The sequence below is a fragment of the Phalangium opilio genome, unplaced genomic scaffold, assembly GCF_054372755.1.
Source record: "Phalangium opilio isolate 3A_F unplaced genomic scaffold, DU_Popi_V2 ptg000077l_1, whole genome shotgun sequence".
In the NCBI taxonomy this organism is placed as follows: domain Eukaryota; kingdom Metazoa; phylum Arthropoda; class Arachnida; order Opiliones; family Phalangiidae; genus Phalangium; species Phalangium opilio.
Window position 1 is genome coordinate 795034 of NW_028324185.1, and position 72089 is coordinate 867122.

A 72089-nucleotide genomic window follows, 5' to 3' on the forward strand; every position below is an offset into this window, starting at 1 on the left:
GCCTTGCCGGCTTTCCGCGTTTTTAGTGTTAATGCCAAGAAAGAAACGATGGAATCTCAAATAGGTATGACATAATTTAATTACTATGAATTAAGTTATATAGTGCTTTAATTCTTATTTTTCATAATAGTGAATCTCACCATGTTTGAAATTTTAAAGTATATTGGAGACAAACCACGGGCATTAGAAGAAGGGGAGAGAATGTTCAGGGAGAGCCAGAAAGGGTCCCTAAAATTTTTATTTCCAACGAAAAAGACGGTGTAATTTTAATCGAAGGATTTGTGATCCAGTCCAGTGCACCGAGTGGAGAATCACATTCCTTAAAGATACAATTTGAAGTACACGATGGGAAACATGCCATTAAGAATGTGCACTGTTCATGTAAAAGCGGGTAAAATATTTTATTACTAATCTAATTATTTCTGAATCTGAACTATAACGTATGATATTTTCATAGAAACTCCGGATTTTGTAAACATGCTGTCGCATTGAATATTTAACTTAAAACATTGGGGAGCGAGCGAAGCGAGCTCCTCGATTTTTGTGTCTGGTCAAACGTGATCTCGCTAAAACGGCGTTTAAAACGTCACCTCCTCAGAAAAATAATCAAAAATTTTGGATTGTTTTTGAACTTTCGTAGTGTTTTTTAACCAACATATCTAAAATATAGGTGTTATAGGATAAATTTACGAATTTTAGGTTTTTATAGAACCATCTCGGAATTATAGGTACTCTAGAAGCCCTGAAATAACTATTTTCGAGTCTATATTATCGACCCATCTTCAAAAATGGTCACTGAAATATTACTCTCCTAAAAATCTGGAAAAAAGAGAAGGAAAGCCATATTACTCGGATTTTGGTTAGGAAAAACCGTTTTATATGGGGTATATGCATTCTAGTGTCGTTAAGGATTAGGAAGGCACATTTTTAGCATTTCGTTCATATTTCTCGTCATCCTGAAGATTTTTTATTACGGCTAATACCTTGACAATGACCACACATTGCCCAGCAAGCTAATCCAGATCGTCTACATTCACAGTTCTTTATACAAGATGTTCTGCAGACTGCAGGTACAAATACTGAGTTGTATAAGTTCATCTGATGCCGGAAGGAGAATGGTGTGAATGGGTCTTCGACTTTCGCGATCGCGAACCAATCCCCACTGTTCGGGATTAAATCGTTTCCTAGCTATTCTTGGACTTGAAGATTAGCTCGGAAAAAATGTAGTTTTGCGTCGTCGGTTGTTGGATGAAGCTTAGTGAGATCAAATGAGGACTTGACAGTATGTGTGTACAATATCTACATAGTTGAAGCGTGACGTGTCAATTATCGCCTAAAAAAAGCGAAAAGGAATCTCTCTTCGGCAGCAGCTATGGCTTCCTTAGATGCAATATGGTCATTAAAAAGCGCAACAAATTTGTAAGATGTTGATTATCTGTCATTACTTTAAACCACACCTTATCATAACCACACCCAATTACAGCACGTAAATGAAAGAAGTGTTCTCTTAACCTTTTTAATTCAAAGGACTTGTCGTGGCGGACGGGGCCCGAGTTCGGTGTGATGGTTCGGGAGTTCCTTGGTTTCGCCCCCACCCAGGTGTTGCCATGGCTCGCCCCCGCTATTGGCAACCCTCTAGGGGTCGCGGATACACTATTTGTTTGGGCCGTATGGCACTGTTGTGTTTCTTGAGAACTTCCCCGTCCCCTAAAGTCTTCTGCTGCTTTAATCCTTCCCTGTCACCGACCACCTCCTGACTGGGCTCGCCGCTGACGGTGTCCAGCTTCTGTCACCTGCTCAAGTGGCGTTTATCGGTCCCACTGGCCGATATCGTGTGCCATGACGGCGGTTCCACAGGTTCAATTTGGAATATGATGGGTAGGGGCGCTGATAAGGCCCCCAGCTATGTGTAGCGCCTAATCAAGGGTTGTGACATGCAATTATTATGAAAAATCTTCAGGATGACGATGAATATGTATGAAATGCTAGAGATCTGTCTAAATTCTAATCTTAAACAACAGTAGAATGTATAAACCCCATATTAAATCATATTCTCTAATCAACATGTTGAGAATAACAGCTTAGAATAACTTTTCTTTCTTTCAGAATTTAGGGCTATGATTTTCATGTGGCCATTTTTAAAGATGGTTTCAATAATTTCAACTTCGAGATGGCCATTTTCTGTTGTTTATTACGTTAATGAAAATCATCTATTCAAAAAAGGAATTTCAAAAAGATTTAAATATTTGAAATATATTTAGCATTTCCAGCAGTCATTTTCAAAGATGGCGCCCAAACTATCAGTAGCACGTCTTCAATATTCAAGTATGATGCTTAGACGGTCTTCAACATAATTATTACCAATGTTCATAATTTTTGAACCATATACTGTATCTATATGACATTGATGGCGGCCATTTTCCAACATGGCGGCCAAACTATCTGATTAATGGCTTCAATATTTCACTATGAGGTTCACAAAGCTCTGATTGTAATACATATCAATGTTCATAATTTTCCAACAACATGGTGAAATACACTGTACCTAGCATTAACGGCGGCCATTTTTGAATATGGCGGCCAAACTATTGAACACAGAGCTATCAACTTTTGCCATGATGTTCAAATGGTTACAATAATAATGTGTACCAATTTTCATATTTTTTGAAGAAGAACGTGGAATACATTGTAGCTGGCATTCCCGGCGGCCATTTTCCAAGATGGCGGCGAAAGCTCTAGCTCTACAGCAGGGGACTTTTAGTATATTTTTTGTTGGGTCAAAAACAGAACATGTACCAATTTTCATCTTTATGTTCAAATGTTCTAGGTCAAACCCTAAAAGTCCTGGGCTATTATGAGAAAACACTTGCACCAATGTTTAGAAAATGGAAAGCTTGAAAAATTCCCTACTATGATCGATTTTGAGACATCCCTTAGACAGGAAGTATTGTTCAAACGCAAATATAAAATTGTATTCTGCGTGTGTCGGAAACCGTGGAGGAGAGACACACTATATCAATGTGATTGGTGTCACGAATGGTACCATTCGAAATGTCTATCTTCGATACCCATTGCTGCAAAAAAGTGCGATACAAAAGTAGGGTTTTGCGAATTTGTATGCCAAGTTAAACCGAAGGAACTAGAAGGACCCAGTGTTTCTAAGCGCAGTAAAATGCATTAAAATATTAATACTTTAGAAATAAGGAGGTTATATTCTATTTAAATTAGGCTTTTCAAGACAAACTGTTGGTTTTTAAATATTTTCTTTCAAATATTGCAAATAAATCCACCAAAACCATCAAAAATAATCTTTGCACTACCAATCTGACAACTCTTTTTCAAGTTAAAGTGGTACTTATAAATTAATAAATAAATAAAACCTTCATTTTAAAAGACATTACTTTACATTTTTCCTACATGATGAGTTCGTTCATTTTATTGAAGTTCCCACATACACACACGCAAATATTACGAAAATATTTTCGTGACTTGTTTTATATTTTAGTTTCCTTGAACGATTTCATGAATATTTAACGAGAAGTTGTCCAACTACTAATGCGTAATAAAATTCGTCATTGGGCGAGTATCTGCCCATACTCAAAAAATGGTCATCATTTATTTGCTTAAGTTTATCTGAGTTTAGATGTAGAGAAAATAATGTGGTCTGTGGCACTTACCTTGGTGATTCAGGTAAAATACACGAAGCAAACCAAAACGTTGTCCACATGAAAAAATTGTCATCGGGGCAACTCGTTTTATTGTTCGCGACATCGCGACGACTCGTTTAATTGTTCCCGACATCGCGACGACTCGTTTAATTGTTCGGGACATCGCGACGACTCGTTTAATTGTTCCCGACATCGCGACGACTCGTTTAATTGTTCCCGACATCGCGACGACTCGTTTAATTGTTCCCGACATCGCGACGACTCGTTTAATTGTTCCCGACATCGCGACGACTAGTTTAATTGTTCCGACATCGCGACGACTCGTTTAATTGTTCCCGACATCGCGACGACTAGTTTAATTGTTCCGACATCGCGACGACTCGTTTAATTGTTCCCGACATCGCGACGACTCGTTTAATTGTTCCCGACATCTCGACGACACCTACGATTTCGCAAAACTTAAATAATTTTTATACATATGGGATGAAGATTTTTGAACGACGGACATCACCTAAGCAGAAAAAATTGGGCCTAAATATCAGCCTTAAGAACGTTGGCTATTTAGGCCCAAAATTTTATCTACCCAATTTTGGGGCCTAAATAACAACGGCCGCGCGGCGAAGGCTATTTAGGCCCAAATAGTCGTCGCCGCGCGGCCGTTGCTATTTACGCCCAAAATTGTATGGCTAACATTTTGGGCCTAAATAGCTGTCTGCATTATAGAGGCTATTTAAGTCCAAAATTTGGGCCTTAATAGTAAGACGTTGGAGACCGGCTATTTAGGCCCAAATTTTGGGCTTAAGCTGTTCATTGTTCCTAGTAAGCTATTTTAGCCCAATTTTGGGCATATGTAGTTCAATACCTCAGATGTACAAATTTTGGGCGAAAATAGTACTGATAAAGTAATAGGCTATTTAGGCCCAAAATTTGGGCTTAAATAGTTCACCAAACCACATACACTATTTAAGCCCAAAATTTGGGCTAAAATAGTGTCCCCGGCTATTTAAGCCCCAAAATTGGGCCTAAATAGAAGCAGCCTTGTTTTTATTATTTCATAGACCATGCGTCGTCGGAAGTCTGGCATGTTGCTCTGCAAAATAAAATATGTTAATAACTTAATATTTAAATGTAGTAAATAAAACTTTAATATTTACTTGTGTAAAAGTTATTTTAGCTCTCTCTTTTATTCTAATTTCAGTTGAAACTTTATTAGCCATACATGGTATATTTTGAGATGGAATGGCGTTACATTTCAGCCGTCTTCTAACGCTAGTTCCATCTAGAAATGTTTTTCCGATTATTTAATTTTAAAACAAGTAATTAATATCATTATGAACTCACCAATTCTTTGCAAAAAGTCATCTTCTTTAAAATGGGAGCTACAAATCTGAGCCCACTTGCTAGGCCTTTTCCCCGACTTTATCTTAGTAAACCACAGATTAAGAAATTTCTTACATCTGGGAAATGAGTGACTTTTTTTGTTCATTATTATCTTGACTTTTAGTAATTTTGAGGGCAGTATTACTACAAAATGGAACGGCCCAATAGCCCTTTTCGCATGTCGGAAGGTAAAAGTGGGGGAAAATGCGAGGCGCATGCGTGTTAGTAACAACGTGGATAAAATAGCAGACTACGGTCTTAGCTTCCGTGTATTCCTCATTATTTTAGAGGCATCAACTTTGCCATTAAATCTGATCATTTTCAATACATTTTCTTGATTTTTTTTCTTAGAAATTTGGAAAAAAAAGTGTAATAAAATTCATTTAAGCCAGTGGTTTTTCAGTTAGTTCAATTATGTAGCATTGTTCCAAAATTCTTTTTCATATGATTATTAAGCCTTTGCACTATGCCTGGATGCTGTGTTCAATTGTGTTGTGGTAGTCGTATAAAGTCGTATAAAGTAAAGAGGGATGGTAAAATAGTGGAAATTAAATTTCACAGAATAGTTTGTGAAAAGTAGAACGAGTTATAAATTGAAAATGTTGGAACTACAAAGACGGGGTTATGTAACATGCATTTCGTTAGTGGGTATCGGATCCTGGTCGGGAATCGGCGGCCCTCGCGGGGAAAGCTCTCTTTTTTGAGGGGTTGCTCTCGTGGTTTTGCCCGGCCCTGCTTGGATACCGACATTATTTATGAAGCTGACACTAAGCCTTGGTTATTAAGGGAATAATTTTCGATATTTTCTTTTTTAAAGCTTCAATGTGCATGTGTTTTCTCCAGCAGGATTTAAATATAATTCCCATCTTTTTACAAACTTCTTTAAGTTCCAATATTTTTAGTTTATCATAGTTTAGATTCAAATTTACTCCGTTATCCACAATCCCAACTATTTCTCCGTAGGCCGATGGCGTCGTCTGCTATTTTATCCACGACGCACGACAAGCGCATGCGTGCATAAAATTACGTAAAGGGCTATTTCTCCCGCCTCTAGCAAGCCGCCATCAGAGAGAATTCCCTCTGCCGCCATATTTGGTTTGTTTACAAGTTTGATCACCACTATACGCAGGAAAACCAAGCTGCAGGGGTAGCGACTGCGGCGCCTCCTTTTCCCGTTTCGCTAGCGATATATTCGCTAGCGAAAACTACGAAGACGCCACGTATCCACACTGCGTGGTACTATATAGTGTTGATCAGAAAAATAATGAATCGGCCGGGTTTCCCGGGTAGACTCGAATTCCCCAAGCCTTGCCGGCTTTCCGCGTTTTTAGTGTTAATGCCAAGAAAGAAACGATGGAATCTCAAATAGGTATGACATAATTTAATTACTATGAATTAAGTTATATAGTGCTTTAATTCTTATTTTTCATAATAGTGAATCTCACCATGTTTGAAATTTTAAAGTATATTGGAGACAAACCACGGGCATTAGAAGAAGGGGAGAGAATGTTCAGGGAGAGCCAGAAAGGGTCCCTAAAATTTTTATTTCCAACGAAAAAGACGGTGTAATTTTAATCGAAGGATTTGTGATCCAGTCCAGTGCACCGAGTGGAGAATCACATTCCTTAAAGATACAATTTGAAGTACACGATGGGAAACATGCCATTAAGAATGTGCACTGTTCATGTAAAAGCGGGTAAAATATTTTATTACTAATCTAATTATTTCTGAATCTGAACTATAACGTATGATATTTTCATAGAAACTCCGGATTTTGTAAACATGCTGTCGCATTGAATATTTAACTTAAAACATTGGGGAGCGAGCGAAGCGAGCTCCTCGATTTTTGTGTCTGGTCAAACGTGATCTCGCTAAAACGGCGTTTAAAACGTCACCTCCTCAGAAAAATAATCAAAAATTTTGGATTGTTTTTGAACTTTCGTAGTGTTTTTTAACCAACATATCTAAAATATAGGTGTTATAGGATAAATTTACGAATTTTAGGTTTTTATAGAACCATCTCGGAATTATAGGTACTCTAGAAGCCCTGAAATAACTATTTTCGAGTCTATATTATCGACCCATCTTCAAAAATGGTCACTGAAATATTACTATCCTAAAAATCTGGAAAAAAGAGAAGGAAAGCCATATTACTCGGATTTTGGTTAGGAAAAACCGTTTTATATGGGGTATATGCATTCTAGTGTCGTTAAGGATTAGGAAGGCACATTTTTAGCATTTCGTTCATATTTCTCGTCATCCTGAAGATTTTTTATTACGGCTAATACCTTGACAATGACCACACATTGCCCAGCAAGCTAATCCAGATCGTCTACATTCACAGTTCTTTATACAAGATGTTCTGCAGACTGCAGGTACAAATACTGAGTTGTATAAGTTCATCTGATGCCGGAAGGAGAATGGTGTGAATGGGTCTTCGACTTTCGCGATCGCGAACCAATCCCCACTGTTCGGGATTAAATCGTTTCCTAGCTATTCTTGGACTTGAAGATTAGCTCGGAAAAAATGTAGTTTTGCGTCGTCGGTTGTTGGATGAAGCTTAGTGAGATCAAATGAGGACTTGACAGTATGTGTGTACAATATCTACATAGTTGAAGCGTGACGTGTCAATTATCGCCTAAAAAAAGCGAAAAGGAATCTCTCTTCGGCAGCAGCTATGGCTTCCTTAGATGCAATATGGTCATTAAAAAGCGCAACAAATTTGTAAGATGTTGATTATCTGTCATTACTTTAAACCACACCTTATCATAACCACACCCAATTACAGCACGTAAATGAAAGAAGTGTTCTCTTAACCTTTTTAATTCAAAGGACTTGTCGTGGCGGACGGGGCCCGAGTTCGGTGTGATGGTTCGGGAGTTCCTTGGTTTCGCCCCCACCCAGGTGTTGCCATGGCTCGCCCCCGCTATTGGCAACCCTCTAGGGGTCGCGGATACACTATTTGTTTGGGCCGTATGGCACTGTTGTGTTTCTTGAGAACTTCCCCGTCCCCTAAAGTCTTCTGCTGCTTTAATCCTTCCCTGTCACCGACCACCTCCTGACTGGGCTCGCCGCTGACGGTGTCCAGCTTCTGTCACCTGCTCAAGTGGCGTTTATCGGTCCCACTGGCCGATATCGTGTGCCATGACGGCGGTTCCACAGGTTCAATTTGGAATATGATGGGTAGGGGCGCTGATAAGGCCCCCAGCTATGTGTAGCGCCTAATCAAGGGTTGTGACATGCAATTATTATGAAAAATCTTCAGGATGACGATGAATATGTATGAAATGCTAGAGATCTGTCTAAATTCTAATCTTAAACAACAGTAGAATGTATAAACCCCATATTAAATCATATTCTCTAATCAACATGTTGAGAATAACAGCTTAGAATAACTTTTCTTTCTTTCAGAATTTAGGGCTATGATTTTCATGTGGCCATTTTTAAAGATGGTTTCAATAATTTCAACTTCGAGATGGCCATTTTCTGTTGTTTATTACGTTAATGAAAATCATCTATTCAAAAAAGGAATTTCAAAAAGATTTAAATATTTGAAATATATTTAGCATTTCCAGCAGTCATTTTCAAAGATGGCGCCCAAACTATCAGTAGCACGTCTTCAATATTCAAGTATGATGCTTAGACGGTCTTCAACATAATTATTACCAATGTTCATAATTTTTGAACCATATACTGTATCTATATGACATTGATGGCGGCCATTTTCCAACATGGCGGCCAAACTATCTGATTAATGGCTTCAATATTTCACTATGAGGTTCACAAAGCTCTGATTGTAATACATATCAATGTTCATAATTTTCCAACAACATGGTGAAATACACTGTACCTAGCATTAACGGCGGCCATTTTTGAATATGGCGGCCAAACTATTGAACACAGAGCTATCAACTTTTGCCATGATGTTCAAATGGTTACAATAATAATGTGTACCAATTTTCATATTTTTTGAAGAAGAACGTGGAATACATTGTAGCTGGCATTCCCGGCGGCCATTTTCCAAGATGGCGGCGAAAGCTCTAGCTCTACAGCAGGGGACTTTTAGTATATTTTTTGTTGGGTCAAAAACAGAACATGTACCAATTTTCATCTTTATGTTCAAATGTTCTAGGTCAAACCCTAAAAGTCCTGGGCTATTATGAGAAAACACTTGCACCAATGTTTAGAAAATGGAAAGCTTGAAAAATTCCCTACTATGATCGATTTTGAGACATCCCTTAGACAGGAAGTATTGTTCAAACGCAAATATAAAATTGTATTCTGCGTGTGTCGGAAACCGTGGAGGAGAGACACACTATATCAATGTGATTGGTGTCACGAATGGTACCATTCGAAATGTCTATCTTCGATACCCATTGCTGCAAAAAAGTGCGATACAAAAGTAGGGTTTTGCGAATTTGTATGCCAAGTTAAACCGAAGGAACTAGAAGGACCCAGTGTTTCTAAGCGCAGTAAAATGCATTAAAATATTAATACTTTAGAAATAAGGAGGTTATATTCTATTTAAATTAGGCTTTTCAAGACAAACTGTTGGTTTTTAAATATTTTCTTTCAAATATTGCAAATAAATCCACCAAAACCATCAAAAATAATCTTTGCACTACCAATCTGACAACTCTTTTTCAAGTTAAAGTGGTACTTATAAATTAATAAATAAATAAAACCTTCATTTTAAAAGACATTACTTTACATTTTTCCTACATGATGAGTTCGTTCATTTTATTGAAGTTCCCACATACACACACGCAAATATTACGAAAATATTTTCGTGACTTGTTTTATATTTTAGTTTCCTTGAACGATTTCATGAATATTTAACGAGAAGTTGTCCAACTACTAATGCGTAATAAAATTCGTCATTGGGCGAGTATCTGCCCATACTCAAAAAATGGTCATCATTTATTTGCTTAAGTTTATCTGAGTTTAGATGTAGAGAAAATAATGTGGTCTGTGGCACTTACCTTGGTGATTCAGGTAAAATACACGAAGCAAACCAAAACGTTGTCCACATGAAAAAATTGTCATCGGGGCAACTCGTTTTATTGTTCGCGACATCGCGACGACTCGTTTAATTGTTCCCGACATCGCGACGACTCGTTTAATTGTTCGGGACATCGCGACGACTCGTTTAATTGTTCCCGACATCGCGACGACTCGATTAATTGTTCCCGACATCGCGACGACTCGTTTAATTGTTCCCGACATCGCGACGACTCGTTTAATTGTTCCCGACATCGCGACGACTAGTTTAATTGTTCCGACATCGCGACGACTCGTTTAATTGTTCCCGACATCGCGACGACTCGTTTAATTGTTCCCGACATCTCGACGACACCTACGATTTCGCAAAACTTAAATAATTTTTATACATATGGGATGAAGATTTTTGAACGACGGACATCACCTAAGCAGAAAAAATTGGGCCTAAATATCAGCCTTAAGAACGTTGGCTATTTAGGCCCAAAATTTTATCTACCCAATTTTGGGGCCTAAATAACAACGGCCGCGCGGCGAAGGCTATTTAGGCCCAAATAGTCGTCGCCGCGCGGCCGTTGCTATTTACGCCCAAAATTGTATGGCTAACATTTTGGGCCTAAATAGCTGTCTGCATTATAGAGGCTATTTAAGTCCAAAATTTGGGCCTTAATAGTAAGACGTTGGAGACCGGCTATTTAGGCCCAAATTTTGGGCTTAAGCTGTTCATTGTTCCTAGTAAGCTATTTTAGCCCAATTTTGGGCATATGTAGTTCAATACCTCAGATGTACAAATTTTGGGCGAAAATAGTACTGATAAAGTAATAGGCTATTTAGGCCCAAAATTTGGGCTTAAATAGTTCACCAAACCACATACACTATTTAAGCCCAAAATTTGGGCTAAAATAGTGTCCCCGGCTATTTAAGCCCCAAAATTGGGCCTAAATAGAAGCAGCCTTGTTTTTATTATTTCATAGACCATGCGTCGTCGGAAGTCTGGCATGTTGCTCTGCAAAATAAAATATGTTAATAACTTAATATTTAAATGTAGTAAATAAAACTTTAATATTTACTTGTGTAAAAGTTATTTTAGCTCTCTCTTTTATTCTAATTTCAGTTGAAACTTTATTAGCCATACATGGTATATTTTGAGATGGAATGGCGTTACATTTCAGCCGTCTTCTAACGCTAGTTCCATCTAGAAATGTTTTTCCGATTATTTAATTTTAAAACAAGTAATTAATATCATTATGAACTCACCAATTCTTTGCAAAAAGTCATCTTCTTTAAAATGGGAGCTACAAATCTGAGCCCACTTGCTAGGCCTTTTCCCCGACTTTATCTTAGTAAACCACAGATTAAGAAATTTCTTACATCTGGGAAATGAGTGACTTTTTTTGTTCATTATTATCTTGACTTTTAGTAATTTTGAGGGCAGTATTACTACAAAATGGAACGGCCCAATAGCCCTTTTCGCATGTCGGAAGGTAAAAGTGGGGGAAAATGCGAGGCGCATGCGTGTTAGTAACAACGTGGATAAAATAGCAGACTACGGTCTTAGCTTCCGTGTATTCCTCATTATTTTAGAGGCATCAACTTTGCCATTAAATCTGATCATTTTCAATACATTTTCTTGATTTTTTTTCTTAGAAATTTGGAAAAAAAAGTGTAATAAAATTCATTTAAGCCAGTGGTTTTTCAGTTAGTTCAATTATGTAGCATTGTTCCAAAATTCTTTTTCATATGATTATTAAGCCTTTGCACTATGCCTGGATGCTGTGTTCAATTGTGTTGTGGTAGTCGTATAAAGTCGTATAAAGTAAAGAGGGATGGTAAAATAGTGGAAATTAAATTTCACAGAATATGTTGTGAAAAGTAGAACGAGTTATAAATTGAAAATGTTGGAACTACAAAGACGGGGTTATGTAACATGCATTTCGTTAGTGGGTATCGGATCCTGGTCGGGAATCGGCGGCCCTCGCGGGGAAAGCTCTCTTTTTTGAGGGGTTGCTCTCGTGGTTTTGCCCGGCCCTGCTTGGATACCGACATTATTTATGAAGCTGACACTAAGCCTTGGTTATTAAGGGAATAATTTTCGATATTTTCTTTTTTAAAGCTTCAATGTGCATGTGTTTTCTCCAGCAGGATTTAAATATAATTCCCATATTTTTACAAACTTCTTTAAGTTCCAATATTTTTAGTTTATCATAGTTTAGATTCAAATTTACTCCGTTATCCACAATCCCAACTATTTCTCCGTAGGCCGATGGCGTCGTCTGCTATTTTATCCACGACGCACGACAAGCGCATGCGTGCATAAAATTACGTAAAGGGCTATTTCTCCCGCCTCTAGCAAGCCGCCATCAGAGAGAATTCCCTCTGCCGCCATATTTGGTTTGTTTACAAGTTTGATCACCACTATACGCAGGAAAACCAAGCTGCAGGGGTAGCGACTGCGGCGCCTCCTTTTCCCGTTTCGCTAGCGATATATTCGCTAGCGAAAACTACGAAGACGCCACGTATCCACACTGCGTGGTACTATATAGTGTTGATCAGAAAAATAATGAATCGGCCGGGTTTCCCGGGTAGACTCGAATTCCCCAAGCCTTGCCGGCTTTCCGCGTTTTTAGTGTTAATGCCAAGAAAGAAACGATGGAATCTCAAATAGGTATGACATAATTTAATTACTATGAATTAAGTTATATAGTGCTTTAATTCTTATTTTTCATAATAGTGAATCTCACCATGTTTGAAATTTTAAAGTATATTGGAGACAAACCACGGGCATTAGAAGAAGGGGAGAGAATGTTCAGGGAGAGCCAGAAAGGGTCCCTAAAATTTTTATTTCCAACGAAAAAGACGGTGTAATTTTAATCGAAGGATTTGTGATCCAGTCCAGTGCACCGAGTGGAGAATCACATTCCTTAAAGATACAATTTGAAGTACACGATGGGAAACATGCCATTAAGAATGTGCACTGTTCATGTAAAAGCGGGTAAAATATTTTATTACTAATCTAATTATTTCTGAATCTGAACTATAACGTATGATATTTTCATAGAAACTCCGGATTTTGTAAACATGCTGTCGCGGGCTTATTTTACATAAATCGCTATGGAGAGTTAGACCAATTGGCTAATGATGTCTCCTGCACTTCAAAGCCTCAAAAATGTGGGAAAATGAAGGCAAATGTGCAATCTCACTATCACGCAAAGAAAACTAAAGATTTAGATTGTGTAAGAAAAGTCGTGAAACCAGTATTTTGTATTAGTAGTTTGGAAAATTGTGAGAGTAGAATTATATCTAGTCTGCCTTATGAGCCAATGTGTGCCAGGCATTTACCCCCTAATTTAAAAGAATTGGTTAATTGGAACGAGAAACCAAAAAAACCCTTTGAAGATACAAGTGCCGTGTCTAGTATTACGACTGTGGAGGCAAATGATGAAGTTATTTACAACCCATGTAAACGTCGACAAGTTGATCACTCTGATTCTGCTCAGTCAGATACACAAATTTCTATCGATAACCATTTGGGAGAAACCCTCAATGTTCCAGTCCACTACGAGAACAATTTTACTAGTAATATGTCAACGGAAGAAACCCAATTCTTCAAAGAATTTGTTCAAGTTGATTTAGAAAAAGGAAAAACGCTTGATCAATTAGACCAAAAATCAGATGAGTGGAAACAGGCAAGGAAAGTGAGATTAACTGGGACAACTTTTAAAAAAATTGTGTCATCAAGAAACAAAGAAACCACCGCTTCCAAGCTTCTCGAAAATCATATGTCGGGTAAAGAACTTAATGTACCGTCTATAGTCTGTGGAAACAAAATGGAGAAAGTTGCCCGAGCCAAATTTTCGTGGCTGAAGAAAGTCCAAGTAGAAGAATATGGCCTGATAATTAACCTTCGAAACCCATTTCTAGCTTTTAGTCCAGATGGAATATACTTGGAAAATGGAGAGATGAAACTTCTTGAGATCAAGTGTCCTTTTGTAGCAAAGAAAATATCAATTGAAGAAGCTGTCGCACAAAACAAACTCGACTTTTTGAAAGTTGGACAAGAAGGAATTTATCTACCATCTAACGATTATAGAGGTTATTACGCACAAATCCAACTTGGCCTGTATGTTTTAAACCTAAAAACATGCTCATTTTTCGTACATTCTCCCAAAGTATATCTTTAATTGATGTTAAGAGGGACGAAGATTATTTAAAAGAAAACAGTCAAATTGTGCAATTTTTATTTCAAGGTATATTTAAGATGATGATGTTTCGTTCGTTATTTTTAAACAGTACTTTGCGAAGAGAATCCTATTTCTAGCCACATCGTATATACGATGGCCTATTAGTTTGACATAGTGTGTAGAAGAAGAAGATGATCATGTTTCGTTCGTTATTTTTAAATAGTACTTCGTAAAACTACTTCTAGGTGGCGCTGGCTCCATAATTTATTTTGAACGATTTTTAAATTCGAACCCAGGACCTACGGCATGCCAGCCTGATACTATACGGCTTCCTCTACAGTCGCTTGTTGAAAGAGGGTTTCAGAGATAGTAGGAGTGAGAAAGAATGTATGTAGGAGCTGTGCTTAGTGACTCGTGAGTTACAAGAGAGAGAGGAATGAGGGGGATTTAGAACAGGTCTGAGCGGACGAGAATTCTAGCAGCGAGCTTTGGCAAGTTTTTTGTTTCTTCTTAGCTACAAAGTATCGATGGTACTAATAGTTTTACCCGAAGCGTAGTGGTAGTAGTAGTATTAGTAATTAAATTAGTAACGGGCGTTGGCGATATGTGATTCACTTTGTCAAGCAGCCATTGAAAAATTATTCCCCTGGCCGGTATATTAGGGTGATATTTCACTAGAAGTATATTTATTGTAGTAGGGGTAGCAAGAGTACGTAAACGATGTGGCTTAATTATGGGCTATGCCCATCTTGTTTGTCTTAAAAATGCTCCCAAGTAGTTAAAGGAATAGCGACGTGGTTTAAAAATTATCTCAAATCTAAAGAAAACCTTACTTTTTTGAGAGTTTCAACTCTTCTGATTTCAAAAATATGCTTGATAAATATCTAAATATGAGGGAAAACACAAAAAACACTTCGAAAACTTGAAATTTTGGGGGGTAAAAGCATATTTGCGGAGAAGATTTTTGGCGGATTTTTCTCCTTGATACGTCACTCACGGCATCTCGCGGGAAAGCCAAGCGCGAGCGCCCGAGACTGCCGAGTCTACTAATGCGACGCGAATCTGAATAGAATATTCTTAACGCGGCGCTGAGACACTAACAGGCGACATCTAGAGTGAAAATTGCTCCTTACTACGTTATGAAACGAAACAAAATTTTAACTAGGCCATTTGCTTTGATTGCAATTTTATAAATTGCTACGAAACCAAATAAAGAAGTAAATATAATATAATAAACTAGAATTTTCAAGGTTTTTTTCGCAATTTAAGTTTGTGGATGTAGAAAATTATGTCACTAACACTATAAGGTCCTGTTTAGCGGACAGAGCCATGTATGTGCCAGAAATTTTAGTCGAGAGCCGCAACAAGACGCATTGTTATAAATTATGAAAGGGAAAAGTTGTAACGTTCGTGATGCTTTCATACTTTATGAAAGCTCGACACTCAAGAAGGGGCCCTAATTGTCGAACTGCGGGCGGGCCCAACAAACGTCGTTGCGCCACTGGTGTTAAAAACATTCGCAGCCATAGATATCGGCAAAAGAAAAGAATCTCCAAAATGGAAAAAGAACTTCAATAAAATAGCATCACTCTTAATTCCGAACAAAGCCATGAAATGTTTAAAGTTTTAAAAGAGATGGATGAAGTAAAAAAGCGTAATCCCTTACTAGCCCAAGCTTTTCGGACCAGCTGGAAAACTGATTGTAAAAACGCCAAACTATCAGACTTTTTAAAAGATCAAGCTAAAATCCTAGGGACAAGCACCGTTAATCGCTTCAGTCCACTAACATATCGTCTGGCACTAAGCCTGTATTCTAGATTACCTGCATCGTACAAAACATTACAAGGTCTCAGAATTTTCAATCTTCCAAGCGTGGAGATCGTTAAGAAGAGATTTCAAAAGATTAAGTCTGATCCGGGTATTGACATTGAACATTTAAAAAAAGAGAGTGACAGATTTAAAGGAACGTTTAGCCCGGTAGAAAAGTCGCCTCCAGAAGACGGATTTTTGGTAATAGACGAGGTCGGAACAATAGTTTTCCAGCTCTAAAGAGCGGCAAAACTAAAAATATATTAGTTCCTACCTATTTGTACCCTATAAAGAAAAAAAATATTAATTCCTACCTACTTTGTTTCCCATAAAGATGGGCCCGAGGCATGCGCTAAGCCAAACCCATCTGACCTTTATACTTTTAATAATAAAAAAAAACGCGGTAACTGAGCTCGACAGGTATAATAAACTCGCATTAAAGTTAAAACATACGATGAATACTAGTACACAATGCGATTTCACATACACAGATACAAGGGACAAGAAAATGGAGGCGGTGTTGTTTTCGGGAAAGGTTAAAAGTACCCAAACTAAGCTGGGAGGTGAAAGTAAGTCCACATCAACAGATAATTTGAGCCTTGGCGATTCTGGTATAAAGTCAGGTATAAATTGGTCAAAGCCTGTGTCGGTTGGAGAAGAATTAAGCTTAGCACTGTAGCGAAATATTAGACAAAAATTTAGGCATAGCAAAATGTATTTTTTAATTGTGTTAAAGACTATTGTGTAAAAAATAAGAATGAGAATAAGAAATTTAAAAAAAAGTAGACTATTGATAAGAAGTTTTTTTTATTATAGTTAACATTTTAGATCTAAGCGGGGAATGCTTATCAGTTGTACCGAATTTGTTAACCGAGACAGTCACTGTATTTACAGTAGCATTACAAATAAATTGTTGATTTTTATCTGTTAATAATGGTTTTTCCGCTTGTGTTCATTTCAATAAATAGATTTCAGTTGTTAAACTTTCTAAGTGTTAGATTAGAAAAAATAACATGGTGCCGAAAACGCGGGATAGGATTAGAAATTAATTTAGAAATTAAAGGGAGAAACGGAGCGAAAAAGTAGAAACGGTTAATAGAAGTTATTAAGCGTGTGTTTGAAAAACTTTGTGAACCCTCTACTAAATCTGAGACCGGATGTTATTTGTATTTGGAAACTTTATAAATTTTCTACGAAATCTGTGACTGTACGAAGGAATTTCGTGAAATTCGCGTTCGGGGGCTCGAAAATTAAACTGTATATCCCAAACAATCCGAACTGAAATGGATCCGCATAAACGAAACGTCGGTAAAAGAGGCCACGCGAGAGGTTCGTTAACGCGTCTAGAAAATGAAATAAATCAAGCCTTGGGAGCCACGTCTTTAGCTGTAAACAACGCTATATTGACTAAATACGTTCTTCAGTTAGACAATATAGAATCAAACATTAGTGCTTTAAACGAGAAAGTGCAAGACGGACTGACTACGGACGCGGAATTGGACAAGGACTTGATGTATTGTGAAACAATTCAAAATAAAATCATCGATTTAAAGTCAAGGTGCATCGACGCTCAACAGAAGCTGCAAGTGACAAACCAGAGGTCATCAGCATCAAGTACAACGCAGATATAGTCCGTGAGCCAGGCGCCAAAAAATTACTTTTGAGTATCAACTCGGGGGACCAGAAATATTTATGTTTTCTAGTTAGGGGGTCACGTGGGGATGGTGAAAACGCGTGATAGCAATCTCGGTCGCCCAGCTATACAAGATGGCGGCCGATCCAATATGACGTCGCGCGTCTTTCTTTAAACGCCTATTACGTTTGACCTATTGATCCGATTACAATGACACTAATTTTATTCGATAGATTATATATATGGCTAAATATTTTGCCCTGTGAGTTATTTTTGTAAAACCAGCGATTTGCCGTCAAATTTAAAAAAATACATTTTACATCATTATTTTAATCTATTTCTGCAACGCGACGTGCTTAATATTCACTATTAATTTTTGTCTGGAGTACGGTGCAATACAATGGTCTTCTAGCTTTCACGTGATTTAAATTTTGAACGATTATGAAATATACATTACAATTTATAAGCTCTTTTTTGAAGTTAAAAGGGAAGTGCCGTCACTCGCGTTATTGGAGCTTTTTCAAGTTTGTCTTAGTTCAATGTTTTACTTTGAATTTAGCTTTGGTTTAGAGTATCTTATACATACAATAAAGTTTTATCCAATAGCTTGGGCTAAAGTTCTCAGTACGCAGGGGTTATCATGGTTCCGAGTAGAGATGTGAGTCGGTAATTTACCGTCCGTAAATTACCGATAATTTACCAAATACCGCGTAAATTACCGATTTATATCTTACCGTAATTTTAAAACGGTAATTTACCGGAAAATTACGAAAATTACCGCGGTAATAAGGCAGTGAAAGTATAAAATACCATAAATTACGGTAATTTTTTTTATTCCAAAATTTTAATCGGTAATTTACCGGTACTTTTTCGGTAATTTACCCGGTAAACTACCATTTTTAAAATTTACGGTAATTTCACATCTCTAGTTCCGAGTAATAAAAGTAATAAAATTGACCCCCTCATCATCCATTTACGGGTTAGTGTTAAATTCTATAGGGAGGTTTCGAAGCTTAAAGTGAGTATAAAGACCAAAATTTAGGGTGGATCACCAAATTACCACATTTTAACAACAGGTTTATTAAATAGGGTAAATTGGCGCTAGTTACGTTTTTGGCCCCAAAATTTGAATTGCCTTATACTCCCTTCAATATCACATCACTCTCTTGGAGTCAAACCAAGAAGAAGCAGACACAAGATTAATTTTTCACGCAAAACACGCAGAGAAGAACTACCCGACCATTATAATAGCATCAGACGACACTGACGTCCTCATTTTATGCCTAGCGTTCAGTACCAAAATTTCAAGTAACATTTATGTTAGGAGAGGCACGAAGGATTAAGTAAGAATCGTTGACGTAGGAAAAGTTGCTGCAACTTTAGGATCAGATACGTGCGACGCACTTATAGAGCTTCTTAGCTGGACTGGTTGTGACAAATTGAGCGCCCTCTCAGGTCAAGGAAAGCTCAAAGCGTTCAAGTGCATATCTCAAGATGTAAGTATCAGGCAAGCCGTATCGGATCTAGGTTTAAAGTGGGAGCTTACTGAAATGCACATGGCCTCACTTTGAAGCGTTAACTTACCTAATTTACTGCTCAAAAACCAAGTTCGTTCATGTTAACGCTTTACGATATCAAATGTTCCGCGCCAAAAATGGAAACATTGAATCAGGACAAATACCTCCTTGCAAAGACACCCTTCACCAGCACACGTTACGCGCTAATTATCAAGTTGCAATTTGGCAGTGAAGTTTAATTGGCTCTCCCGATATACCAGACCCGGCTGCAGGCCATGGATGGAAACTTAACGACAAGGGACAACTAGAAATAAATTGTATGGTTATCCTCCAAGCTCCGGAAGCTGTATTAAATTTAATGGCTTGCAACTGCACTAGAAATTGTTGTCCTCTAGACTGCGCTTGCATTTTAAACAAGCTGAAATGCACAGCCGCATGCAAACTTCAAGAATGCTCTAATATGGAGATAAAAGAACCTTTGTACACTCTACCTAATGAAGACTCTGATGAAAGCGATGACGATTAATTTTTATTTTGCACATATGTATAGAGAATAAAGTGACTTAAAAGTTTTTAATTTATCTGCACCAGAAGTGAGATGAGACTCGAAGTGAAGGGCTCTAGTATTGGTAATAGATCCTGGCACTAGTGAACAAATTTGAGGATTTTATGTCGCTTCCCACGCGCCTACACTACTGAGAAAAAATTGGTCGAGTTCGAAAAACATTTCCTACCCCCTTCCCCTCAAACTAAAGCGGCCGAACACGGACGCGGCTCCTTGAATCTAGTTCGGCCGTCTACCACCGCGAGCGTCTCACGTTTTGGAGGGGAAATTCAGAAACCGCTATAGAGGGCCAACCGTTGGTGTGTTATCAAGAACATTCACTCTTGCCGAGTGAAGAATTTATTTAGCTCAGTACTTCTGGTCTGATCTCACTTCTGTCTGCACGTATATGAACCTAATCAGTACGAAATAGAATTCCATTTCAATGCAACAACTGATTACTAATTGAAGTATGTTTGAGACCTCCCATGTTGAATTATAGGTTATTTTGTTGATTTCTGAAGAATTTGTGGAAAAAACAATTTACCTCTATATTAAATTGCAGATAAGTTGTTACGTATCTTTAATAACCGTTTAAAATTTAGATCATATGAAAGCTAGAAAACCATTTTAACACACCGTACTCCAGAAAAAAATTAATAGTGAATATTAAGGACGCCGCGTTGCAGAAATCGATTAAAATAATAATGTAAAATGTGGTTTTTTAAATTTGATGGCAAACCGCTGGTTTTACAAAAATAACTCACAAGACAAAATATTTAGCAATATATATAATCTATCGAATAAAATTAGGTTCATTGTAATCGGATCAATAGGTCAAACGTAATAGCCGTTTAAAGAAAGGCTTGCGACGCCATCTTGGATCGGCCGCCATCTTGTATAGCTAGGCGACCGAGATTGCTATCACGCGTTTTCACCATCCCCACGTGACCCCCTAACTAAAAATCATAAACATTTCTGGTCCCCTGATTGATACTCGAATTTCCTCTGTCTCATGGACTATTACTCCTTCTGGTAACATTAAAAATGAGCGCTGATTAGACCATCAAAGAAGCTAGAAATGAAGCGAGAGTTGGCACCATATCGGGCACAACGCCTACGTTCTGTTATGTCTATTTGTATTTGCAGTTTAAACCCAATAATCTCACTTTAACATCGAATATGTCTATGATATCGAACATTCCAAATTCTCGATTGATTGGACCTCCGCTCAGTATTTTCGCTTCACCCATCAAGTATGGACCTTCTACATTAAAGAACTTCAAATCTGCTGGATCTTCCAAAATGTACATCGGTACAGCAATATCAGTGTCCTTCGCGAAAAGAAAATGTTAGTTTGGCAAATTTGAGCAGCTACATTATTCCAAACAATACGCAGGGTCTGTCTTAACAACATTTCAGACTCCAAAGCAATGCAATGGTATTAGAAAATAGAATTATAAAGTAAGGGGCAATCCCCTGAGCATTTGCCCATTGGACTCAATCTTTAAGGCGGTCCTGACAATACAGACATTTTCGTAAAGTGACTTGACGAATTCACGGTGTTTTCCATTCTCTTGTTTGGAAGTGAAAGATATACCTTCTTCATTCAAAACACGCAACTGAATTTCATAACCACTACGAGACAAGAAAAGTTGTGTTTATAACATATGGCGTTGTTTTATGTCGTGACGGTGATTTACTGGCCTAAGTTTTAAAAAGACTAATATGCAATTGGTTTGGGTGTACTTCATATGACCAGTTCCCTGTAGAGCAGTTCTCGAAATAGCAACCGCGATTCCAAAAAAACAGCGGAATTTTTCAAAACTGCTGTTTTAGAAATAGCGGCTGCTATTTTGGGAAATAGCAGTGTTTGTCTTAAATTTCGAGCTTGTCTTAACAATACAATTATATTCGTTGGTTTCAAATACTACGTTTGATCATTTAATCAGGAATATGACCTACTAACGGATCGTGTTTTTGAAGTACACTTAAATATTGTACTGTTCTTCAAGCTGTATCAGTTTACAATTTTCATACCAGGATAGAAAAATAATTCGGGAAAGGTTATTTTATTTCGGAAGTAGATAATTGTAAACGGTATTTTTTTGGAAAAGGCATATTATAATTCGAGAAAGCTTATTTTATTTCGAAAGTAGATAATTGTAAACAGGAATATTTTGGAAAAGGCATATTATAATTCTAGAAAGGTTTATTATTTCGGAAGTAGATAATTGTAAACAGTAATTTTAGGAAAAGGCATATTATAATTCGAGAAAGGTTATTTTATTTCAGAAGTACATAATTGTAAACAGTAATTTTTTGGAAAAGGCGTAACATTGCTATACCAATTCCAAATTATTACTAGCCTAAGTCTAACCAATCGAAAAAAAAACCTAACCTAACCTGACCTAATAATATTTAGTTGAAATAATCAACTTTAACCAAATTATCCATATCTGACCTAGTTCTTTTTGAGTTCATATAACCCAGCTGGGCCAGCTTACACCGTAATAAACAACTATAATTTTTCGCATATCTATTTTTCCGCTCTTTGGAGAACTGCTGTAACGGTACGCCGCGTTTACGAGAACCGCTGTATCGGTAATTGCTGTAACGGGTAAACTGCCATTTCAGGAACCGCTATTTAGAGAACTGTTGTTATGAAGACCGCTATTATGAAATCCGCTCATAAGGGAACTGCTTATATGAAGGCTTCCCATTGGTTTACCAACTAAAGACGATTTTCAAGTCCATTTTTAAGATTCTAGCGGATTGCGGGGATGAATATTTTTCACTCGTTATTGTTTTTTCTGTATTAAAATGTATACCAGTGATTTTCTACCAATGATCATAATTTCGTTTGAATCGTTTAATTCGTTAATGAGCCGAATAAACTAGTGTAAAAGCGTCTAAGCAGACGTTATTTCTACTGGGTTTTACAAACTTTTACAGTAACATATCTTTTGTCTTAAATACAAATTTTAAGCCCATTGCTATTGGTGCAAAGTGCATGGCCTATATTAAGGAAATACTGGCCTCCTTTTTAAGGCCTGTATAATTGGATTAAGAACATCTCCAAGTGGGCTACCAAGTTTCGCTTCATTCTCATCATCAACTGTTAGCAAAGCTAACTGTATCGTAGCAACAAATCTGGCAATTTTTGTGATATTCATGAGATTATCTGAAAAATAAAAAAGGGGTACCTAAGTCTCTTATTTTAGTTTGTACATTTCTTTTCACGCGAAAGCTAGAAAACTGACAAATTGACAATGTAAATCACTTTATGGGACAGCCATGCAGTAAATAATAAAGGTAGATTACCGAAAATACAATAGAACTACGGAGTGATATTAAACATTTTGTCATTGAACGATAATGGCGTCATAAACAGATCATCTTCTTCTTTGGAGGGTTATGCTCACACGAAATTATTTTACATTTTAATTTTTTAGATACGCGTTTAGCTCACCCTTTGCTTAAACGGATTTCTGAGCTGATAACAAGCTATTTAGTGTAATGCACGGGTATAGGCATTACATGAGATTTCATGGATAATTCAATCGTAAAGGAGACTGGTGGTAGAGAAAAAGTGACAGCTTTGATAGTTAAAAAATCGTGGCAAGAGGTTGGTTTTGAAGTTGAATTCAAAATTAAGAATTGTGAAACATATAAGAGTTTGCAGAAGTGTAAAATTATTTTTAAACTCATGCAGGGAATGATGAATTTCGCATAGTTTTCTAGTGCCGTATGAATATTCTATGTTGTCCCTGACCCGTGGCATTTTACCTAAAAGGGACATTATTTTACAGAAATTAGGTATTTTTATTCTGATTCCTTATATTGAAATTTGCCGCCTTGAATTTTTTCGGATTTTTTGAAGAACTATTAATTATTTAATTAATAATTGAAGTTTTGTACTCAAAATATGCATTTGAATTTTGGTAAAGCGACCTACCGGTAAATCAGCGCCCGCGATTTAGAACTAAGAAGAGGCAATCCCCATTCCCCATAGGTTTTCTCAGTCGAATTTCATTTACGTCGTCTGAATTAGGTTGCGAAACCTACATTCTACTTTTTTAAAATTAGAACTCGAAAGAAAGACGCGGGTTCGATCGTTTAAGGAATAGCGGACTAGTAACTTTAACAATTAACAGTTTTATAATTTTACGTTTAACTAAAACTCAAATTACTCTCATAATCTTATTATATTAAAATGTGACGTGTCATATATGGTTATAAATCTGAATGTGTAGTTATTAGCCTTTGGAATGGGAAGATCTGTGTACTTTGTGACCTTCGACATTTAAAAACTTAAAAACCCATCTTTCACAATTTAACAGAGTCAAGCTGCAACACAATTACTCAAACTTTAGGAGACGACGGGCCCCGGGGAGTCACTGGTGACAACTGACAAGGCCACTCTAAAAAATTCCTTAGTTCCCCATCTTAGCCAGTCTGGGAAATAAGGATGCTTTTTAATCTAGTCCTTGGGACCAGTGACCCGCCTAGTATCCGAGATAATAAACTGGTCTCAGGACTTGTCCTCGCCTTTGTTCTCCTTTAGATTTGATATTAATAAACTAGTCCCGAGGACCAGTAACCCCAACTTTTTGAATTAAAAAAAAAGTCCAAGCAACTAATAAACTAGGTTTGGACCAGAGAAAGTGTGCTATTTTCCAGACTGATCCTAGTTTTCTCTATTAGAAGTAGAAAGCATATGAGTTAATATTCTCTAAACCTCAGGGCTGATTTGGCTCAATCCCTAAAGAGGTTTTTATTGGCAGGTGGGAAAATGCGCTAAAATCGAGACCCATTGCTAAGCTTAAAAATTTCAAAAAATTGAATTCTCAATGAAAAAATTGTTTCAAAAAACATAAAAACTAGAGACTTTATATATATTTGAAATGAATCAGAAAAAATAAAAAACAGCACTAAAATTTTCAGCTGAGTGTTTCCCTGTCTAAACAAGTTAGGGTTAGAGTGTTTAACCGATGACCTTTAAAAACTGGAAATCAATGCTAATTTAATTATGGAGGTTTCCGATAAATACTCCAGTAATAACTTGTTAACGGTGGCCATTGGGGAAAAATCCCATTGAACATTTTCGACTCTAAATCATTCCTAGAACTAACTGTACTTTGGTCGTACCACATGTTGATCAGCCCTAAACTTAAGACGTTTCGTTCGTTAACAATTATGCTTAATGGGGTAAGTTTTATTTTTTTAATGTTAACTATTTAAAAAGTAGAAGAACTTGAACCGTGAGGAGTGACATATCAGCCCACGTTACAGGTTGTAAGTTATTGTTTTCCCAGTTCAGGCCCCCATTTGGATATGAATGGTTATTATTTTATATATATTTTTAACTCTCCGAGTAACGATGACATCACGGAGAGGTATTACACTGGAAGTGTCTGTGTGTGTGTCTGTCACCGCGTTCGCTACTGCCAAATCGGAGCAAACGTGTTCGCAGAAAGTAATACCCCTACTCCATTATCATCGTTAGGGTTAAGATTTACGCGGCGATCGGCTAGGGCTACGAGAAACGTCTAGCTTCCCAATCAGAGGACTTCCACCAAAGGTTCACGCAATTGTGAGTTTTCTTATCATTTATAGTTAATCAATCGACTTACATACTTTCCAAAAATTGCTAAAGAGAATTCAAACGTCAACAATAGCTATGTTTAAAATGGTTTTAGGAATAAATTTTCCTAAAATGATTTAACTATAATTAAATTAACTTAAGGACGATTAAAATAATAAATATCAATTATTTATATTTCACTATTTAAGAAAAACCTCTTAATTCCGTCTCGAATCGGAGAGGTTTTTTCTTGTTTTCCAACTTGTTAACTAAGGCATATCTTTTTAGAGACAGATTTCAACATTGGAAGGCGCAAACAGAAGTTCTTGTCGGGGAAATTCCTAGGCATAAATCTGATTTGAAGTTGATTTTGGGTAAAATGTTTTGAAAGCGTTTCAAGTGTTCTTCGAAGGTATGTCCACGTTTATTTTCAGGATATAAGTTAGCTCAAGACGTTTAGCATTTTCTAAACGTTGATAACACTTTTTTTGCATGTGATAACTAACGCGTTTAATTCAGGTCCATAAAGTAGTATGACAACGCGTTTGAAAATAATTTTACATTGACCGTTACTTTCGTGTTGTTGATATTTCGTCTAGCCAAATTCTATGTGTGCTAATCCATGGCTCTTTATAAGTTTTTTCAAGTATGCCTATAGAACTAGTATAATTAACAACTGAAAACATTTCTTCCACGATTTTAACACCTTAACCTAACCAGTAATACACGTCCTTTAAATGTCAAATAAACGGAAAATCAACGTATTTTGGTCATGACCAACGTTTAAAAGAAGTTAATACGCGTCTATTAAATTTAACGTTAAAACATTGTGCCTACTTGATTTTATTACCTGGGTAGTCCTACTCCCCTACTAGATTATTAAATTATTATTAGTGAAAAGCAGAAACAAAATTCTACTTGCTTGCTTCTCTTGATGGTTCTACACACCCAATAAGCGTTGTGATACACGATGCTCTGGAAATTATTAACCATCTGTTTTGAATCTTAATATCACGGAGTTATATTTCTGCTCTAATGATTGTGGTCATTGATCGATCGTAAAGCGGAAAAATAGCCTATGCACACAATATTGCCAACCATTATCCAGTGAAACATCGATTAACGTTTGAATACAGTCCCTCCCCAATGATCCTAGCACGAGGGGCAAGCCCTGTTCACCAAATGCGGATTACGCATATTCGATTTAGCACTGTCTTTATCGTTTTAGTACAGACAGAGGTACAGCCTTGTAAACCGATTAGTGACTTGCCCCTCGGCCTAGCCACATTTATATGATAATCGTTGAACACTGGACGCCGGAGGATAGAAAATAAATTTCACCGGCGTTATATATAAATTTTATCGAGGTTTACTACCAAGTACGTACACAGCTTAATGTGTTTGCTTACTTTCTACTGAATTATTTTTATCATTATCAAAATTTTTAAAGCACCTACATAGTGAGCCGTCCACATCATAAATATAATCAAAACTGTTTTTGAAAGATAGTTGACGATAAACATAGTATACTGTTTTTGATCATTATCATAAATACTAAAATTTTGATGCATGGTATATTTATTTTTATCGCTCTCAGTGACGATGACGTCATGGAGAGGTATTACATTAGATATTTCTGTCTGTGTGTCTGTCACAGCGTCCGATGAGGTCAAATGTTACAGATTGTGTTCTCAATTTCCGAAGCACGTCGCAGTTCACAGTACGCAAAAATTCGGAAATTTGTATTTCTGTACGTTATATAGCTATTCGGAACTTACGCAAGAGAAAACAGAACTTGGTATAATACTTCTGCCTCTGCCTGCTGCGTCTCGTTTGAGGGGTTAGATTACTACGACTCTAGCTTTGTGACCCCCTACAGGAGAGCCTAACTACAGCTTCTATGGAGAAATAAACAGCTAAGAGGCGAGGGACGAGCAGGGCGCCCCTCTCATAATCCCTGAGCAGTGCTATTTTCCAAAAAAATAATCTAACCACTAGCCTCGAGATAAGCTACCCTAAGTTTAAGGGGGTAAAAAACAAGACGACCCTCAAATGAGGTAAATGCAGGGCTAAAGTTAAAATTTTACCAAAGTATTATACTCCTAAGACCTTTAAATAAGAAATATTGTGGTCGAACATCAGAATCTATTTTACCCCCGACTTTTCACAGATGTCTAATTTGAATCAGAGCTGTGCTAATTAATTAGTTAGCTAATTGAATTTCTAATTAATTAGCAACATTTACTAATTAAAAATGGTAATTGAATTTTAATTACCTTAGTGCTAATTGAGGAGTAATTCTAATTAATTAGTATGAATCGGAAAGGTAATTATCTAATTAAAATTTAATTAGATTTAGGATTAACTAATTAGCCAATTGGATATTCAATTAATCTTTTACGCCAATTTGTTGTAAAAAAATCGAGGAATTAATTCTTGATTCATCTATTTGAATATGAAAAAGCCCTATTATATCGATGAGGAAACCTTAGTGCTACTCTAAATTTTTCAGCTTCTCAAATATGAGAGAATACTAGTACTAGTAGAAAATTTCGTAGTTCGCAACTGCCCCATTTTGAAATTTCGACTGTTTTTCCTACTCGAATTAATAGCAGTGCGCATGTATTTACTACTCAGGAGTCCATTATAGGAACTGTGGTAAGAAAATGGAGAAATGAGACAAATTTTAACATGGCGAAAAGCTCGAGGCCTGTCTCATTTTTCGAGAATAATTCACGGCTTCCGTACCCGTTTTTCAATGGCACTAAAACATTAAACTTTGCATTACCAAAGTACTAAATCCATGGGCACTTCTAAACTTTTATGTTTACTTATGGTTTCTTTTTAAACCTTAATTAGAAAATAGTAATTCTAATTAATTAGTTTGATAAATAAAGGTCTAATTTCTAATTGAATTGAATTAGTTTCTATGTCTAATTGCTAATTGGCTAATTAATTAATTCATAAATATTTCCCTAATTGTTAATTGGCAAATTAATTAGTTCATAAATATTTCCCTAATTGCTAATTCTAATTCAATTAGTTGTCAGCTAATTAGCACAGCTCTGATTTGAATGATTTGAAAAAGCATCTTTTAAGAATGTAACTTATTTTAAGACATCATTAATCTTAAAGCCTTTAAGCCAATGGTTTTTTGTTGTTGTTTTTATAGGCTTCAATCAAATGAACTTGTAAGCGTGATTCTTTAAAAGGAAGAATCGGGTTATTTTGCCTCTTAAGCTTTGCCTTGTTCTTCTCATTCTGGTTCTTGGGAGAGCTGGAGATTGATTAAGGCAGCGGACTGAAAACACTGTGCCAATATTGTTGTTCGAATCTTGGAGTTAACTGATTTTGCTTTAGCTTAATTTTTTTTGGCGAAATAATTAGATTTTTATTTTCTCGAACTCTTATTTTTACCTCTCCCGAGTGACGATGACGTCACGGAGAGGTATCACACCGGACGTGTATTTCTCTGTGTCTGTGTGCGTGTCTGGCCGTGACCCTGTCCTTGTGTCCGTGTTTGCTAGAGATGTAAAATTAGCGTAATTTTTAAAAACGGTAATTTACCGATTGAAATTTTGGGAAAACAAAAATTACCGTTCAGTCGGTAATTTTTGGTAATTTATATTTTCCCGTACTTATAGTCCATTAATTTAAACAACGTTTAAATGTGGGTACTATCTTGGCTGCTTTACACGTATTTGCGGCGTTTGATACCAAGACGGCAGCCGTGGCCTTTTAATCTGATCTCTAACTAAAGATTTATTAAAAGACTAATTTCTAGCGTAACTTTGTAAGTACTGGCTAGCGCCTGGCGAGTAATTTTGGAAGTAAACACTGAAATAATTGACCATTTAAGAATAAAATGAACTTTTTAATGCGTAGGGCGAGCTACATCGATAATGGTTAATGATTAATGAATGAAGAATACGAGATTGGTTCGTCGCATAAATAAATGTATTATGATTTTGAAGGATTCGTTAACTTGTCAAATGGACGACTCCTCCAAATCAGAATGGTATTGTAATTCATTTTCATGATCTTCTAGTTCCAGTTCTTCAACAGATGAGTGTTCAGATTCTTCTTCGCTGTTTTCCAGAACCTGACTTTCAACTTGATTGTTGGAAGAAGACGTTTTTGCTTTTCTTTTTCTTTGTAGCTTTAGATTGTGCTTTATGTATACCAGTTGTCCAGCCCTTTTGTTCGTTAGTCGATTTCTTGAATCCGTGTGAACTTTACTGTATGTACTAAATGTACGTTCTGTGGCCGCCGATGTGGGAGGGCTTTGCAGTATGGCCACGGCCACCTTGCTTAACTTAGAAGAATTACAAATTCCTTTCCACCATGTAACAGCAGTAATTTTCTGCCCATTTGAATTCGGTTTTAGGCAGTTCCACACAAAATCACTTGTCCATAGCCCTGCTCTACTTCGAAAATTTCCGAGATCAGAGATAACATCGATATCAGTAGCATCATATTCTAGAGAGGGTGCAGCCAGTATAGTGCAATTCAAGATGGCGGCCACTCAAGGGGGAGGAGTCGGGTTTTTTCGATCTCCTCTCTCTTTACCTGTCAAGATTTGATTGATTGTATAGGCTTATAATAAAAGATGGTTTTGTAGGAATAAAGACCATAATATAAAGTAAAAAAGTTATTTTATTTTCTTTAAAAGTATAGGTTCTAATATTAAAGACATTTTTTTCAATTTTCATTTTAAAATGCATTTGATTTATTCTAAAATAATTCCTTCTATCTTCGTAAGGAAGAAGATAAATTTTAATATTATTTTTAAATCTTACGTAAGTCATTAAGCCTTTCTTTGATATACAACGCGTTAAGTTGTTTTCTAACGTAGAGTTCCAAAACTAATCTTTCGAGATCTTTAGTTTTGACTTTAAAGGTATGATAAGTTTCTTCCGTGTTTTCTTGAGGTTTTTCAGGCGTTTTTTCTTCAGTCTTGACTTTTATATTTTTAGTGTACGTTTCTGTCTCATCAATGGTAAAGGGTATGTTTTTAGTAGGCCCACCTCTGATAAAATTACATTTGGGGAAATGTTTTAAATGTTCTTCGTAAGGATTATCGGTCGGTTGCCAGGCTAGCAAAATCCCGTTGCATTCGAAACATTGTACTAGATCATCGGTATGTAACGAATAAAACCCCGCTCTGCTTAAAGCTTTTTTATAGTTTTCATCTTGTGGCCAGGAGTAAAAAGAGTGATATCTTTGCAGCTCGGAGTTCATGATACTGAATGAATATGATGATAGGATTATCTGAGTTATATCCTCCTTAAATTTACTACCCCCCCCCCTTTATTACTTTCCCCCTTCCTTAATATACGAAATAAAAGAAAGCAGTATTAAAAAAGGTGACACATTTATTTTTTAAAAATACAAAAGTGATTACAAAGAGTATTTTCTAACAAAAGGATTAAGTTAATCTTTACGGGCGCGCTTCAACATGTTTGTAACAATGACGTCATTTTTCAAGCAATCTCGTCCAAACTGTCGCATGAATGATTTGTGGCTCTTTCTTTTTGTTCTTTGTATTATATACATAATACACTATAGTCCGCATGTCGAACTTGACAAGTTTTGAAGTCTTCTTTTGTTAAAGGACCATTTTCTTGAATTTCTTTTAACAAATTCTTTAATCGAGGGGAGAAAGTTCCCAAAAGCCAAGGAGTCAAAGTAATAACCCCTTCTGTTTCCATCAAAGTAAACGGATACCCAGTCAATTTTTTCGGGTAATAAATCACTTGGGTAAACACCTAGGAAATGTGGCGTGAATCGTAGAAATCGTGTTATCTGATCGGCGTTCATTATTTGTTTAACAAACGATTGACACGTTTCTATTTTTATCTATTTGTAACAAAGCCTGGAATTCGGCTAATACGATACAACTAAGCGTATTGTCCGTGGGTTTTTCAAAGCCCAATTCTAATCTAAATTGTCCTTGTTTCGTGGGACTCCAATGATCTGAATGACTCGCGTAACCGTCAGGTGTTAAGTCTAAACAGTAAATGGCGTAACCCGAGGCAAAGTCGTCCATAGAGATATTGTTCCCCTCTTCATTGTATTGGCACTTTGACCATCCTTCAGGTCGGCTAGGAATTTGATGATCCGATAATTTTAAATTGCAAACTGTTCCAAGTTTCTAATCCTGTAATATTTTACCCCGTTAAGTCCCTAATTTTAACTGTAAATCAATCTCAATGTAGAAACCTCCGGAACCGAAAAATATTAAGCTGCTGTTAAGAACAATATCAAGCTTATTAAGGATTTTCGTTTAAAGTTCAAGGCTACGACCAAGAAAGGTGTGAAAGGACGGAGTTCAATACTTTTTCCTTTCGTAAAAAGGAAGGTAACCCCTTTCGTATTCTATACAATGGTATGTAAGTTTGCTGTAATACATTCGGTGTACGTAGGATTAGAGATAAAGATCATAATATAAAGTAAATAAGACAAGAATGAAGACTATGTTTTGGTCTGTTCTATTGTAATAGGGTTAGTTAGCGAAGTATTTGGAGGCCAGTGGCTACTTGCATATAGTGCATTTCTGGTTCTTATTGCTTATTATAGATTTTTTACATACAATACAAATTTATATGATTCTCAGTTGACGAATTTAAAAAAAAGCCATTTGATTAAGTGTTTGATTTATTGTATAATAATTTTTTCAATCTTCGTAAAGAAGATAAAAATCTGAATATTTTTTTAAAAATTTTACTTACGGCATTAAGTTTTGCAAGTAATTAAATTTGCTAGTTATACTTACGGCAGGTGTGAAAGGAGGGAGTTTACTACTTTTTCCTTTCGTAAAAGGGAAGGTAACCCCCTTTCGTATTTTTTACAATGGTATGTAAGTTTGCTGTAATACATTCGGTGTACGTAGGATTAGACATAAAGATCATAATATAAAGTAAATAAGACAAGAATGAAGACTATGTTTTGGTCTGTTCTATTGTAATAGGGTAAGTTAGCGAAGTATTTGGAGGCCAGTGGCTACTTGCATATGGTGCATTTCTGGTTCTTATTGCTTATTATAGACTTTTTTACATACAATCCAAATTTATATGATTCTCAGTTGACGAATTTAAGTAGAAAGCAAAAACTTCCGTAATATTCCCCATTCATCTGTCACTTCCTCCTTTCATATCTCTAGGGCTAGGCCCTAATTTAAAGTAAAAGAGCTTTTCATGAATAGAGATTATAATATAAAATAAATTTACTCCTCTTTTTTATTTTGCTATAAAAGTAAAAGATCTAATTTTAAAATGAAATTGATATAATTTAAACTAATTTCTCCAATTTGCTTAACTACGGTATAAATTTATATACTATTAACTAGTAACAATACAAGTCAGTTTCACTAAAGAATATCTGAGCCTAGATTGTCACATCTATGTCATAGTGGAGGGGGGGAGAAGTTAGTATACTCCCGTCACGACTGTATTATCTATGCAGTTAGCCCTTTAAGCAGAGTTAACTTCTTAATACAAAGGTAATTAAAATTGCGTTGTATAAAATTTATTTTGGAGTATAGGCCATAGTTTACCATTCTTTATGACTCTCATGATAAGTAGTACTTGATTTATTCTAAATTAACTTCTTCTATCTTCAAAAGAAAGTTCGTATTAACTATCATTAAATTTAGTGTAAGGCATTAAGCTATTTTTTAATTTAAACTGCTAAGTCAAATATTTTTGAGATGTGTGGTTTTGAAATTAAAAGTAATTACCAATTCAATTGATCATTTTCCTATATCCCTTTGTTTTTTCTTCGTTGACATCGAAAGGTTTGTTTGCTGGTTCAGCGTATTTTCCATGGAAATCAATGCTGAATTGTGTGTTTATCGTTCGGCAAGCGGCTCTTATAGAGTTTCCCATGCTGCAAACGTTCCTTTATATGATAGACCTTATATATTGTCAGGTAGAGAATAAAACCTTGCATTACTTAAAGATCTTAGATCAGTGGCTTCTCTCTCGCTCGCAGTCCATGGTACTGAGAAAGGTACTGAAGCTATTATAGTATCTACCCGTTATACGAAGGTATTTACTACCCCTTCCCCCCCGCAAACCAAGTTTTTGAGATGTTTACCCCCCAATAAACCCCCCCCCCCATCTGTGACGTATGCAATATCTTTGAAAATATTCTTATTTTAATTAAAGAGGACCATTTTAAAAAATGTACATTATACAAACTAACAATTACGAAAGTCGTTCTCCTTTATGATCTATTATTATGTATGCCAATAAGAAATCCATATTTAAATGCAATAAACTTAACTTTAATTTTTAAAATTTTACACTATTAGCATAAAATTTATACTGTCCTCGTTCTGGTATACGAAATCAGCGTATAAAAGGCTCTTTTCCAATGCGCACGGACGATGGCGGGCTAACGTGTTTCTTTGGTGGTCATAGAGACAGGTGACACGTGTCTCACCTTCTATATCCATGGCCTTTGGACAATCCACGTCATTCAAATTTATGACTTCTTTATTTAAAATATTAAAAAGAAAGAAACATTTTTGATTACCCTTGCAATATATACGGTCTGCGAACCGGGTACCTAACATGAGACAGCGACGAAGATTGTGATAAGGCGTTTCTCCTCGTCCAAATGAGATTCCGTGTAAATTTCTGGTGATGTAGCTATTGAGTCGTTGTGTAGACGAAGGAAGCGTAGATTGACTATAAGGCGGTAAAAATGTCCATAACACTATTTCTGGAAGTTTAGTAACAGTAGCACAACTTAGTTCTTTAACTATCAGATCGCCTGCGAGGTTCCATTTTTCGTCCTTCCCGTGTAGATACTCAAAGTCAACTAGTACAGATTTCATGTTATCTAGAAGGTAGTTTCCTAAATGATGATTCTCCAAATGGTTGGAGTGCGGTTTATATACTTTTCAAAGTCCTTTCACTAAGTATATTAGCTATAGAATATAAATCACATGACGGAGGGGGGTGGCATGCTGAAACACGTATGACAATAGCTCTTAAGAGGTCCAATTGTTGTCCAAAAATTGACAGTAGGTATAACAATAGAACTGTGTTTTCGACAGAAGATTAAAAATGCAGAGACAACAATCTCTTTTTAATGTCAGGCGGTCAAACATTCTCCACAAAAGGTATATTGACAGATGTCTTAAAAGGGGATGTAAAGGTAAATAATGAGCCCTTGGCTAAAATTATTAGACAGATAATTATAGTTTTGTTGAACCCATGTACCCTTAAAGCATTAACGTCTGAAGTACTGTACCAAGAATGCGTGCGAGATCTTAGATAAATCTTCAAACGTTTCTTTGTGATATTGTGTATACTAGTTTTTAGGTAACGTTTCAAAAACTTTAACGTAAGAATACGCCTACAGTCAAACCATTCAGCAGTGAGAAAAAATAGGCATTTCAACGTTTCTTATTGTATTGTGCATACTAGATTTAGCTAAGGTTTCAAAAACTGACATAAAAATACGCCTACAATCAAACAATACAATTCAACAAAAGGATTAATTATAACAAAGGAATTGATGCGTCATTCCATTAGTGGGTTTTACGACAGTAAACTTTGGTCTCCGAAGATGCATTGTTAAGAAAAAATTTCTTCAATCAATCAAATATTGACAGGTCTATTGAAATGCTAGGAGTAATAGACAAATAGGTCAAGATTACTATTGTATAATTTATTTACTGGTAAACTATTATGGAGTCAAGTACAAAAAAGTCGTCAAGAATACGTCAGATCTTGGAGATTAACCCTCCAAAAACTACTTATTGTATTATTTATTTTATTGATTTTAGGGGTACTGGAATTCCTTAATCTCTGGTTTCTGAACGTTGACATAAAAATACGCTTACAGTCTAACAATGGGACAGTCAAGGTCAATAGAGAAATTCGCAAAGCACCAAGGGCGAAGGCATCTTCATTTATAGTATTTATAATAAAAGAATTTAGCTTGAATAAGAAAAATATATCGTTGAATTGTTCAATCAAATATTGACAGGCCTATTTTTTTAAAAAAATGGGTCAGTAATCCATAGGAATATAATCAACAGGGAAGGGGGAAAAGTATTGGATAAATAAGATGATCGTATAGTTGTTCAATTTATCTATCCATAGATCACTAGGTAGAGTAGGATGGAAGCACCTTACGTATAACCAAAGGAGAAAATGTAATAGATAATAGCTAGGCATCCTAAAATACAATGGAACTGAAGGGTGGAGAAGCCGAGAAGATATATTCAGCAGGGGGAAGGTGTGGAGGATGTTCGACAAATAAGATCTAACCATAGATTAATAGGTTGAATTGTAGAATGACGATCCCTTAAGTATAACACAAGGAGAAAATGTATTAGACAAATCACAAAATGTTACTGTTTCGTGTATTCTGTTATATAACCATTTATAAAATCAATATCAGTTATAAAAGTATAGAAAAACATTTTTTTGATAATTTTTTTAAACTTTAATTTTTTATAATTTTTTTCTTAACTTTAATTTAAACTTTTTTCATTTCTTTTCTTAACTTTATTTTAAACTTTTTTCATTTCTTTTCTTAACTTTATTTTAAACTAATTTTTTAACAAAATACTTTTCAAATACATCTGCACAGATTTTTTCAGGTTTTTAGTACTTTTTTCCTTTTTTAAACATTGTAATAACTATCAAAGACTTTCGTTGTTGAATATAACGATAATCTTTATTAAAGTGTATTAGATATGCAAATTTATTATAATATCGCCAATCTAAAAGAACATATTCTTAAAGATAGTGTAAAATTATCAAATTTGCAGGAGGAAAAAATGGTGAAGAAGGGCAAGTCCGACTTCAGGTTGAAGGCGGTTATCCCTCCCTCTGTAGAGGGAGGGATAATACACTTGCCCTTCTTCACCATTTTTTCCTCCTGCAAATTTGATAATTTTACACTATCTTTAAGAATATGTTCTTTTAGATTGGCGATATTATAATAAATTTGCATATCTAATACACTTTAATAAAGATTATCGTTATATTCAACAACGAAAGTCTTTGATAGTTATTACAATGTTTAAAAAAGGAAAAAAGTACTAAAAACCTGAAAAAATCTGTGCAGATGTATTTGAAAAGTATTTTGTTAAAAAATTAGTTTAAAATAAAGTTAAGAAAAGAAATGAAAAAAGTTTAAAATAAAGTTAAGAAAAGAAATGAAAAAAGTTTAAATTAAAGTTAAGAAAAAAATTATAAAAAATTAAAGTTTAAAAAAATTATCAAAAAAATGTTTTTCTATACTTTTATAACTGATATTGATTTTATAAATGGTTATATAACAGAATACACGAAACAGTAACATTTTGTGATTTGTCTAATACATTTTCTCCTTGTGTTATACTTAAGGGATCGTCATTCTACAATTCAACCTATTAATCTATGGTTAGATCTTATTTGTCGAACATCCTCCACACCTTCCCCCTGCTGAATATATCTTCTCGGCTTCTCCACCCTTCAGTTCCATTGTATTTTAGGATGCCTAGCTATTATCTATTACATTTTCTCCTTTGGTTATACGTAAGGTGCTTCCATCCTACTCTACCTAGTGATCTATGGATAGATAAATTGAACAACTATACGATCATCTTATTTATCCAATACTTTTCCCCCTTCCCTGTTGATTATATTCCTATGGATTACTGACCCATTTTTTTAAAAAAATAGGCCTGTCAATATTTGATTGAACAATTCAACGATATATTTTTCTTATTCAAGCTAAATTCTTTTATTATAAATACTATAAATGAAGATGCCTTCGCCCTTGGTGCTTTGCGAATTTCTCTATTGACCTTGACTGTCCCATTGTTAGACTGTAAGCGTATTTTTATGTCAACGTTCAGAAACCAGAGATTAAGGAATTCCAGTACCCCTAAAATCAATAAAATAAATAATACAATAAGTAGTTTTTGGAGGGTTAATCTCCAAGATCTGACGTATTCTTGACGACTTTTTTGTACTTGACTCCATAATAGTTTACCAGTAAATAAATTATACAATAGTAATCTTGACCTATTTGTCTATTACTCCTAGCATTTCAATAGACCTGTCAATATTTGATTGATTGAAGAAATTTTTTCTTAACAATGCATCTTCGGAGACCAAAGTTTACTGTCGTAAAACCCACTAATGGAATGACGCATCAATTCCTTTGTTATAATTAATCCTTTTGTTGAATTGTATTGTTTGATTGTAGGCGTATTTTTATGTCAGTTTTTGAAACCTTAGCTAAATCTAGTATGCACAATACAATAAGAAACGTTGAAATGCCTATTTTTTCTCACTGCTGAATGGTTTGACTGTAGGCGTATTCTTACGTTAAAGTTTTTGAAACGTTACCTAAAAACTAGTATACACAATATCACAAAGAAACGTTTGAAGATTTATCTAAGATCTCGCACGCATTCTTGGTACAGTACTTCAGACGTTAATGCTTTAAGGGTACATGGGTTCAACAAAACTATAATTATCTGTCTAATAATTTTAGCCAAGGGCTCATTATTTACCTTTACATCCCCTTTTAAGACATCTGTCAATATACCTTTTGTGGAGAATGTTTGACCGCCTGACATTAAAAAGAGATTGTTGTCTCTGCATTTTTAATCTTCTGTCGAAAACACAGTTCTATTGTTATACCTACTGTCAATTTTTGGACAACAATTGGACCTCTTAAGAGCTATTGTCATACGTGTTTCAGCATGCCACCCCCCTCCGTCATGTGATTTATATTCTATAGCTAATATACTTAGTGAAAGGACTTTGAAAAGTATATAAACCGCACTCCAACCATTTGGAGAATCATCATTTAGGAAACTACCTTCTAGATAACATGAAATCTGTACTAGTTGACTTTGAGTATCTACACGGGAAGGACGAAAAATGGAACCTCGCAGGCGATCTGATAGTTAAAGAACTAAGTTGTGCTACTGTTACTAAACTTCCAGAAATAGTGTTATGGACATTTTTACCGCCTTATAGTCAATCTACGCTTCCTTCGTCTACACAACGACTCAATAGCTACATCACCAGAAATTTACACGGAATCTCATTTGGACGAGGAGAAACGCCTTATCACAATCTTCGTCGCTGTCTCATGTTAGGTACCCGGTTCGCAGACCGTATATATTGCAAGGGTAATCAAAAATGTTTCTTTCTTTTTAATATTTTAAATAAAGAAGTCATAAATTTGAATGACGTGGATTGTCCAAAGGCCATGGATATAGAAGGTGAGACACGTGTCACCTGTCTCTATGACCACCAAAGAAACACGTTAGCCCGCCATCGTCCGTGCGCATTGGAAAAGAGCCTTTTATACGCTGATTTCGTATACCAGAACGAGGACAGTATAAATTTTATGCTAATAGTGTAAAATTTTAAAAATTAAAGTTAAGTTTATTGCATTTAAATATGGATTTCTTATTGGCATACATAATAATAGATCATAAAGGAGAACGACTTTCGTAATTGTTAGTTTGTATAATGTACATTTTTTAAAATGGTCCTCTTTAATTAAAATAAGAATATTTTCAAAGATATTGCATACGTCACAGATGGGGGGGGGGGGGGGGGTTTATTGGGGGGTAAACATCTCAAAAACTTGGTTTGCGGGGGGGGAAGGGGTAGTAAATACCTTCGTATAACGGGTAGATACTATAATAGCTTCAGTACCTTTCTCAGTACCATGGACTGCGAGCGAGAGAGAAGCCACTGATCTAAGATCTTTAAGTAATGCAAGGTTTTATTCTCTACCTGACAATATATAAGGTCTATCATATAAAGGAACGTTTGCAGCATGGGAAACTCTATAAGAGCCGCTTGCCGAACGATAAACACACAATTCAGCATTGATTTCCATGGAAAATACGCTGAACCAGCAAACAAACCTTTCGATGTCAACGAAGAAAAAACAAAGGGATATAGGAAAATGATCAATTGAATTGGTAATTACTTTTAATTTCAAAACCACACATCTCAAAAATATTTGACTTAGCAGTTTAAATTAAAAAATAGCTTAATGCCTTACACTAAATTTAATGATAGTTAATACGAACTTTCTTTTGAAGATAGAAGAAGTTAATTTAGAATAAATCAAGTACTACTTATCATGAGAGTCATAAAGAATGGTAAACTATGGCCTATACTCCAAAATAAATTTTATACAACGCAATTTTAATTACCTTTGTATTAAGAAGTTAACTCTGCTTAAAGGGCTAACTGCATAGATAATACAGTCGTGACGGGAGTATACTAACTTCTCCCCCCCTCCACTATGACATAGATGTGACAATCTAGGCTCAGATATTCTTTAGTGAAACTGACTTGTATTGTTACTAGTTAATAGTATATAAATTTATACCGTAGTTAAGCAAATTGGAGAAATTAGTTTAAATTATATCAATTTCATTTTAAAATTAGATCTTTTACTTTTATAGCAAAATAAAAAAGAGGAGTAAATTTATTTTATATTATAATCTCTATTCATGAAAAGCTCTTTTACTTTAAATTAGGGCCTAGCCCTAGAGATATGAAAGGAGGAAGTGACAGATGAATGGGGAATATTACGGAAGTTTTTGCTTTCTACTTAAATTCGTCAACTGAGAATCATATAAATTTGGATTGTATGTAAAAAAGTCTATAATAAGCAATAAGAACCAGAAATGCACCATATGCAAGTAGCCACTGGCCTCCAAATACTTCGCTAACTTACCCTATTACAATAGAACAGACCAAAACATAGTCTTCATTCTTGTCTTATTTACTTTATATTATGATCTTTATGTCTAATCCTACGTACACCGAATGTATTACAGCAAACTTACATACCATTGTAAAAAATACGAAAGGGGGTTACCTTCCCTTTTACGAAAGGAAAAAGTAGTAAACTCCCTCCTTTCACACCTGCCGTAAGTATAACTAGCAAATTTAATTACTTGCAAAACTTAATGCCGTAAGTAAAATTTTTAAAAAAATATTCAGATTTTTATCTTCTTTACGAAGATTGAAAAAATTATTATACAATAAATCAAACACTTAATCAAATGGCTTTTTTTTAAATTCGTCAACTGAGAATCATATAAATTTGTATTGTATGTAAAAAATCTATAATAAGCAATAAGAACCAGAAATGCACTATATGCAAGTAGCCACTGGCCTCCAAATACTTCGCTAACTAACCCTATTACAATAGAACAGACCAAAACATAGTCTTCATTCTTGTCTTATTTACTTTATATTATGATCTTTATCTCTAATCCTACGTACACCGAATGTATTACAGCAAACTTACATACCATTGTATAGAATACGAAAGGGGTTACCTTCCTTTTTACGAAAGGAAAAAGTATTGAACTCCGTCCTTTCACACCTTTCTTGGTCGTAGCCTTGAACTTTAAACGAAAATCCTTAATAAGCTTGATATTGTTCTTAACAGCAGCTTAATATTTTTCGGTTCCGGAGGTTTCTACATTGAGATTGATTTACAGTTAAAATTAGGGACTTAACGGGGTAAAATATTACAGGATTAGAAACTTGGAACAGTTTGCAATTTAAAATTATCGGATCATCAAATTCCTAGCCGACCTGAAGGATGGTCAAAGTGCCAATACAATGAAGAGGGGAACAATATCTCTATGGACGACTTTGCCTCGGGTTACGCCATTTACTGTTTAGACTTAACACCTGACGGTTACGCGAGTCATTCAGATCATTGGAGTCCCACGAAACAAGGACAATTTAGATTAGAATTGGGCTTTGAAAAACCCACGGACAATACGCTTAGTTGTATCGTATTAGCCGAATTCCAGGCTTTGTTACAAATAGATAAAAATAGAAACGTGTCAATCGTTTGTTAAACAAATAATGAACGCCGATCAGATAACACGATTTCTACGATTCACGCCACATTTCCTAGGTGTTTACCCAAGTGATTTATTACCCGAAAAAATTGACTGGGTATCCGTTTACTTTGATGGAAACAGAAGGGGTTATTACTTTGACTCCTTGGCTTTTGGGAACTTTCTCCCCTCGATTAAAGAATTTGTTAAAAGAAATTCAAGAAAATGGTCCTTTAACAAAAGAAGACTTCAAAACTTGTCAAGTTCGACATGCGGACTATAGTGTATTATGTATATAATACAAAGAACAAAAAGAAAGAGCCACAAATCATTCATGCGACAGTTTGGACGAGATTGCTTGAAAAATGACGTCATTGTTACAAACATGTTGAAGCGCGCCCGTAAAGATTAACTTAATCCTTTTGTTAGAAAATACTCTTTGTAATCACTTTTGTATTTTTAAAAAATAAATGTGTCACCTTTTTTAATACTGCTTTCTTTTATTTCGTATATTAAGGAAGGGGGAAAGTAATAAAGGGGGGGGGGTAGTAAATTTAAGGAGGATATAACTCAGATAATCCTATCATCATATTCATTCAGTATCATGAACTCCGAGCTGCAAAGATATCACTCTTTTTACTCCTGGCCACAAGATGAAAACTATAAAAAAGCTTTAAGCAGAGCGGGGTTTTATTCGTTACATACCGATGATCTAGTACAATGTTTCGAATGCAACGGGATTTTGCTAGCCTGGCAACCGACCGATAATCCTTACGAAGAACATTTAAAACATTTCCCCAAATGTAATTTTATCAGAGGTGGGCCTACTAAAAACATACCCTTTACCATTGATGAGACAGAAACGTACACTAAAAATATAAAAGTCAAGACTGAAGAAAAAACGCCTGAAAAACCTCAAGAAAACACGGAAGAAACTTATCATACCTTTAAAGTCAAAACTAAAGATCTCGAAAGATTAGTTTTGGAACTCTACGTTAGAAAACAACTTAACGCGTTGTATATCAAAGAAAGGCTTAATGACTTACGTAAGATTTAAAAATAATATTAAAATTTATCTTCTTCCTTACGAAGATAGAAGGAATTATTTTAGAATAAATCAAATGCATTTTAAAATGAAAATTGAAAAAAATGTCTTTAATATTAGAACCTATACTTTTAAAGAAAATAAAATAACTTTTTTACTTTATATTATGGTCTTTATTCCTACAAAACCATCTTTTATTATAAGCCTATACAATCAATCAAATCTTGACAGGTAAAGAGAGAGGAGATCGAAAAAACCCGACTCCTCCCCCTTGAGTGGCCGCCATCTTGAATTGCACTATACTGGCTGCACCCTCTCTTATTCTTGATTATTTTCATTTAAACTCTTAGCCACTTTTGATATGAATGCAATGCCTTCAACATCTTCACTCGGTAACAAATATTTACCCATGAAGGTAGGATCCAAAATGTTGGCGGCATAGTGAATGGGTCGGATTGCCATTTTTTTCTGTATTCTAGACGATTCTTCAGTTTATTCGCCACAGTTTTAGTTAGGCCTGGAAGATTTGGTTTTCGAAATGCATTTTCTATACCTTTGAATGCTTCTACGACATGTGAAATTTTGGAGCCATCGCTCTCAAAAATAGTAATCCAATGAGTTATAGGCTTCAGGAAATCGTGAAGCAGTTGAACTTTAATCCAAAACGATTCATTGTCGAGAATAATAGCTGTTGTAGAGCTTGTTAGAACATTAATGGTATCCTTCTGGACGGCCATCATCTGCAAAACATGTTTGTTTGCTAGTAGACTGTCCAGTCTGACTACAACTGAACCCCATCTGGTTTTTACTGGTAACTTCAAAGAAATCTTTCTAAAAGAGGCTTCTTGTTCATCTTGTAATTTTGTAAATGTACTTTTAGTTAAATGAGATGCTTTGATTTCTTTGATTAAATATCCGCTCTCCGTTATTATTTTCTTGAATGAAGGGATGGCAATTATGTCATTAACCAACAGATTTAGGATATGAGCTACACAACCATAACAGGTCAAGGCTGTGTCTGGGTATTTTTCTAACAGTAATCTCCAAGACTTTTGCATGTTGAGGGCATTGTCAGTGATAACAGAAATGAATTTTTCCAGGACCATTTTCTTCCAAGCTCTCTGCCACTATCTGGCTCATGTATTCTCCTGTATGTCTGCTACTTTTAGTCTCAATTACTCGGTAGATAACGGGTTCTGGTGTAGTGATCACTATCTTTACAATAGCTTCATTTCTAGAATAATTAGAAAGTTTATTTCAAACCCCAAAACCATCTACTTAAGTCTACAGTCTTCATTTTATTACCTATTATTGCTCCATCCATCAAGTTGCATGCTAAGAGTGTCAGCATGGGCGATTTTTAACTGTACAGCACTTCTCACTCTTTCATATTCAGATTCAAGGAGTTTATTGGATAGCTGATACCTTGATGGAAGCCTCAAACTTAGACGGATTTTTCTAAAAGCTTCTATCCAATATTCATTTTCAGTGAAGCTTAATGGAGTTGCAGTTGCATAACAGGCTCTAGCTAATAGCTCCCAAATCTCTTCCTGAAGAAATGATAACATAACAAAATAAATAAAGTATATTGTTTTACTTGTCTTTGGATCTTGCTCCACTATAACTACCTCTTCTTTACTTGGCATACGATCAACAAATGTGTCAATCGATGAACAACTTGAAGACGTTGAAGGTCTTGATGGAAAATCAATATCCCTGGACACAGGCGTAGATTGCGAGTTAGATTTAACACTTTCAGCGTCATTTTCATTTACGGTAGCTTGCTGAGACAAAGAAAGATCAGCTTCAGCCAGAATGAAAGTTCACATTGACTAGGTTCACCAATGCTACTGTGAGCGTAAGGAAGCAAAAGAGTTTCAGTCTTGCATTATTTCTTGCTTCTTTCGTTTTGGACACTTGGAACATTTTTCAATTAAATGCTTGGTCATTCGCGCCACATTAAAGGCATAAACTTGACCGCAAAAAACACACGAATATCGATCAAACTTTCCAAATTTCTTAGCTTGTGTAAAGTATTTTTTAACGACGAGATCCACTGTTTTAACTTTCACCATGTTTCTATACTGGAGGCCTAACACGTAACTTTATAACCCTTGCCTAAAATACAAGAAGCACTACGATGGGCGTGGGTGTGTCACCCCTTACTCCGGCTGGCTATGAGAGAATCACGATTTCCCGCTTAAACTGCAGCGCCAGTGGCTCCACGCGGGCCAAGCGTAGACGAACGGGAAATCGTGAAAAAAGTCCCTGGGCATAAAAATTTTAAAAATGTTTGGTAATTTACCACGGTAATTTAACGCGCAGCAGCCCTATCAAGATCCTTAGGTGAAGTGAGTTTAGGAGTGTAACCCCTCCGTAGCGTAGGATTAGGTCTTCCCTATAGCCGGCCCAATTGGTCCGTTTTGGATTGCGTATCTCCGTCCCCGCCGGAACAGAGGTAGTCGCGACAGTGAAGCAGATGTGCCAATGATCCGACAGAGACGGCTCATTAGACACATGCCAGTTAGACACGGAGGACACGAGGTTTTCCGTGGCTAGCATGAGATCAATTGTTGTTACTTCTATTAGAAGTAAGAAAAGTAGGTTCATTGTTTTGATTAAGAATGTAGAGTTTACAACCAACTAAATATTCTAGTAAATCATCACCTCTCCTGTTGCAGTCAGAACTGCCCCACGTGATGTGACTAGCATTGGCGTCACAGCCAATGATTAATTTGTCCCCTCTCTTTTCACATTGGTTGACCAGATTGATCACCTCAATTGTCGGGAGAGAGTCCGCGTCGTGGGCAAAGTATGCAGAGGCAGCCTTGATAGTAAACTTGGCATGCCCAGTGGCCAGGACTAGCTTCACGGCCGCCGTGTCCTGGGACGTGTACAGCGGTAGAGAGATACAACAAAGATCCCTCCGAACCAGAATACACGCCCTAGGTCTAGCAGCAGTATGGTCATAAAATAGTGACCCCGCCGCGTCAAGACCGAGGATTTTGCCATGGCAAATCCACGGTTCTTGTATGAGGGCCAGATCAAGACCCTCTATAGCAAACCTCCTGCAGAGTACCGCAGAGGCCGCCTTACTATGGTGCAGATTGATTTGAATTTCACGTAGCGTACCCATGGTCCTTAAGAGAGGGGTTCAGAAGGGACCTAGCGACACCTCATCGGTGCCGAGAGGGCTAGTGGCACCTCCCCCTCGACAGGCAAGCTCCCAGTCCCAAGATCCTCCCCCTCATCAGGACCGCTAGAACGCACATCGGCTGGATCCCGAAGGGTCCCATCCGATTCTTCCAGTAGGGTGGACTCATCCATGGAAGAACAAGCTTTCGAATGAGCCACCCCCTCCCCCTCTGTGCCTAGAGCGACACCAGCGAGCTCCACAGCGAGATCCCCCATCTCGCTAGTCCCACCCCCTGCCGTTGACTCGGCTGCAGTGGTTTTTGGTGGTTTCCGTGTGCTGTAGGAGTTTGAAGGAACTCTTGTCCACTCCAGTGAAGCCCACGAAACCAGCATTCTTAATGGCGTCCAGCGAGGAGCCATCGATGGACAGTACCCAGTACCGCACGACCCTGTCCACGTATGTCCGAATGCATTTCCATTATTCGGTTGCAAAGCCATCGTTAAGGGCCTTTAGGCGCCGAAATAGCACCGCCGGCTCTTTGGTGATCTGGTCCCTGGTGCGCAACATTACCTTAAACGGCTTAGGGAGTTCGCTAGCTCTCATTACTGAGAGCACCGCATCCCCCACCACCGAGTAGGCTAAGTTCTCCTTCAGCCATTGACCAGTGAACGTATCCTCACAGGAGTAAACCAGGGCCACGGCCGTCAGGCTAAAATTCGCAAGGCGCGGTAGACGGCTCCCCGAAGGTATCCCATCCAGCGCCCCTAGGATCGCCTTCTGGATTGGGCCCACGTCTTCCTCCGTGATGACCGCCGTCGGATAGCCTTTTTTAACAATGGCCATCTTTTCTGCGCTGGCGGCGTCACTATAGGACTTAGCCTTTTTCGCCGCCGCCTGCGAGATACTGGGCGAGGGAGTCGAGTCCTCCGTTCTGAGCCTCTTCAATTGGGTGCCACGTGCCACCGCACCCCCAGCGAAGGTTGAGACCGTTTCACACCCCGAGCAAGCTGTCGTTTACGGCGACGTCGCACGGTACGTTTCGAAGCCTTACCAGTCACACGCACCGATAAATCAGCACGAGTATCGCTGGATACAGGCCCTAGCGTAGTGGTATCAGTGTGGGTTCTGCCCTGAGCGGACCCCTGCACCGTTGGTTTGTTAGATTTAGTTTTAGGTGAGAGTTTAGAATCCATAAGAAACCCACGAGTAAGCGGGTAAGTAGGAGGTCACCACCCGGTAGTCCCCCACCCGGGTGGAAGGCTAGATACAACGGTGTCGCCTGGTGCCCCGAGGGGATCGTTCGCGATACCGTAGTTTTACTTCCCTAGTACCATGCAGCCCTCGGCACGATACCTCAACACCTTGGCTTGGGAAGGACGCGTATCCGCTTAGCCCACACAACATTGTGGTTACCAGCTCTCACCACCGAGGAGGTGTGATATATCGCATTGATGAGGACCCAGGCTAGCGTGTATAAAGTTAAGAACGCAAGCCTGAAGCCAAAGCAAGGGGGGAAAGAGAGAACACTCCAACTTCGAGAGCTTTTATGAACCATTTCGTGTGCACCAGATACCTAAAAGCTTAACTAGATCTTAAAAAACACCGGAGCCTCCGAGATATCTAGGCCCATGCATGTAGCGAAGCATGTAGTTCGCCGTGTTTTCCCGCTTGGTGGCGCTTTCAGCACCGTAAAATAAACAAGTTCAGCCTCATGACCCCGTCGACTGCTACAATATTAGGGCAAGGTATAGACGTAGAGCGGTGAAGCCGAGGTCGCGGATAATTAAAAATGTTTTAGAAAATTTCCGAAGACCTTTATTAAACAATCATTCCAAAGAAGTAAAGGATAAAAATGTTAAGGTTAGAAAAATGAAAGGTTTTGAAGGGGTAAAAAATGCTCTAATGGTATAGGAAAACTGTGAATTAGCAACTTCAAGAAGTTTTGTTTTACTAAAAAAACAACGATGTCAAAATCTCAAAATTACTTTTTTGTCCATACAATCTAACCAATAGATTCAATAAAAAGTGAATAGCCCCTAAAAATTACGTTAATTTAAAGGTGAAACCTTTCTCTTTCATAAAAGTTTTATAATTGGCCCCTAAAATGTCATCGGTAATTTATGGAAGACCCCGGTCGCAACGGTCATTAAAGCGCCACCTCGTACACACAAAGGGTAAAAATATTTCCACTATGAAACTGGATATTTCCCCACGTAAAAATCGACATGCATGGGCCTAGATATCCCGGAGGCTCCGAAAACACTAATTATTTGTCCCAACACTCCCCTTTACTATCCATTTAATCCAACCGCACAGAGAGCACTTTACGCTGTGAAAAATGATCGAAATTCTGTCACTACACTTCTGCAAATGGGACACTTCACCATCGCTATCATAGTCATATGTGAAATGGTGGCAATAATTTTATCGCCGCAATTTCGGCAGCAAGAAGCGCGATTACAGGGAACTGATATTGTGTTCACAATTGAATCAAAACGTATCATGCACTCCATATTTACTTGCCCTGTTTGAATTTGTACATTTTGCCACGTTTTAGCTGCTCTTCTGTAATCACGCTGTTCTTAAGCTTCACCTAACGATCTTTCCCCGGCCCCCGATTGAACTATACCACCCGCAGCCCGACATTCAATCGGTATGATTGGAATTTCTTCGTCATCAGAAATGTCGAAAATACCTCTTCAGCGATTCCCTGCCATTCAGTACCTGCCGGCCCTTCAGCGGCACCCTGCCCTTCAACGCCTCCCTGCCCTTCAACGCCTCCCTGCCCTTCAACGCCTCCCTGCCCTTCAACGTCTCCCTGCCCATCAACGCCTCCCTGCCCATCAACGCCTCCCTGCCCTCAACGCCTCCGTGCCCTCAACGCCTCCGTGCCCTTCACCGGAACCCTGCCCTTCAACGCTCCCTGCCCATCAGCGTCCCGTCTTTCCTGAACTTCTGCTGGCAATTCTACTTGACCATCGACCTCTACTTCCCGACCCTCTTGTTGAACCGCATCTTCCCGACCTTCTGCCAGCCCTTGCCCTACGTTGCTGCCTGCAAAAGGAGAAGGAATTTAGTGTTAAAATAGATTAATTAATCCTGATTAATACTGTGGCATACCATTTTTTAATGACTGGGGGACCTACATTGCTTTATGAATAATCGCCGCAACTCCGTGCACCTTAAAGCGTTATTAAAACTGCAAAACACTGGATATTTACAAATAACGAAATCATGGTTAGCTAAGATTTTTTTGTTTTTTTTTATTAATTTTCCTCCCCCCCCCCCGAATTATTTCCTAAAGGCTTAATCTAAAACCGTTTTTGAGATATATCCCAAACCCTTCCCTTTGACTATTCTACCTTAACCGCACCCAATTTAACGCACTAAACTGATATCACAAAATTTTATAACTTCACAAGTGCAAAGAGGGCAAATCGGTTTAATGGTATTGTCATTTTCAAGTTCGAATCTAATAGTAGAAATAATTATACTATCTTTACAACTTTGGCAACACCAAGCGTGATAGCAAGGAAATGCAATTGTTCTTATATTACATTATGGCACACCCTGCACAAGAAATCATTTATTTCCCCTGTTTTCATTGTATCAGTTATTTGCGGTCCTTGACTTGGTAATTCTGAACCGTCATTAGGAATATCTATTATCTCCCCTTCTTGAACTGCCATTCCTAAATTTCCCTCTTCTTCACCATTAACTCTCGCCCCATTCCCGCCAACGTTTTGACTTTCACGAACCTGCTCCTCACCTTCAACTCCCCTTCCTTCCACGGGTACAACTTGTACTTCACCTCCATGAACTCTCGCTGCCCCTTGACCTAATTGCGTTTCAACTACTAACCCACCTCTCTGTCCTTGATCTTTACCCCCAAGAGCTCCAAGCTTACTTTTCCTAAACTGAATTAAGGTTTCCTTAACATCGTCGTACGAGACAGTAGCTTTTGGGTAATTCGGATTCTCATTGATAAATATTTTTTAAGGCGTTTGTTCTGGCTCTGCAATAACCCTTCTCTTTAAACGCGACAGAAGCTTTAAGTTTTCAACAGCCACAATATCCGGGCCGTGATTGTGTTTTTTACTTAAACGAAAACATTTTTATTTTTGTTAAAATTTGCTGTCGCAACGCAAAGAGGAAAATCAACCCCATCCTGAACCATATGAGCCTTTCTTTTTCTCAAACACATAAAATACACTTTCCCAGCTGAGGTCTTATTTTTCAAGTACCCAAAGTCGTTATATACAAACACCTCTGACTTATCTCTTTTTCCATGAATTATCTCCATGTTGTATAAAATGGAAAAAAATCAGTAACAACACCTTTTTTTAAAAGTTGGCGAATTCCTTGTTCGTTGCCAAAAACATGCACTTTCTCCCACTTAGCCCTCCCCCACACACCCATCCTTCTACCCAAGCTTTTCATCCAATAATATTGCAGTAATAGTTTTTCCGTTCGTTTCTAAGGTGCGTCATCATAAACCCCAAGAGGCAGGAACGACGTACTTTCACCCCCCTCATCCTTTTAGGCAAGCAACAGATTTTTATCCGATAAGATTGTACTAAAAGTTTTTTCGTTCGTTTCTAGGAGCATCAACCAAAAACCAAAATAGTCGTGAAACAGGACGACCCAAGGGCTCGTAATAGTAGCCACATCGTATGAGTGAATAGCCCCTCTATACCCTACCCTAATGAGTGGATAACCCCTCTATACCTTACCCTAAAGAGTGAATAGCGATATCTTTTACAATGCTTAAATGATTCAGCGTGCATAGAATCAGAGTTAATAGCCCCTCGATGCCCTACTCTATACAGTGATAAAATTATAACCGTATAAATTTACTTATGCTGTAATTCTAATATTCTGGCTAATCGAAGAACAGATAGTTTTAGTGATAATCCCCTCGATATACTTATGCCGATGCACACTTATCGCTTCTTATAAATTTCTAACAAGGACTTATGCCCAGATACTTATGAAAGAGAAAGTTTAATTATAGTGATTATCTCCTCGAATTACCTTTAGCAATGCTAAAATAATCAAACGCATAATGCTCATTTAACTCTATGATAGCTCTATCTAAACCCACATTTGAATTAACCTCCAAAACGCTCCAGCAAAACATAGCATAGATGGCGATAGCTACCAAACGAGAACGAATCACACGAGGAGCTCAATAGGAAACGGGGAAAATCGTTATCTATTTAATTAGCACATAAATAAAAAGAAAATAAATATAAAAACCCCAAACATACAAATTCATAAGTATCCGATCCCACAGATAAAAATTCAAAGTATCCGACACCACCCCACATCACCCCGACATTTTAGAGATCGAGCTAAATAATAAAAACTCGGGTATTCTATCAAGTCTCTATGGCTCAGTGGTAGAATGTCTGTCTACTGCGTGAGCGACGCGGGTTCGATTCACGGCTGCGATCCAAAAAAAGTTTTATTAATATTAAATCTCTAACCGATCTCAGTTAACCCTATGGGTGGGTTGTGGCTATGTAAAGTTCCTTTTAAGCTAAAGCATAACGATAACGAAGCGACAACCCCGGCCACTACTACTACTACTACGACGGCTCGGGTCAAACTAAGAGCCTCATCGTATACTACGATGTGGCTAAGAAGCGGGTTTTTTATAGTCTAGACAATTTTGAAATTAAAGGTAAAGTGTCACGCACGTCTGCCCCAAATTAAAGGGCATATTAATTGTGCGATTTGTAGACGAAATTGTTATATGACATTTAATGCGGCCTTTACACGCAATGTTAGTCTGCATAACGTTTTATTTATACTTTGTAACTTAAACAAAGGGCCTCATGTTTTTGGAGGAAGTTATTGAGCGTGTAGGGTCCCCTTAAAGCCCACCGTTTAGAAGTTAACATTGAGTAGTTTTGAGGCATTACCTTTTTCCAAAATTATAAAAAGTCTTGTTCTTTACCAATGCAAGGCAAAAACGATGACTCAGTAGGCTGAAATTTTAAATATTGCAATATTTCTTTAATTATTTTTATTAATTTAGTTCTTAATCACTATTGATTTAAATTTAAATATTACATAATTATACAAAAACGAGTTTTTCTTCGCAGTCCTTAAAAAACTGCATTTATACACAATCCTTGGCGACATTTTTTCAAACCCACAAAGGGCCAGAACTTATTGTATTAATCAAAAATGTCTTGATTAGAATCAAGACCTAAAAAGTATCGATAAGACTGAGGCTATCACTTGTCTGAAGGATCAGATATTAAATTTTTCTTTTTAATTGAAACTTAAATGCATGCTTAAGAAAAAACAACGTTCCATTACCGTTTTCCGTTGAAATAAATTATTTTACTGGTAATCAATTTCAAAGATTTACTTATCTCGGCTTTTCGACCACAATTTTATTCCCCGAAAACATTTTATCCTTACATTAATTACTTTTCGGACAGTACGTGTATGGTATTGCGTTTTATAAGGTTCCTAAAGACGTTACATCCCACTTCGAGACCGGCACGCTTCGCAGGGGAACATTTTAATTATTCTAAAACCAATGGTGTCAAATTCAATAGGGACAGTAAGATTTCTACTCGCGGTTTTGCAAAATGATGTAATATCAAGTGTACTTTAGTCAACCGTCGTATTGTTCTTTCTCATAGTTCAGGGCATGATCAGTGTTACTGCCCAATTTCTAGTTTCTAACAATGGTTAGAGACTATTTGATAAACATTTGTAAATTCTAAGTAGCACAAAATGAAAAAGAATCCATATTTTAATATTTTGGTTTGAAATAAATAAACTCATGATAGTAGTTATAACGAACAGAAAGTCAAGGGAATGGCACCGGTAATGAGCAGCAAAAAGAGAGGAAAGTTTGCTTCAAGTTAGCAGAGGGACATGGTAGTAAAAATAGTAATCTAGAATTTTGTTCGTTCAAACCTTAATATATCATGAAAATTTCAGTTGAGGAGGCGGCACTACCAAGAAAGATTGATTTTGGCAGATAACAGCGAAAAATTTATGTTCTACACACACTGGTACTATGGGAGAGTTTCAGGGCCGCAGGTCGCACATGATGAAATTTCAACTCCAGTTTACATCAATTCTCCCTGGTCGTACTAATAGCAGGTTAAGCTATAGTTTGCTCAGGTCCTGTTAGTCTCGAAAGGGTTATATAGTCCTTGTAACTTTTAAAGGTTGTTGTCATGGCTAAACAGACCGCTATTACAGATTTTTATTGTTTTATAGGTTATTTTGACACGTTATCTTCCAAAAGTAATTAATGTAATGATAAAATGTTTTCGGGGAATGGAATTGTGGTCGAAAAGCCGAGATAAGTAAATTTTTGAAATTGATTACCAGTAAAATAATTTATTTCAACGGAAAACGGTAATGGAACGTTGTTTTTTCTTAAGCATGCATTTAAGTTTCAATTAAAAAGAAAAATTAATATCTGATCCTTCAGACAAGTGATAGCCTCAGTCTTATCGATACTTTTTAGGTCTTGATTCTAATCAAGACATTTTTGATTAATATCTGTTCCTTCAGTCTTCATTTTAATTAAGAATGTTAAGAAACTGTTTTACATTTTCAAAATCTGCACTAAGCAGAAACATATATAAAGGGGACCATAACCTTAGCTCAATCAGACATTTATTTATAATGATACTTCAAAAAGACGTAAATCAATAAAAGTTTGTATTCTTATTGTAATTAATATAATACAATTTTTTACAATCATTTATTGAAACGCGAGGCGCCCCCCTAAAAATTCCAGAAATAGGACCAAATTGACAATTTTACAAAATTTTTAAAAATGCTGATTTGTGACCGTTTAACATTTAGCTCAAAATTGTCATAAGCCCAATATGAAATTCAGATATCCTTAAAACTTCATAAAGACGATCCCAAAAGTACCCACAACTACCTACAAGCACCCACAAGTACCTTCAAACACCCACAAGCACCTACAATCATCCACAAGTACCTACAAGCACCCACAAGAGCCCACAAGTACCTACAAGCACCCACAAGAGCCCACAAGTACCTACAAGCACCCACAAGTACCCACAAGAACCCACAAGTACCCAAAAGCACCTACAAGCACCCACAAGAACCCACAAGTACCCAAAAGCACCTACAAGTACCCACAAGCACCCACAAGTACCCAATAGCACCTACAAGTACCCACAAGCACCCACAAGAACCCACAAGTACCCAAAAGCACCTACAAGTACCCACAAGCACCCACAAGTACCCAATAGCACCTACAAGTACCCACAAGCACCCACAAGCACCCACAAGAACCCACAAGTACCCACAAGCACCCACAAGAACCCACAAGTACCCAAAAGCACCTACAAGTACCCACAAGCACCCACAAGTACCCAATAGCACCTACAAGTACCCACAAGCACCCACAAGAACCCACAAGTACCCAAAAGCGCCTACAAGTACCCACAAGCACCCACAAGTACCCAATAGCACCTACAAGTACCCACAAGCACCCACAAGCACCCACAAGAACCCACAAGTACCTACAAGCACCCACAAGAACCCACAAGTACCCAAAAGCACCTACAAGTACCCACAAGCACCCACAAGTACCCAATAGCACCTACAAGTACCCACAAGCACCCACAAGAACCCACAAGTACCCAAAAGCACCTACAAGTACCCACAAGCACCCACAACTACCCAAAAGCATCTACAAGTACCCACAAGTACCTACAAGCACCCACAAGTATCTAAAAGTACCCACAAGTACCTAAAAGTACCTAAAAGTACCCACAAGTACCCACAAGTACCTACAAGAACCCACAAGTACCTACAAGCACCCACAAGTATCTAAAAGTACCCAAAAGTACCTAAAAGTACCCACAAGTACCTAAAAGTACCCACAAGTACCTAAAAGTACCCACAAGCACCCACAAGTACCCACAAGTACCCACAAGTACCCAAAAGCACCCACAAGTACCCACAAGCACCCACAAGTACCCAAAAGCACCTACAAGTACCCACAAGCACCCACAAGAACCCAAAAGCACCTACAAGCACCCACAAGAACCCAAAAGCACCTACAAGTACCCACAAGCACCTACAAGTACCCACAAGAACCAACAAGAACCCACAAGTACCTACAAGCACCCACAAGTACCTAAAAGTACCCACAAGTACCTAAAAGTACCCACAAGTACCTACAATCACCCACAAGTACCCACAAGCACCCACAAGTACCTACAAGCACCCACAAGTACCTACAAGCACCCACAAGTACCTACAAGCACCCACAAGTACCTACAAGTACCCAAAAGCATCTACAAGTACACACTAGCACCTACAAGTACCCACAAGTACCTACAAGAACCCACAAGTATCTAAAAGTACCCACAAGTACCTAAAAGTACCCACAAGTACCCACAAGTACCTACAAGAACCCACAAGTACCTACAAGCACCCACAAGTATCTAAAAGTACCCACAAGTACCTAAAAGTACCCACAAGTACCTAAAAGTACCCACAAGTACCTAATAGTACCCACAAGTACCTAAAAGTGCCCACAAGTACCTAAAAGTACCCACAAGTACCTAAAAGTACCCACAAGTACCTACAATCACCCACAAGTATCCACAAGTACCTACAAGTACCCACAAGTACCCAAAAGCACCCACAAGTACCCACAAGTACCCACAAGCACCCACAAGTACCCAAAAGCACCTACAAGTACCCACAAGCACCCACAAGAACCCAAAAGCACCTACAAGCACCCACAAGAACCCAAAAGCACCTACAAGTACCCACAAGCACCTACAAGTACCCACAAGCACCAACAAGAACCCACAAGTACCTACAAGCACCCACAAGTACCTAAAAGTACCCACAAGTACCTAAAAGTACCCACAAGTACCTAAAAGTACCCACAAGTACCTAAAAGTACCCACAAGTACCTACAATCACCCACAAGTACCCACAAGCACCCACAAGTACCTACAAGCACCCACAAGTACCTACAAGCACCCACAAGTACCTACAAGCACCCACAAGTACCTACAAGCACCCACAAGTACCTACAAGTACCTACAAGTACCCACAAGCACCCACAAGTACCCACAAGTACCCACTAGTACCCACAAGTACCTACAAGCGCCCACAAGTACCTACAAGCGCCCACAAGTACCTACAAGCACCCACAAGTACCTACAAGCACCCACAAGTACCTACAAGCACCCACAAGAACCCAAAAGCACCTACAAGTACCCACAAGCACCTACAAGTACCCACAAGCACCAACAAGAACCCACAAGTACCTACAAGCACCCACAAGTACCTAAAAGTACCCACAAGTACCTAAAAGTACCCACAAGTACCTAAAAGTACCCACAAGTACCTAAAAGTACCCACAAGTACCTACAATCACCCACAAGTACCCACAAGCACCCACAAGTACCTACAAGCACCCACAAGTACCTACAAGCACCCACAAGTACCTACAAGCACCCACAAGTACCTACAAGCACCCACAAGTACCTACAAGTACCTACAAGTACCCACAAGCACCCACAAGTACCCACAAGTACCCACTAGTACCCACAAGTACCTACAAGCGCCCACAAGTACCTACAAGCGCCCACAAGTACCTACAAGCACCCACAAGTACCTACAAGCACCCACAAGTACCTACAAGCACCCACAAGTACCTACAAGCACCCAGAAGTACCTACAAGCACCCACAAGTACCTACAAGCACCCACAAGTACCTACAAGCACCCACTAGTACCCACAAGTACCTACAAGCACCCGAGCTCAAACGCCATGTTTTTCTTGCTTAATATCACTCTAACGGCGTGAATCACGACAAAAACGCCGTAAGTAATTCTAATACCCAAAACAACGTAAGTCAAAGTATTTGTTAATAATGATAAAAATCAATACTTAAACTTAATTTATATTCATGAAACTAAGGAATGGCACTTCTATGGAATGTTATCTTTCATTTAAGATGGTTCCCAAACGTAACGAATGAATAGTTTTCTTTATATGCCTTCCTAGAGACGGTCATTATTCCAAAAAATCTTATGTTATCTCTATGGAAGAATATAGTATCTTTCACCAAATGTCGGATTCATTTTATGGATTCTAAAACCACCCTTAACAACTTTTTTCATTATAGAATTAACTATTAGTTGGATCTCTTTGAAATTTTAACCACAAAATTAGGGTCCAAATTTTAGTTCACGGGCAAAATTTCAAAGCAGCAAACACAATACGAAAAAGGTTACGGCCAATCAAAGAACCCTCCTTTAGCACTAGAGGCGGTATCAAGTCTTATCTAAGAGAGCGACCGCTCTCCTAGAATGTATTGCAATTTGAAATTAAGTTTAATCGATATGAAAAATTTGGTTTTAATTGCGTAGTTGAAACATTTGTTATGATTAGAAATTTTACAACAAAAACGGGTATAAATGCGGCGTTTCGGAACAAAGAGCTAAATGAAGGACGATTATGACTCGAGTTCGAATTGAAGTTTAAAACTTATACAAGATGTAACAACAAACATAAGAACACCTTTTTTGAATGTATGATAAATGTCAAAAATACGACACTGCTTTTAAAGCCACAAATCGGAATGAGGGACCTCATTTTAGGTGTAGTTCTAGTAAAGCGACATTTTACTAGAAATAAGTGTTCTTCTTATCTGTTCCACCCTGAAAAATTAAAATGCTAAAAGCTCAATATGTATTTTTTCGCCTTAATTATTTGACAGGGATAAGTTTTTACGGGAACAGATTCTATATAATTTCATACGTTACAATCTAAGCTCCCTTTATCTCGAAACGCCGCATTTTTACCCGTTTTTGTTGTAAAATTTCTAATCATAACAAATGTTTCAACTACGCAATTAAAAGCAAATTTGTCATAACGATTAAACTTGATTTCAAATTGCAATAAATATAATAATTTCTAGTTTCTGGCCCTTTGTGGGTTTGAAAAAGTGTCGCGGATTGTGTATAAATGCAGTTTTTTAAGGACTGCGAAGCAAAACTCGTTTTTGTATAATATCTGTCCCTTTTTGGGGACAAACTTTATTTGGGAGTAGATTAGTTCTGGAATAGTCAAACTCAATCGTCCAATTTTTTAAGACTAATTATATAGTATTTCACTAAATCGTAACTCACATTTGGAAATTGGAATGGTCGGATAATACAATACAGTGTATAAAAACACACCATGCTGAATATTCGTTGAAACCATGTGAAAATTATAAAAATTCTCCAACTATTTCTTTGTAATCATTTAACCTTAGGCTCAGAAAGGCAAAAAATAGGCCCAAAAAGTTTTAAAAAAATCACGTAAACTTAATTAGAGAATCAAAATATTAAAATTAAGCGCGAGATGCAGCGCGTGCTGGCGCGTGAGCTAGCGCGTGGTTTAAAAATATTTTATTTGAAACCTATACAAAAAGGCCAAGTTAACCTTACACTACGAGAAATGAGATACTATACCTTTTCAGCCTTTGCTAGTGCTGTAAAGTTAGGCTGTGCAAAAAGTGCACCCCCTTGGTCGCGAAACCTTGGGTCTAACTCGCAAAAATTTTTCCACCTCATAGAGTTTAACATTACGATTTCGGATTGAGTATAGATCGAGATAGGGAGTTGCCTATCCTGTAGCGTGAAAACAAATTTCTTGATGATTATGATATAAATCAGCTATTACAAAAATGTATGGTTGCGTTACCATTTCGCCAATTTCGGTTAATGCTAATTACAAATTTGAATTTTATAGTTCCTCATTGGATAAAATTATCAGTTTTACAGTCAAGCTTGATGAATCAGATTGCAATGCAATTGCTGTAAGTTTTATTTTTTTTAAGAATTGTAAAGGAATAGATTTTTTTCTATCAACTTTGTTCTACGATAAGTTTATAAGGTACGTTCCAAAAGTACGAGTGCACTTCCTATACAAGTTCGTAATGCTGGAGACTTGCAGCTCGAGCTAGTTCGAGAACGACGGTGGTTAATTTTGCAATCCATCTTATTATTATTTAGTCTGCATTACTCAGCCTTTGACAGCAGCGCCTCACCACCAGGCGTCGCTTTACCCTGAATCTATGACCTACTTCACTCGCTTCATGACGAGCTATAATGTTTAACCAGTTACTAACTTATCGATGAACATAATCTTATGAACTTGTGTTGCTAATAATTGGTACTTTAGAAGGAACTAGTTTAAGAAGTACTTTTTTATTTCTAATTATTTTGCAGACATGCGAGTTTCTTCTGTGTATCTTACGAAAATGCACTCCAAAGTTTTTAGAACTGTTTTTAAACGCTACTCGACGTAACTCCAACTTCAAAGTTTTAAAAACGTGGCTGCTAAAAGGGTTAAAGAAAGGCGTTGATTACAAGTTGCCACTCCTCGCTATTCAAATTATTAAAGAAGTTATTAAGGTATTTATAACATGGAGAATAAATGGAGAATAAATTCATAATATTTTCAAATTGAAGAAAAATGAAGGAAAACTTCAGCTAACATAACTGATTACACCTTTAAAGAACGGAATCCTTTTTCTAAACACATAAAAGGAATTAAACATAAAAATTAAATTAATAAATTACATTAGCATTTAATTAGTTTTAAAAAATCCAGGGAGGCTATTCTCTAAAAATCGAAAATCATTCGGATCACTCCGAATCCTTATGATTCGGATCGGGCTCATTCGGAGTGGACCGAACAAACCGTATTCACTAACTCCAATCCTTATCGTCATTCGGATACTTCGAAAATTTTCTCTCAATCCAAATGGACGTCACTTCCTCTTGAGCCACCTGGTACTTTTTGACGCCCACTTTTTCTTTATTGGACAATTTTATTTGGCGCGCTTTCAAATTGTAGGGATGGAAACTTTGGTTTTTCCCAAGGAGTGGAAATTTTGGGAAATGGTCTTTGTATTGGGAACACATTCAATACAAAGCCAATTTTCTCTTTTTCGATTTCTTTTCTTAAGATAGAAATAAGTGCTTTTTTTCCTTATTTATTTATTTATTTTTGATTAAAAAAATTATTTATTCTTAAATTGCTTCATAATATTCTTTTAAAATGGGTATTAAAGAACACGCTAAACAACAGTTAATATACGTCGAATTTTGAATGGAACTTAGCGCAAGTTTTGGTAGGGTTAAATATGAGGCAATGAGAACCTAGAATAACAACGTTAATTAATCGCAAATTAAAATCCAATTGTGTGGATCTCGTGAGATTATGATAAATTCATTAATGTAGATCATTAGCCCTCCATCAATGGTTACACACCTACCAAAATTTAATAATTTAAATAGATGCTAAACGAAATAACCAAATTTAATCTAGCAATTATTAATAATTGATGCAACAGGTCAAAAATAGGTGGCTCTAACTTACAAGCCCCGGTAGAAAAAATATTAAAATGAACAATTAAATCTGTGTTAAGTAATTGGATCTCGCGAAAATATTCCTTAAATGTAGGATAAATTCAACGACGTTTTTTACCTTTAAATCTACCAAAAGCCGTCGATCTACCTTGTAGATTTCGCCAAGGCCCGCCAAGGCCTAAAGCCATTTCCCGCTTTAACCTAAAATTTTGCCCACGCTTGATTTTAAGTCTCGAAAAACCCTTTGAACTCGTAAATCCCGACGGGCAATGGGATTACCATGTTCACATCGCAAACGATGTAGCTTGAGTTGAAAAAACAAATCAGCCATACTAAATAAAAATATGAACCGCAGCCAAGGTGCCAGCAAAAAGGTACGGGGAAAAATACTAGAAAACTCCGGCGAAAGTTCCGCGAATCTAAGATTGATGGAGGGAAGAGAGGCGGTAAAATATCCGAATGCTCGATTCGGCCATCTCTTTCGGCCGCCGAATGATTTGGAGAGGCTATCACCGTATGATTAGGATAAGGTGCTTAGAGAATACGTTTTATTTTCATTCGGAGAAATTGAGTCCGAATGAAAAGATTCGGATGGAAATTCCTCCAAAAGGACCTTAGAGAATAGGGTCTCAGGAATCGAAACCGATTCCTCTATAAAAAAGACGCGGTTTCAAACAAAACTATGAATAACGTTTTAAAGACTATTGACCGTTGCGACTCTGCCAAAGAGTTTGTACATAAGGTCATGAAAGACATTACCAAGTAAGCTGGTGAAAACATTTTTTTAAAAGAGATAAAAATTTCTGGCGACTCGACCGAGTTTGCTTTTAAAAAATTAAGTGCCATTTTAAAAATAATTCTTATTATTAAATATAAATAATAATTTATATTTAAATCAGTCGAAATAAACATATTATAGTTAAATGTTGAGATATTATTGCATATTTAATGAAAAGAACAATGTAAGATATTGGTCCTTTTTGCGCTTTCTTGGCGTGTGACCCCTGTCCTTGTAGAAATTAACGACACACAGTCATACCTCCAAACCAATAGATTGAATATCGAGCCATCTAACACTAAAGTCGGGGCTTTAAAAGTATTTTTAACTGATAAAAGGGGAGAATTATTAAACAATGCAGTAAGATATGCCAAGGAAATTTGCAAGGATTTAGGTATGGCCATGGATCGTCGGTGTTGAAAAAAGAAATGATGGCAGGAGAAAAGTCACACGATGCACCGTTGTCGTACGAAAATGAGTTAAGAAGAGAAATGTTGTGATCGAAGAGATAAACACTAGATTTCAACAGCTCAGTATTCTTGTGGAAAAATATGCCTTCTTTACACCATTAAATCTTTTTAGTGATAAGTACGTATGCCGACTATACATATTAAATGTCTCCCAAAATGACCGGGTTTTTAATCTTTCATATTCCCGTCTCCCAAAAAGACTGGGTTTCAAATCTTTCATATTCCATGTCTCCCAAAAAGACCGGGTTTCTAATCTTTCATATTCCATGTCAGAGAGTAGTACGCCAGTATGGGCTACAAAGACGGCGGCCACTGTTAAGGCGGGGGAGGGTTTTCTCAGAATTTCCTTCAATTTATTCGAGTGACTGCTCGCTTTGCGCAAGGCGGGATCGCCGCAAGCTAAATTCTACACGCATTAAGAATACTGCGAGGTGCCTGTGTCGAAGAACGGGGCTACTTGAGAAAAGACCAAAATACATTCTAAAATATTTCATTCTTTCGCAATTGGTTCTCCTTCGAGACTGATTAAAAACTGATAATAATGCACGTCGAAACAGCAAAATACTATAGAGCACCCTTCATGGCAGTAAGTTTAAAGCATTTCATGATTTATTACTGTTCAAAGATAATGTTACTAGTCCAATGGCAAGGATTTCCTTGAAGTAAGATAATTCGCTAGATTAGTTTCGGCCGTTGTCTTTCATACACTTCAGCTGAGTAATTCTTACTTTTTTACTAGTTATCGCCATTTGTTTTTTCGAATGAACAAGGAGAGAAAACTGGCTACATGATTAAATTCCTCAATGTTCTACAAATACTCGACAATATCAAGTAATTAAGCCTAACGAGATTGGTCTGTTTTTTTTTGTTTTGCGAAATAACCGCAAAGGTGGGAATGTTTTTCAGCGTTACTCTTATCCCGAATGCAGACAAGATTTGGGGAGGGAAAGTAAATAATTCGTGGAATGGGCTACTAGGAATGCTCGAGAGAAATATATAATTAAAAACATATACTGAGTCAAGAATTAATTTTTGAATACTAAGAATATGTTAACATGGCTTTATCTTCTTTGTAATGAAATTTCAAGGTTTTGATGTAAGGGTGGTATTGCACGTTTTGTCATTTTAATATTAAATTTGCGTGAAAATAATTAGCTGTTAGTCTTATTTGAAGATTAATTGAATTAGAATTAGAATTCAAGCCATATTCTTTTAGTAACGCGAATTAGTTCTTGGTCAATTTCTTTCCATAATAATTCAGTTAACGTTTCGAATACACAGAAGGGAGATTTTGCAATATCTCCATTGGTATTAACTACAGACCGTTTCAATGCCTTTCCATCTTCGCACCCATTTTTGATTTCGAGATCCCAAATAATATTCGGAACAAATCAATCAAACGAAAACGATATTTTCTCTGTTGTCAATAAATGGGTAACTTGCCTTTTTTAATTTCCATATAAAATTGGGATCAAGGACTTTGGGTTCACTTTCCTTGAATTAAGCCTCCTATTGAAGGCCTAGATTGAACTGTATATTGCCCGCAAAACTATGTGTAATTTTGGTTTTTAATTTATTCCAACTTGATGCAGTTGACCTTTGTATAGCCTTAAAATGTTGATATGAATTGTATCTAGATAATTATGGGTTTCGTTGGTGTCGCCCTGATGATTTACATTACTGGAAAACTAAACTCTAAATGTGGGAAAGTGAAATCGGAACTACCCTTCATGTTTTTGTTGCAATGCATTCTGGGAACGAGTAAGAAGTAATAAAAATAACACTATGGACATTTAAAAACTGAGTTCAATTTCAATCTCAGGTCCCCATAGTTTGCCTTGCAACGGAGTTTCTCGTTTTCTTTCGGTGTCATGGAGCCTGGCGTCCTTCGTTCTGTTGGTTTTCGTATCTTCAGAAATGACGTCACAGTTTTCGAGCAAATCGGAAGCACTTCCTTTCGACACCATCGACGATGTATTTCACTTTCCCAGTGCGAAGCCTGTGTTAACCAAAAACACCGGAACCTTCAGTTTCATTAAGGTCAGGTTAATATAAGAATTACACATTACTATCTTATAAGGTTCATACAACTTTTGGAAAACAAGTTTCTTTGAGATTTCCAGGTTTTTTCCGTATGGAGTATCCTATGGAGCAAATGTTAACGAAGGAGGGGGAGGGGCAAATATGACTATTACATTATCAAAGGACATCCCCGTATCTCTAATATAACCACAGTTATGAGCTTCCAAAGTATAGTGTAATGTTAATCCTATGGAGGGTATGTTTATGAACATTTTACTTAATTCATCGGCCCCTGTTTGACTCAAATTTGCCTGAATTTTAGTAAAAATTCGAAATTTCCCTGAATAGGCCTAGAAGTTCTTCGTGGTTCTCTTAAGAAAGATGTTTTTAAATTTCTTTCATTTTCGTTGTAGAAAAATGCGATGATTAACGCGGCATATGCGGAAGTAATAAAGAGAGCGGATGCGAACCCGAATTCGTGTTACCAGTCAACTGGCACTTTAACGAAAAACGACGACATTCATTCAAGAATTGAAAATCGAGAAAGATTCATTACTAATCCAGATACGGTTCTCTGGAATGTAATCAAGACCCGGTACGCCAAGGCAGGAAGCTGCAAAATGAAACTAAGCAAACCTTTAGCGATAAGCTACAGGGTGATATATTTCAAAAAGAAAACATTTCGCAAACGCTGATCATGACCGTCAACAGAAGGTTAGTGTTCCCTTCGAAGTTTTAGGTTTATGGTTGAGTTTATTTCCCCGTATTTGTCAGACTGAGACAGCTGACTGAGGGCGATTGCTTGAAGGATCTGAACCCATCTTTGAAGAACGAAATGCATCCCTGTCAGAAAATTGAAACCCCTGATTCATTCGTCGTCATAAACGTCTCGGCTTTCATGGTCATTTTCCGCGTCTGTCTCTTCGGATTCTCCGCATCCCTCATCAGTCTCGTTCTCGAAATATACGTTGACATGTTGAAAGAAAACATGGTAGCGCCTTAGCTTATGCGTGTCATATCTTTAGACCGACATTATTCCTTCAAAAGAAAGTATACCAAGAAGAACAGTGTCGGCAAAACCATATCCATCACTCACAGAATCGCTTTCTAACCATTACTGAATATTTTCAACTACTGCAAGAGTTGTAATTTGGCCCTATATGGTCCCCCACAGAAATAGAACGAAACGTAAATTAATTTTAGTTGACCAAATCATCATCGACATTCGCGTTCGCAACAAAAGAAAACTGTTTTTCATTTATCGCTTGACTAGACCATCATATCAGTAAAATTTCAATCCACTGTCAAAGTTAATATCGTGACATGCTTCGAAAACTAGTGACATTAAACAAAGTTCACTCACTTAGCAAAGAAGGAGTAACGGGTCAAGAACAATCAACAAATAATCCTCTATCACGAAATAATGTTCTTCCCCGAAGGAAAGCAAGACACATTATTTCTCTTGTTCCCTTTAGAACTTTGAAAAACCATTAACGGTATTTAATGGTTCCGACACGCTACAACATTCATTTTTGTTGGAAATTAAAAAGTAAAACTAACAAGGGAAAGTTCGGAAAGAAAAATTGAGAACTAGTAGTATTGATTAGTCAACAAACAAAGACATAATGAACTATCCTGCCCCTTTAATTGATGTCAGTCTTAAGAATTTAAATATAAAATACTTTGTTAAAAGCGTGAAAAATTAACGACTCTAGAAAAAATGGTTACTTAGCAACGAACGATTCGAGTTCCACAACAGTCGACCGCCCTTTCATCGATCCAGACATTAAGTTTCCCTCCGAAAAAAGGTCGATCCATTATCTCCGCTCTGATTCCTTCAAAACTTACGTAACAACCTTTCTTACTTTCATTGTTTCATTGTGGTTCGATATTCACTCACTTTATAAATTTAATGAAACATAAGAAAGTGAAAGCTTGGACAACAAGTTAGAACACGCAAAGGCTTTTATCGGAATTTTTTAAAATAATTTTCGTGGTTGCTGGCGTGAAAAAGGAGAGAGATAGGGAGATAGAAACGCACTTTATAAAATCTCCCGAAAATTGGGAAAATAGGGGGGTAGTAAAAACAATTTTCAGTACGTTTAGTTTTAGGACGCACATCCTTTGCGCATGGGGGGATTGACCTCCTCGCCTTATCTCTCTCATCTCCTACGTCAACTATGTGCGAGAAAGCTGCGCTCAGGCGCCGCGGTGTACTGTGGATTTACAACCGTTTTCACCACGCATGGATCACGGCTGCCTATACTGATTCTCTCTCCCTCTTTCTCTCCTCTTTGCTGGCGTTGCGTGAGAATCGATCCCCACAAGTTAAATTCTACACGCAATAAAAACTGCTGCACAGTTGCTATGTTGAAGAACGGCGTAACTTCAGAAGGGACCGAAACACCCGAATACATTCTAAAACATTTCATTCTTTTGCAATTGCTTCTCCCACGACTACGTTTAAGAAATTGAAAAGAAACAATGACGCATGAAGAAACAGCACAATACTACAAAGCACCCTTCGTTGAAGTAAGTTTAAGCATTTCATGATTTACTACTGTTCAAAGATAATGTTACTAGTCCAATGGCAAGAACAAGATTGAGTTCAGCTTTTGTCTTTCATACAATTCAGCCGAGTAATTTATTTTTTTACCAGTTTTCGCCATTTGTTTTTTCGAATGATCAAGGAGAGAAAACTGGCTACATGATTAAATTCCTGCATGTTCTACAAATACTTGACAATATCAGGTAATGTTAATGACCTGTTTTTACGCTACTTTTAATAAAGGGAATAATGGAAACATTTTTCAGCTTTATTCTCATCCCGAATGATGATCAGTTTTGGGGAGCGAAAGTTAATAATTCGTGGAATGGAATGCTAGGAATGCTCGAGAGATATGTATAATTGAAAATATATTCTGAACCAAGGACACCTTCTCTATACTAAGAATATGTCAACATGGCTTCAGCTTCTTCTGCATTCCACGCTTACTTTCGTGCTTTGGTTGGAAATAGTAAACTTTGTAATCTAATGCTAACCTGTCATGAAAATAATTAGGGCAGAGTTAATTTGCAAATAAGTAGCTATGAGCTTTGAAAGGTGGTTAATTTACACTTAACACGGGAAAAGTTGCTTAGAATCCGAGTTTTGCCATATTCGTACAGTAAAACGAGTTAGTTCTTGGTCATCTTTCATTAATAATTGATAAAAAACCTATTCAATACACAGGAGGGAGATTTTTCACTATTACCCATGTCTCTAACCACAGATCGTTTCAATTCCTTCAAATCTTCGCATCCATTTTTGATTTCGAGATCCCAAATATTATTCGGAACAAATCAATCAAACGAAAACGATATTTTTTCGGTTGTCAGTAAATGGGTAACTAGTTTTTCCTCATTTCCCGACATAAAACTGATCAAAGCTGTCCAGTCCCGGGAATTACATTTTCTATTGAAGGCCTAGATTAAACTAGGCAAAAATATGTTTAATTTAGCTTTTCAATTTGTATCCATCAAGAAGCAAATGTTCAATATTTTAAAAGTGTTGATACGAATTGTTTGTAGATAATTGTGTGGTCCGTTGGTGTCATTCTGCTGATTTACATGACGGGGAAGCTAAACTCTAAATATAGCAAAGTGAAATCGGAACATGTTATTGTTGCAATGCATTCTGGGAACGAGTAAAAACTTCTAGAGCAAGGCTAAACTCATTTCCCATATCTGAATTAGATTTCATTCTCAGGTCCCCAAAGTTTGAATTGCAACGGAGTTTCACGTTTTCTTTCGGTCATGTGGAGTCAGGCGTCTTTCGTTCTATTGGCTTTCGTATCCTCGGAAATGACGTCACAGTATTCGAGCACATCGGAAGTACTTCACTTTGACACCATCGACGATGTATTTCACTTTCCCAATGCGAAGCCTTTGCTGACGAAAAACACGGCTGAATTCAGTTTCATTCAGGTCAGATCAATATAAGAATTGAACGTCACTTCCTCATTCGGCAAATAGAAGTCGATCGTGGATATCTTATTGGGTTTAAAGAAATGTTTTTAAATTTCTTTTAAATTCGATGTAGAAAAATGCCTTGATTAACACGGCATATGCGGAAGTAATAAAGCGAGCAGATGCCAACCCAGATTCGTGTTACCAGACATACGGCACTTTGACCGAAGACGACGACATTCATTCAGGAATTGAAAATCGAGAAACATTTATCATCTCCTCTGATGATCTTCACTGGAATATTATCAAGGCCCGGTACGCAAAGACAGGAAGTTGCAAATTGAAACTAAGCCATTCTTTAATGATAACCTACTCGGTGTTGTATTTCAACACAAACATTTCGCAAACGCTAATCAAGACTGTCAACAGAAGGTTCGTTGTCTCCTCTTAAAGTTAAAGGTTTATAGTAAAGTTTATTTGAGCATATTTGTCAGATTGCGCCAATTGACCGAGGGCGATGTCTTCGATGATCTGAACCCGTCTTTGAAGAACGAATTGCATCCCTGTCAGAAAACGGAAACCCCTGATGCGTTCGTCGTCATCAACGTCTCCGCTTTCATGGTCATTTTCCGCGTCTGTTTCTTCGGGTTCTCCGCGTCCCTCATCAGTCTCGTTCTCGAAATATACGTTGACATGTTGAAAAATTAACATGGTAGCGCCTCACCTTGATGATGGAGTTTCTTCGCATCGATCCCAAGGTGACGGAGCCGGTCGTGTCACCGGTAGCTACAGCATCAGCGACCCAGACGGACTTTCCCGTCAAGTTGATTACGTCGCCGATGAATTGGGATACCGCGCCACCGTCGTCTCGAACGAACTCGGTGTCGAGAGCAGCGCCCCCGCTGACGTCAATGTGCAACAAGTCAACAGTCCGGCCAAAGCTCCAGTCGCCGTTGTTCAACCCGTTCAACCAGTCAGACGCGTCATCGTCGCTCGCCCCGCCCCTCGTCCCGTCTACTTGAGGCCCGCCCCTCAACCCATCATCATCGAACGCCCCATCGCCGTAGCGCCCACCAGCGGATACAGAGTCATCTCGGTTCGCCGCGCCAGTTCCGGTTACAGAGTACTCGAATCCGGTTCTCCTTACGAATACATCGTTCGACGATAAACCAGGATTCTTAATGAACTTAATTCTAATTGACTTTCACCTTCTGTATAAACGCGACTAACTAGAATCGTATCCATCATAAGTTTGAAATAATTACGTTCATAAGTACGACACTTAACAATGCTTTACTGAGAGCTCGCGGAGGAATACAACATGCTTCATCCCAGAAGAGGAAAACTCCATGAAGTCCATCAACACTGCAGCCTCCACTACTAAAACCAAGACAGCAATTTATCAGATGATAGTCTTCAATTGCAAGCTCTCAGTAAGCAGTGTTTTGAAACTTATGGGCATATTTAGGACAAACTTATGGATGGTTAAACTCAGTACTGATCTGACTTTACTCTCGGTTGTTGGAACCCAAAGCTAACGCGCATTTTAGGGTGAAATGACTTTTCTGGACTCTTTTATACGTATTTAAAGGCTAAATTAACTAATTATTCGAATGTTCATGTTTTGTTGTATAACAAATACCTCTCGGTGTATTGGACTATTTAAATCGCTAAAAGTATTTTGAATAAAGAATTTCTTCCCAAACATTAAGAGATCATCTTTTTATCACAAACTATGATGAAACTTTTAGGCATATTTTTTCCATAGGATACTGCCATTGTAATATATTTTTTCAAAGAAATTTTATTGACTTCAAGCTGGCAAAAGAGATTATTTTCTCTTGATTCAACGAAATCGATAAGATTTCGCTACAAAACTCGAACTTTATCATCGACAACCCGAGAAATGTAAATCCATTATTCCTGCTCTGTTTCCTTCAGAACTGAAGTAAACAACTTTAAAGGTTCGAAAGGGTATTATATTCACTCATGCCACAAATTAAAGTATCCCTCGTAGGCTCGGAAAATAAGGTGAAACACGCAAAGAGTTTCTATAAGACTGCGCTTTTTAATTGTTTGCCTGGATGCACTCGGTATGGGAGAATCAATCCACGCAAGCTAATTTAAACTCAAAATCAAAATAATACAGCAATTAAACATCTACTAGGCCTATCGAGGGCCTGCTTGAGGAAGAACTGAAAAAGATAAGTATTTGATAAAATATTTCACAAGTTTGCGTATTTATTCTTACATAACTGCACCGACTATAGAATGAAAAAGTGAAAACTAATTTACGAAATATTGAGTTGACAACAGACGAAGACATACAAGCTCTTTTACGGAAGTATTCAATTGTAAAATACTTTGTTACTTAGTGCAACCGAAAAAGCTTGAAGTATAAGTGCCTTCAAGATGGTTAGAGAGTTCTCGCCTGTTGCGACTGCTAAACTATATTTTTTTTGTAGAACAACTCCATCGTTCAACGCAGTCTTAAAACTACCCACGATACTAAAAACTAGTTGCTTAGCAACGAACGACAAAAACAGTCGACGCGACATCGATCCCAAAATAAGATTTTCCTCTAAAGAAAGTTAGGACCATTATCCCTGCTCTAATTCCTTCTTAACGTTTTAACAACTCATGCCACAAATTAAAAGAAACATACCAAAGCGAAAGCTAGGAAAATAAGTTCAAACGCGCAAAGGATTTACACAAGATTTCCGTCCAGCTTTTCGCGTTGTGCGAATGGCGATCCCCAAAATACCTGAATACATTCATTATTTTGCAACTGGTTCTCCTACGAGACTGCGTCGACTACGATTAAGAAATTGAGAAGCAATAATAATGCAAGAGGAAACACCAAAACACTATAGAGCACCCTTCATTGCAGTAAGTTTAAAGCATTTCATGATTTACTACTGTTCAAAGATAATGTAATTAGTCCAATCGCAAGGATTCATACAGATCAGCTAAGTACTGTACCTTATATTTTTCACCGTGCAGTTATCGCCATTTGTTTTTTTGAATGAACAAGGCGAAGTAACTGGCTACATGATTAAATTCCTCCATGTTCTACAAATACTTGGCAATATCAGGTATTTAAGCGTAACGTTACTGGTTTGATTTTATGTTTTTCGTAATAACCGAAATGGTGGAAAAAATTTCAGTGTTACTGTTATCCCGAATGCTGATGAGTTTTGGGGAACGAAAGTTAATAATTCGTGGAATGGTCTTCTAGGAACGCTCGACAGAAATGTATAATTACAAATATTTTCTGTACCAATAATTCATTCTCGATACTAATTAAGAATATGTTATAAAGGCTTTAGATGCTAATTCAATCCACATGTGTACTTTGTAGCGACATTTCATGATTTCTTTGTAAGACTGATAGAAAGTAAATAGCACACTTCGTCATTTTAATGTTAAATTCTCGTGGATATAATTAGAGCATAGTTGATTCAAAAGTCATGTACGGAGATTAATTGTCACGTAACTTGGGAGGATTCTTTTAGAATCAGAGTCTTGCCATATTCTTAAAGTAATAAGAGTTAGTTCTTGGTCAACTTCTTTAATTAATTATTGATCAAAACTTTTCAATAAACAGGAGGGAGATTTTGCAATATCTCCATTGGCATTAACCACAGATCGTTTCAATGCCTTTCCATCTTCGCACTCATTTTGGATTTCGAGACCCCAAGTGGGGCATTCCATGCGATTTCGACCAGTGATGTCACCATGGGTCAATCGATTTTTTTCAAATTTGGTACACCATTAGATACCATTAAGAAACTAAGGTTTCCAAGTTTTTAGCTTAAAATTTCGAGAACCTTTTGAATAATGCCAATTTTTCCAAAACCCACTATTTGTAAAAAAAATTCTTTCATTTCTGGACCCTTTTACTTAAGGTGCCATAACTTCTGTTCTATTAATTCTTTCCTAACACAATTTAGCAGCCTTGCGCAGGAAAGCAAGGGCTATTCAACGGTGAAATCAACGATGTTCTATCACGAAGCATTGTCAAGTTATTAAAAATATAAAATGAAAATTATTTTTTCGGGGGGTTCCATTCCAGGCGGGTTTTGGTCATGTGGACAAGTGATATATTGCAATATTTTACCATCGTTAGATACCTCTTGGAGAGATGTTTAAAATGAGATCTTAAAAAATATGGTTTTTCTTAGTTTTGATTTTAAAGACCGAAATCAAATTTCTTGATTTTGATACATTTTGAGATTTTATTTTTTTAACATTGGCAACAATGGCAATAAAAATATCTGAAATTGAGGTAGTTAGAAGAGCGCACGAGACACGCAATTCGCAAGAAAAAATACTTTCACCCCCTCCCCTTTCAAACGAAAGGCATTTGAACTTTAAGAAGAAATATTTGGCTCTGAGGTCGAAATATTGAATTAAGGGCCTCGTGGAAAATATAGTCTCTTTTCACAGGGAAATTATTTTATTTCGAAAAAGGGTGCAGTACCAAGCCGAACTACTAGTTTATGGTTTCGGTCATAAATGCCTCCAGCATAATGAGCAATTGATATGCCAAAATTAGAGAGTTCTTCCTTACAAACGAAGGTGCTCTTCCTGCACGAATTTAGCTTGCAAGGAAAACACATGAGGAAGCGAGCTCTCACATCGCGAGGAAAAAGGTTAGTACTTTCCTTCCATTTATCACCGAAATACAAATGGACAATAATGGTATCTCATACATACTACGCCACATACCTATCTAACCAAAACTAGCACTATCCGTAATAAGAACAAAGTAAATGTTTTAATGATAACGCCATTTATTTCTAATGTGCTGAAGTTAATTAAAGGGCAGTTTCACTCTAGATTTTTATTTTCATTCGAAATACCACATAATAGGATGTTATATATGTATTAACAACACAGTCAGATACTAAATATTACATGCTACGATCAATTAAGTTAATTTAGCCTAAGCCTACTATTAATATAAAACAGAATAACCAGACAATGAGGTACTGTAGTGTATGAAATCCTTTCGTATTGCGAAGTATGATTTTCAAGATTTCGTATTGCTAAGTATGATTTTCAAGATTTCGTATTGCAAAGTATCATTTTCAAGATTTCGTA

The 72089-nt window shown here is 37.1% G+C and overlaps 2 protein-coding genes across 4 annotated transcripts; one reads left to right on the forward strand and one right to left on the reverse strand.

Moving 5' to 3' along the window:
- Positions 1-33582: 33582 nt before the first annotated feature.
- Positions 33583-34309, reverse strand: LOC149656695 (uncharacterized). Of its 2 annotated transcripts, none has more exons than XM_089844778.1 (2): positions 33889-34309; positions 33583-33810 (listed from the first exon to the last, which is right to left on the reverse strand). In XM_089844778.1, exons 1-2 carry the CDS (start codon positions 34157-34159, stop codon positions 33620-33622), a joined length of 462 nt encoding a protein of 153 aa, XP_089700904.1. In that variant the 5' UTR covers positions 34160-34309; the 3' UTR covers positions 33583-33619. The 2 variants fall into 2 exon arrangements, with proteins under 2 accessions (XP_089700904.1, XP_089700903.1); XM_089844777.1 differs by having other exon boundaries at positions 33583-33813.
- A 3710-nt stretch (positions 34310-38019) lies between these two features.
- LOC149656696 (uncharacterized) lies at positions 38020-38746 on the forward strand. Of its 2 annotated transcripts, none has more exons than XM_089844780.1 (2): positions 38020-38440; positions 38516-38746. In XM_089844780.1, the coding sequence occupies exons 1-2, from the start codon at positions 38170-38172 to the stop codon at positions 38707-38709; spliced, it is 465 nt and encodes a 154-aa protein (XP_089700906.1). In that variant the 5' UTR covers positions 38020-38169; the 3' UTR covers positions 38710-38746. The 2 variants fall into 2 exon arrangements, with proteins under 2 accessions (XP_089700906.1, XP_089700907.1); XM_089844781.1 differs by having other exon boundaries at positions 38519-38746.
- Positions 38747-72089: the final 33343 nt, after the last annotated feature.

Bases quoted from the DNA above. Each gene is read 5' to 3' on its own strand.
- LOC149656695 (XM_089844777.1), bottom strand. From the start codon at position 34,159: ATGAAATCTGTACTAGTTGACTTTGAGTATCTACACGGGAAGGACGAA. The intron at 33,814-33,888 runs GTACCCGGTTCG...TTTTAAATAAAG, and splicing joins TCGTCGCTGTCTCATGTTAG to AAGTCATAAATTTGAATGAC.
- LOC149656696 (XM_089844780.1), top strand. From the start codon at position 38,170: ATGAAATCTGTACTAGTTGACTTTGAGTATCTACACGGGAAGGACGAA. The intron at 38,441-38,515 runs GTACCCGGTTCG...TTTTAAATAAAG, and splicing joins TCGTCGCTGTCTCATGTTAG to AAGTCATAAATTTGAATGAC.